The sequence below is a fragment of the Palaemon carinicauda genome, chromosome 8 (assembly GCF_036898095.1).
Source record: "Palaemon carinicauda isolate YSFRI2023 chromosome 8, ASM3689809v2, whole genome shotgun sequence".
Lineage (NCBI taxonomy): Eukaryota > Metazoa > Arthropoda > Malacostraca > Decapoda > Palaemonidae > Palaemon > Palaemon carinicauda.
In genome coordinates this window covers 21,689,899-21,761,987 of record NC_090732.1, presented here as the reverse complement: position 1 = coordinate 21,761,987, position 72,089 = coordinate 21,689,899, and the positions used below count along the sequence as shown (strand labels likewise).

Genomic DNA, 72,089 nt, shown 5'->3' with positions numbered 1-72,089 from the left:
AAGCCCAAGGGCTCCAAAAGGGAAAAATAACCCAGTGAGGAAAAAGAGAAATAATGAACAATTGAAATAAAATATTTGAAAAATAGTAATAACATCAAAAGAGATATTTAATTTATAAACTATAAAAAGACTTATGTTAGTTTGTTCAACATAAGAACATTTGCTGCAAGTTTGAACTTTTGAAGTTCTACCGATTCAAATACCCGATTAGGAAGATCATTCCACAACTTGGTCACCGCTGGAATAAAACTTCTTGAATACTGTGTAGAAACGATCCTTATGATGGAGAAGGCCTGGCTATTAGAATTAACTGCCTGCCTAATATTACGAACAGGATGGAGCTGTCCTAGAAGACCTGGATGTAAGGGATGGTCAGAAAAATAGCTCTGTGAGGAAAGGAAATAAATAAACTATAAAAACACTTATATCAGTTTGTTCAAAATAAAAACATTTGCTGCAAATTTGAACTTTTGAAGTTCTCCCGATTCAACTACCCGATTAGGAAGATACTTCCACAACTTGGTCACCGCTGAAATATTGTATTTTTTTTTCCACATTGAAAATACGGGGCAAAAGGAATCCCAGGGAGGATCGAATGTCATAAATATTGGGCAATCTGAACGGTCTCACGGACCAACGCTAAGCTACAGATATCAAATTCATCAAGTCGTGAAAATAAAAGTTTTTGAGAATGTTATATGACAAGGCCTATCATGACAATATAATACCGTCTGATTAGACGTTCTCAAGAAAAGTTTTTGACCCTGATCATGATTACCAAGTAGGGCTACAGCAGGCATACACCTGTAACTTTACCTCGACATCAGGAAAGGAATTTATAGCCTATTTGTCAATCAACAGTTTGTTAAGGAGACGTTAGTTTAGGTTAGGTTAGGTTAAGAAATTGAGTGCTAAAACTGAAAATTTTACAGAAGCCTATTCAACAATCCGTATTGCTGATGTTGTATTGATTTCTTAACAATTCATTAATTCCAGTTTGTTTATAAAGGAAACTGGAACGAAAACAAGAAGCCTATTCTCAATGGCTTCCAGGGTGACAAAATTTAATTCTGAATGAAAATTTTTCCTCTGATAAGACCATTTTTTATGTCTTTTGTATCTAAGCAATTGTTTTAATTATGTTTATAACAAAACAAACATTAAAAGGAAATTTAGCTTATAAATCGCTATTTACTATGTAGGTTATTCTTTTTGGACGTCTGACTTGAGGTACTTTATTTGTAATAAAATCAATAGATATGAACTGAAAATTCTCAACCGTATCTCGCAGAATATTCAAAAGGATAATGACTAAGTTAGAAATGATAATGATAATAAAGATTACATAAAAGTCATATTGTATGCGGTTCTCACTCCTTTATGAAAAGAGAAGCGTGATTAGGCTACTGAAGGGAAAATCTGTGTAATAGATAAGCATTTGATTGATATCTAAAAGTTATAAGAATAAGAAAATAAATATCCCTTCTCGAGCTACTTAAATGTCACCATTATATATATATATATATATATATATATATATATATATATATATATATATATATATATATATATATATATATATATATGTATGTATGTATAAAATCGCGTGAATTTAACCCAACAGCATATCTTAACGAAGAGGAACCTCCTCACCTTATGTATTATAGCATAAAATATCTGGCGTCTCATTGGCTGGTTCTTTCTCAGCTATGATTATTGGTGGTGGTATGTAATTTCATGCAATCGTCTTTTTATGAATATGTAGGTAAGAATGAAAAACCTATACTAATTGTAGATAAATTATCATAAGGAAAATACAACTTTTATGGAAATGAACCAAAAACTGCTTTTATTTTCGAAATAAGTAGATAATGGATGCTGTTGGAGGGTAATAATTGAATAAAATACATCATACTCGAAGGAATATGCTGACTTGAAAACTGCAAATCTTGTGGAAATAAACTAAAAAACACCAATTAAGTAATAAAAAGTTATCTTAAATATGCCTATCATTTTATTTGTATAAAATAAGAAGGAATAGGAAGAGAGAAAAAATAAGAAGAAATGGAGAGAGAATGAGAGAACGAAATATCCAGTGTGAATTTTATTCGTTGGCAATAGCACCTCATAAACTAGCAGAAACCTCTTAGTCTCTTACCTTATGCGCTACCTGAGCGGGAAATATCTGGTGTCTCATTGGCTAATTCATCCTGTGTTGTGATTGGTGGTTGTATGTGACGTCATACAATCTCGTATTTTATGAATGAAATCAACTGGGTAGAGGTAAGATACCCATACTTAGTTTAGATAAAGTAAGATTTATGAATTACAAATTTTATGAAAACGAAATAAGAGTATTATTAACTTATTAATAAAATAGATAATATAACTTGTTCAAGAGCGTAAGCTGAATAAATACGTCCTTTTAAAAGGAATGATTAATTGGATTCTGGCTACGATGATAAATGTGTGTGTGCGTCTGTTAAGTTGTAGTAAGCAAAGCAACTACCAATCAGAGTTAAGGAATTTATAATATTCCGCCAAAAGAGTTCTGGGGACTAATGGGCAGCTGTATGAAATCCTGTACTAATTTTACTAAGATTATACATTCAAATGCTTAAATACTTTTAAATGTTTTTCATTTGGTAACAGGATGAAATTGTGAATCTTTGTGGAATCCATAAGATAAATAAATAGACCCTATTCGAAGTAATACTTACTCGTGTTTTGGTAACGATGCTAGGTGTGTGTGTGTGTGTGTGTGTGTGTGTGTGCGTGTGCGCGCGCGCGCGTGCGCGTGTGAAGCTATAGTAACTGAAGGGAACCACCAATCACAGCCGGAGAAGATTTGTCCAATCAGAGGGCAAGAAATTGCCGCTAAGTGTAAGTTTCTGGGTCTTATGAGTTGCTGTTGGAGAAATCTACCCAAATTTCCATAAAATCTTTTTCAAACGGTCTAGTTACAGGTACGAAGCTGAAGATTATTTTTACTTTAAGGGAATTAAAGATATAATTTCTTCAATATATACAGACAACACTCTTATGACATGTTTTAATAACATATTTAAATAGAGGCATAGATTCTGATTACTTAATTATCCTGAAAATACGTCGTTGTGACGTCATCAGGAGTAGGATGAAATCTACAGCTTATCTTTTTGCTATTGTTTCCTGGTTTAGGTAAGCTATAATTAGACCGAGCTTATGTAGAGAAGTAACTACATAACTTTAACTCATAATTTGTTATATCTTAAATAAGTACATAAGTTTAATTCATATTTTGTTATATCTGAGTAGAGGTAGGGTACCTATACTTATTTCAGATAAATTAAAACATAAATTAAAATTCTTATGAAAACAAAATTCAAATAGTACTAACTTAATGATAGAATAGATAACAAAACTTGTTCAGGAGCGTAAGCTTGAATGAATACTTCATTTTCACAGGAATGATTAACTGGGTTCTGGCTACGATGTTAGATTTGTATGTGTGAAATTGTATACAAAGACAACAACCAATCACACCTGAGAAGATACAGCCAATCAGAAGACTTGAAACACCCGCCAACAGAGTTCCGGGGGAGGTATGACTTGCTGCTTGTTAAACCTGACCGAATTTCAAAGAAATTGCTTTTAAACACTTTTGCTGTGGAGGGTGGCGCCATTAGATTTTTTCGTTTTTGTATAAAGAGAATTAAAGATGTATTTTCTTCAAAATGCATAGACAGTCCCTTGTAAGATATTTTGATAACGTATTTTATCAGAGGCATACATTCTGATTAACAAATAAATTTAAATAATTTTTAAGAAAAATTTGACTTTATAACGTCAGAAGGAGCAGGATGAACCTTAATGCTGATATTAACTTCTCAAGGTAATTAATGATTTTGATAATTTCTTTTCTGGTTTGATGAGGTATTGAGTAACACGTGGCTAATATTCGATATTCAAATAGATACTATTATCATATCGAGTCCTGGCTTAGTAAAGGAATTGCATGAACTAAAAATGGCCACATTCAGCCGCTAGCACTCCCACTTGTCTAAGCAAGCCAGCTGAAACTTTAATTAGCTACGTCCTGCGCTGTTAAGGGGAGGTCATACCTTTAAAGTAGAGAAAAAAGGCCTTATTCAACTACTGTATAACATTTAATGATATTGCAATGCTTTGGCATCGTTATGCTCAGCTTGGCTTTGCCAAATTGCCATTCTACCTAGGTTAAATTTTAGCGTTTCAATTGGGTTTTCAAGCACAAAGACAGGAGCGTCTACCTATTTTTTTTCTTTTTTTTTTTTTACAACTATTTACTTATTTATTTATTTATTTATTTATTTATGAATTAATTTTTTGGCTTGAGATTTCCTACGTGACACGGTGACAGTGGATGGTTTTTTTTTTTTTAATGATTTTAAATATATTTACGTGTTTTTATAAAGGCCTTTGCATGAATTCAAATTTTGCTAGTTTCTACATAAAACGTAGACTACAAAAAACTTAGAAAGATCAAAATAAAACAAATTGCTCCTATAAATTCTTAAATGAAACTTATTAATTAGGAATTTAGGATATCTATGCGAGATGTAAACTATGATATCTGTGAATCATTGTATGATAGTGATATGTCACTGTCAGCCATCTCTATTCTAAATCTGTTGTTGGTGCTTCCTGTAAGTTACTTCTGTAACTTCTGTTCCTCAACTTACAACTTATAGGATTTAAGTAGAACAATGAAGTCCTGAGACTCTCAACTGAGCTGATTCCTGTATTAAGATGTAAATTTCTTTCTAGACGGACCCAAATTGACTATAAACAGACTGGGAACTGAATATGGTTGTGCTTAAGTTGGATAAAAGGCTAATAAATGTAAGTTACTTCAAATTATACTGTTATGTCTTGTATCTGCTCCATGTAGCTGTTATTGGTATAGCCTATCGAGAGGGTGATTCCAAGCTAACTGATAATAACTTAATTGACCGGTAAAATTATATTTTAACACGGGACAACATTTTTAATAGAACAAAAACTTTTCCTACAGATAATAATGTAATTTCAATGAATTTCACATTAATTACAAACTCCATTGGGGTTAATATAGTTCGTTGGGACAGGTTAAGATAAGAGTACGGCAGTCTAAGGATATGGCTTCTAGGTTAGGTTAGGTGGAGAACCTTAGGTTAGGTTGGTTAGGTTAGGTTGGAAACATTCGGTTAAATGATGTTCCTGTGTCAATAAAATGTGGTTTTTCACCCTGTCCCAACAAACTACAAAGGCTCCACCCCACCTAACCTAGGCTAACCCGGTAGTTCCTGGGTCACAAAGTAGCCAGGGGCAAGCCCCTGGGCCCCCGGGCCTTTTCGGTTTGACTGCCGCAAAAATTATGAAACGAAAATACACTTTTCTAATGCAGTTTTTTATGCTCTTTCCGAAAATCTAATTACTTTTTTCGAGAAATGAAATATAAAGAAGTTGTGGCTATTTAGAATAGCACCAACGTTATCCCTGCGTGTCGTAAGAGGCGACTAAAAGGGACGGGACGAGGGGGCTGGGAACCCCCTCTCCTGTATAAAAATCCTACGAGACATCGACAAAGAGGCAGTTCCGGTAGGCCCTGCTGCTTCCTCCGGTGCCTTAGATGACCGCGGAGGTAGCAGCATTATGAAGCTTCATCTGTGGTGGATAATGTGGGAGGTTGGGCTGTGGCACCCTAGCAGTACCAGCTGAACTCGGTTGAGTCCCTGGTTAGGCTGAAGGAACGTAGAGAGTAGAGGTCCCCTTTTTGTTTTGTTTCATTGTTGATGTTGGCTACCCCCCAAAATTGGGGGAAGTGCCTTTGGTATATGTATGTTATTTCGTATGTATTTGTTAAGAACACAAAATCTTTAAATGAAAAGCACAATGTTTTTAAAAAGAAAAAAAAAAGTTTTGGCTATTTAAAGGTGTTTATTTCCTTTCACAAAAATCTTTTAAAAAAACCATCCTTAGAATTTTGAAATTCTAACGTTAGGTTAGGTTAGGTTAGGCGTAAGGTTAGGTCACGTCTCAATGTTAACTTACCTCTCGTCGCTAGCCATATTATCTGAGGAAAAAAGGAAAATTAAGTTTCTTAACAAATGCATAGGAAATAACCATATTCAACTGGCCATAACTTTTTTATTGTTATTTCTCAAAAAAGAAAAAAAAAATTAATTCATTTTCAGTTAGAGCATAAAAAACTGTATTAGAATAGTGTATTTTGGTTTCATAGTTTTTGCGGCAGTTAAATCGAAAAGATCCGGACCCCCTTCCCAGGTCACAAAACTACCTACAGTACGCGCAGAAAACGAAGCTGGTTTTGTAAAACCAGCCTTCATTTTAGCGCTTTTTGACACTACCCTCTAAATCCGTTCCGGGTGAGAGATAAGATGAGCAGGTGCTAGGAAGTATCGTACTAGATGGCAACCGCCTTTGGAAACTGTAGTCAACCCTTCAGTTACTCTCACGCAGTCACGGAAGTCGGATGTTCGTGATTTTTGCTCCGCATCCTGCCGCGTTTTTGTGTTGCATTCGTTGTGTTTCGAGTGTTGTAGTGGTTGAGTATGAGCTCAAGAAAAGTTGTTGGTAGAGAGGAAATATCCTCTATCATTGATTTACATAAAGCAGGTGTTAGTGTTAGAAATATTATGAAACAGAAGGGGTTAACGGAGCGAACAGTGTATCGGTAGATTAACAGGTACAAGGAAGGACCGCCTGACGCCCTGCCTACCCCCAAACCCTGGTGTGGGAGGCCTAGAAAGATTAAGCCTGCTACCCCATCCCTCACAGCACGTGAAATCAAAGACAAAAACATTCGGGTGCTTGGTGAGGTCTCTTTATGAACCGTACAGGAACGTATACACGACGACCTCCTTCCTCGTTCCTACAAGGCGCGCAAGAAGCCGCTTTTAACTGTGGCACAGAAACAAAAGTGAGTTGCTTTTGCCAAGAAATATTCAGTTTGGGAGCCTGCTAAGTGGCGAGAAGTCTTATGGACAGATGAGGCTACGTTTTCGGTGACAGGGAGAGGTGCCAAGAGAGTCTATAGGCCCTCAGGGTCGGATCCCCACCTCCCCCAGTACACTTCCAAGACTGTTAAACACCCCGCCAGTTTTATGGTATGGGGTTCATTTGGATATAATGGTGTTGGCGAGTTGTTTTTTTTGCCTAAAAATAGTTATATGAATCAATATAATTATTTTGAGTTACTTTGCGACCATTTGGAGGGTTCCTTTGACAAAAGTGACACCAGTTTTTTCATGCAAGATGGTGCCCCCTGCCACACAGCCAAATCTGTAATAAATTGGCTAAAGGATTGTGAAGTGCCTTTTTTTCATGATTGGCCAGGATATTCCCCAGATCTCAATCCTATTGAGAACCTGTGGAGCATCATCAAGAGGAAGCTGCAGAGCAAGGATACCTCTTCACTCCCCAAACTCGAAGCAGCCATTAGGGAGGTTTGGGAGGGATTGGAGCCAGAAACACTCCACAACCTTGTTGATAGCGTTCCCCGTCGCCTCAAGGACGTTATCAAAAGGAAAGGGAACACAACCAAGTATTAGAGAGAGGGTAAGTGTTCCTATTAATGTTTTTTTCATAACTAATCACAAAAAATGTTTCTTTTTCAGTGTTCCCGCTTATCTTTCCGCGCATACTGTAGGTCACAGACCGGTAAAATCATAGTTCAACACGGAACATTATTTTTATTAGAAAATAACTACTTTACAGACAGTCAATAATGGGCTTTCTACTAAGTTTATTTTTATTTCTGCCGCAAATAAGCCTTTTTCCTAATATTCCGCCCCCTTCCCAATTGACACAAGTGGAAACTAGGGACTTCAGGTGGGAGGAAAAAAAAGAAATTATTTTTTAACACTTACGGAATTCATAAAAGGCTACAGAATAGGGGTTCAGAGGGCTTGGCCCCAGGCTAGGTCTGTGGGTATCATTATCGATCTGGTTAAGGAAATATATTCTAATAGAAAATAAGGTAAATGTATTATGATACTCTAATTTCTAGCAAAACTGGAATTCGCTATAAGAAATGGACACATACAGGGTAGGTTGGTATTTTTCTCTATATGTTTAATAGGGGCTGGGGCATAATAACTTACGTATCGGTCTATTAAAATGTGAAGTATGTTTTTCACTCTAAGTCCATTGTTAACATTTGAGAGACTGAAGGGGACTTATTGTGCATGCATTTTTCCCATGGTCTGGGGAGCTTTCTTTATATTTACAATGACGTATTTGTCAGGTGGTTTTTTAAACCAATTAACAGCTTACAAGTACTTCTTCATAAGTTCCCAGATGTTGTTCTACCAGCCCTGTTTTTATCACCTTCCCCTTCAGTTTCAACTTGACATCTCCAAGAGGGAACTTAAGTGAAGTACATCAATCTATTTCAAAATTTAGTGTAATTTTGTTTATGTCTGCAATTGATTATGGTGGAAATGCTCTGCATTTAGTGTAAAGCTATTGTTACTCAAGTGAAATTAAAAAATAACAGCGAAATAATGCATCAAAGGTCCGATTCTGACTTAATTTATAGGGAAGGCCAGCACATTTTCACTGCAAAGCTTCGGTAAAGATTGAAGAAAAAAAAAGACAGTGTCAATCATAAGGTAAGGAATTATTTGTGATTTACTTTTTTGTAATGTAACAATTTATTTGTGATTTACAGTACTTTATCATATTGTGAGGATTCATTTGTGATTTACTTTTAGTTTATGACCTGGGAGGGGGGGGAGTCCGACTAGCAGTTGTAATTTGGGGAGGGAGTTCGGGGCTAGGGGTTGTGACCTGGGAAGGGGGTCTGAGGGGCTTGCTCCCCTGGGTAAGGGTTGTGACCTGGGAACTACTAGGTTAGGTTAAGTAGATTTGTTAGGCTCTGTACCATTTTACAAATCTCAAAAGTGTTTAATAATCACATTTTAGCCTGTTTTTAGCCACTTACATGAACCATATATTTTTACAAATGGTTATCTTATGCTTATTTTGCTTTTCTGACCATTATTATTGCTGCAAATCACTCGTTTATTACATTTCTCCACCCAAAAAAACCCTGGTTCCCCACTGGGGTCACCCATAATTATCTTTATTGAAGGGGGTCCAAAAACTCATGGTCCAATAATCATGGTCATAAATGCATAAAACACAAGAAAGCGAGTAGGGAAAATGTATGGTTCATGTATTTGGCTAGAAATTAAAGTACAGTGGAACCTCTACATACGAATTTTCCAACATCCAAAGTAAAATTCGACCAAATTTCTCTCTCGACACCCGAAGTGTTGCTCCAACATACAAAGTAAACAATACGCGTACGTGTGGAATTTTCTCGAAAGTGTTGACCGTGGTTTGTTGTTGACGCCGCTAGACGGCAGCACATCGGAGGGACGCCAATCGTGAGTTACCTTGATCAGTCCTCTCATCTCGTGCGCATTGTTAGGTTGTTCACTATTTGCTCAGTTATTAACAGTGTTTTTTATCTTTCTTTTTTACGTGTTGTTTTCTGTGTTTCGTAATCATGGGTCCTAAATAGCTTAGTTTCAGTTCAGGAAGTAGTAATAGTGGTGAGAAAAGGAAGAAGTCAATGCTTTCATTAGAACTAAAGCAAGAAATAATAGAAAAGCATGATCGAGGTGTACGTGTTAGCGATCTGGCTAAACAATATGGCCGGAATATGTTTACGATCTCGACGATCATGAAACAGAAGGCAGCCATTAAAGCAGTGAAACCTTCGAAGGGGATCACGATTATTTCCAATCGGTGTAGTCCTACCCTTGAAGAGATGGAACTCCTTTTGTAGATATGGATCAAGGACAAGGAGATTGTTGGCGATACGATCACTAAAACGGTCATTTGTGAGAAGGCCAGCGCTATCTACAGTGAATTGAAGGTGGCGGGCTTTGGGGTGACGCAGGGCAGAGGTCAGCTGATCCTACGACGGAGGAATTTAAGGCGTCTCGAGGTTGGTTCGAGAAATTTAGGAAACGGACCGGGATTCATTCTGTTGTTCGGCATGGAGAAGCTTCGAGTTCGGACACCAAGGCTGCTAAAGACTTTGTTAAAAAGTTAAAAGTTAAAGTTAAAGTTGCGGGTTTTAGGTCTCCACAGAGACGATTTGTATCGTCCTCCTCGGGCGACCATTAGCCAGCAGGGACTATCACTAGTCCCCTCTAACCTCCCCCCAGGTGCCACGTGGGATTACCCCCCGGTAGAAGGTCTCATGGTATTCGCGTCCCTGGCGGGGACCGAACTCGGGACCTCTATAATAGAGATCCGCGATGTGGCGGAGGAAGGCTACGTAGAGCAGCAGGTGTTCAATTGTGATGAAACCGGTCTGTTTTGGAAAAAGATGCCTAGTCGAACGTACATTACCGCCGAAGAGAAGAAAATGCCTGGACATAAGCCAATGAAAGATCGGTTGACTCTTGAGCTTTGTGCCAACGCCAGCGGGGACTGCAAAATTAAGCCTTTATTAGTTTACTATTCCGAAAACCCTAGGGCATTTAAAGCACATAGAATTAATAAAGACCTGCTACATGCTCTATGGCGTTCTAATTCTAAGGCTTGAGTTACTAGGCATATCTTTGTGGAATGGGTAAATGTAGTTTTCGGCCCTGCTGTCTAGAAGTACCTTCAGGAGAGGAATTTGCCTTTGAAGTGCTTGCTTTGTTTGGACAAGGCACTCGCTCACCCCCCCGGACTCGAAGATATCATCATCGACGAATACAAATTCATCAGTGTTGTATCTTCCACCGAATACCACCCCTATCCTCCAGCCCATGGACCAGCAAGTCATCTCTAATTTTAAGAAGCTGTACACCAAGCACTTATTTAAGCAGTGCTTTAATGTCACGCAAAGCACCAGCTTAACTTTGCGTGAATTTTGGAGGAGCCACTTCAATATCGTGCACTGCTTAAAGATCATAGATCAGGCTTGGGAGGGAGTATCTCGTCAGACCCTGAATTCAGCTTGGAAGAAGCTTTGGCCTGATGCTGTTGTTCCCAGAGATTTTGAAGGTTTTGGCCCAGAGAATGAACCTGTGGTTGCCGCCGAGGAAGACGTCGAAGAGATTGTATCCCTTGGCAAGTCCATGGGTCTGGAGGTGGATGAAGATGACATCACCGAACTCGTCGATGAGCATCATGAAGAGCTCACCACCGAGGAACTCAAGGAGCTGCAAGCCATGCAGCATGATGAGTTCCAAGCGCAGTTGAGTGAGTCGGAGGAGACCGAGGAGGTAGGCCAAATCTTAGGTACGGCGGAAATAAAACAGATGTTGGTATATCATCAACACGTGGTTGATTTCATCGACAAGCATCACCCACAGAAACTTCAGGTTTGCGGTGTTGTTGCGCAGTTCGATGATGTTTGCTTAACTCATTTCAGAAAAATCCTCAAAAGCCGTACCAAGCAACTTTCACTCAATAGTTTCTTTAAAAAATCTCTAAAATGTCTAGTGATCATGATGAAAAGAAAGAAAGTGAAGCAAAGAAAAGGAAGACCGAATCAAGTGAAAGTGATGAAAATTAATAATAAGAAAAGAAAAAAAATGTAAAATAAGAATATAAAATCATAAAAATGAAAAAAAAAAATAAGCTAAGTTAAGGTAAAGTTTACGTAGTGTAAGTTAGTGTAAGTTATCGTACACGTTATCGTACAAAGTCGCTGTCCCCACCTCCTCGCTGATCTTCCATCTCCTCCTGCGTAGCAGTCCCTACACCTGCGCTGGCCTGTCGCTAAGGTAAAGTGTTACATAAAAACCCCTTTTTTATTTATTATTTCTTTATTATTATTCTTTATTTAGATAATTATTATACTGTATTGTATTAATGTTGTGTGTAATTATGTGTAGACATTTATTAAGGAGTTATTATGGGTTTTTAGGCTGAGGAACGAATTAAACAAATTACCGTGTATTCTTATGGGAATATTTGCTCCAACATACGATCGTTTTAACATACGTAGCAGTTTCTGGAACGAATTAAGATCGTATGTAGAGGTATCACTATATCATGTATTTACTGAAAATCTATTTTGTTCCGGTTTTATCATATACAGTATACGGATGGGACATTTTCTACAAAAAGAAACTGGTATATATTTCATATCAGGAGAACAGTTTATTTGCATTGGAAATAATGGTTAAATTTGCTAAAAGCACAATTTGTTTTGCAACTGGAATACAAACCTGTGCTATTTATTTAGGGGTATTACCCTCTGTGAAGCTGAAATGACGAGCCATTAAAATTTAGCGAGGGTTGACTACCCACACCGCTAGTTAGCATGGGGTAGGGGGGTTAGCTTGCTACCACTCCCACTCACACACCGGTGATTTAGCTCACTTTACTTTTGGCTCGGATGGAGACCGGTTGTATCCCCCTTCCTCCTCGCCTATTTTGGACTGCCATTAATTTTTGTGTTTTAACTTACTTTTTCTTGTATGTATGTATATATATATATATATATATATATATATATATATATATATATATATATATATGTATGTATGTATGTATGTATGTATAGATATATAGATATATACTGTATTCAGTGATACCTCGGTACTCGACCATAATCCGTTCGGGATCAGTGTTCGACCTCCGATTTGTTCGAGTACCGAAACCTTTTTTCCCCATAAGAAATAATGGTATATTTTTTTATACTTTCCTACGCACTCCAAAATGCCCAAAATATTAATAAAACATGTACCTAAACAACAATAATTATTTGAATGTGTACGAAATTGGTCGGAAAACTATATAAAACAATTTTAAACCATTTACTCTACATACCTTTGAGCAGTGGTTCGATGGCATACAGGAATTGATGTGGAGAGGATGGAAGGGGGAGGTTACTGCTTGGAAGGAGAGTCCCCTTCCATGATGTGGCTGGGTAGTTCTCCTTCAGGGGTTTTTTCTCTCTGCAGTAAAAGGTAGGGCAAATCTCCTTCAGGGGTTTTTTCTCTTCTGTTTCTCTTCTTTGGAGGGGAATCAGGCTGGAATGTAGCAGCTCTCTTTTCTTTTGTGAAAAACATGTCAATTGTCAGCTGCTTCTTTCTCTTCTGCACTATTCTTCTAAAGTGAGACATAACATTATCATTAAAGATGTTCACTGGCCGGTTTGCTACTGCTGTTTCTGGGTGATATTTTTCCACAAAAGCCTGCAACTCTCCCCACTTCGAACACATGTCATTTATCACTGAACTCGGAACCTCCTCTCTTACATCCTCATCTTCTGAGGATTCCAGCTCCCCAATCAAATCCTGCTGCTGCTGTTGTTGCGGGTGCAACAATTCTTCAACGGTCAACTCAGTAGAGTGGCTATCAACAAGTTCATCAATGTCTTCCCTGTTGACCTTAAGCCCCATACTCCTGCCCATGCCAACAATTTCATCAACGACAACAGTGTCCTCAGAAATAACAGTAGCAGTGCTTGAACCCGCCTCTGATTGGAAACCCTCAAATTCCCTCTCTGTTACACATGATGGCCACAGCTTTCACCAGGCACAGTTCAATGTCCTATAGGTTACACCACGCCAAGCTTGGTCAATCATGTTCACACAGTTGAGGATGCTAAAGTGATCCTTCCAGAATTCCTTTAAGGTCAACTGTGTATCACTATAGTCCATTTCTTTTAGCTATGCATATTTGCACCGACTCGCAGCGGTGCCCCTTTAGCTCGGAAATGTTTCCGGATCGCTGATTGGTTGGACAAGATAATTCTAACCAATCAGCGATCAGGAAACTTTTCCGAACTAAAAGGGCACCGCCGCTAGTCGGTGCAAATATGCATCGCTAAAAGAAATGGACTATAGTCACTTCAAAACACTTTCAGAAAAGGGCCTTGGTATACAGTTTTTTAAAGTTTGAAATGACCTGTTGGTCCATGGGCTGGAGTATGGGAGTAGTATTGGGGGGCAGGAATTTAATCTTGATAAAACTGTACTCTTCTTTTAAGTCTTCCTCTAGACCCGGAGGGTGTGCAGGAGCATTGTCCATCACCAGAAGACAGTTCAATGGCAAGTTCTTTTCAGTCAGGTATGCCTTAACCTGGGGGGCAAACACATCGTTGATCCACTCACTAGAGAATTGTCTTGTGACCCAAGATTTAGTGTTAGCGCACCACATAACTGATAGTGCACTTTTCAAGATATTGTTTCTTTTGAAGACCCGGGGGTTGTCCGGGTGGTACACTAACAAGGGTTTAATCTTGTAATCGCCACTAGCATTGGCGCACAGCAGCAACGTCAGTCTATCTTTCATTGGCTTGTGACCTGGCATATTCGTCTCGGCCTTGGTAATGTAGGTATTGGCCGGCATTTTCTTTCAAAATAACCCGGTCTCATCGCAATTGAAGACTTGCTGCGGGATCAAATTTTGTTCCTTAATGTATCGGTCGAATTCGCCAACGTATTTTTCAGCTGCCGCCTGATCCGAACTGGCTGCCTCCCCATGCCTAGTCACACGGTGAATACCAGTTCTGTTCCGGAATTTCTCGAACCAGCCCCTGCTTACTTTAAAAGTAAATGACGAATCACTTTCACTAGTACTGGCACTTTTCTTCACCAATTCTTCATAAATATGAAGAGCTTTCTCGCAAATGAAAGCTTCACTTATACTTTCCCCGGCCAACTGCTTTTCTTTAATAAATATAAGGGGCAACTTTTCCATTTCCTCAATTACTTGTGGCCTTTGCTTACTAATTGCTGTCACTCCCTGTGCAACATTAGCTTTCTTTATCACTTCCTTATTTTTCAATAAGGTCGAAATGGTCGACTTCGCCATGCCATACTGTAAGGCTAGATCAGACACTTGTACACCATTCTCGTATTTCGCAATAATTTCCTTCTTCAACTCGATCGTTGTTCTCACTGTTTTCCTCTTATCCTTCCCCTTATCACTAACTTTCTTGGGGCCCATTATTATCGGCAAAAAAAGACAATAAAACGCACTAAATCACAATCAATTCTCAACACGTGTTGTCGGATTGACGCTCTCTCTTGAAATGATGCTACCCGACCAAGTGAGAGTAGCCGAGATGGCCGCTCATCTCACTCGGCCACGCGTTCGGCTGTTCGAGTTCCGATTTTTTGTTCGAACACTGCAGCAAAAATTACTCTAATTGTTTGGTCGAACTCCGATTTGTTCGAATTTAGAGTCTTTCAACTACCGAGGTACCACTATATATATATATATATATATATATATATATATATATATATATATATATATATATATATATATATATATATATATATATATATATATATATACATATACATATATATATACATACGTATGTATATATATATATATATATATATATATATATATATATATATATATATATATATATATATATATATATATATATACATATGTATGTATATATATATATATATATATATATATATATATATATATATATATATATATATATATATATATATATATATATATGTATATATATATATATATATATATATATATATATATATATGTATATATATATATATATATATATATATGAAAACATTCTTAATGTTCATATATATATTTTTGGGCTCGAGCCATGTCGTCCTGATGGAAGTTCCCTCCGGCAGCTTCCTACTGTATAATATTTCTGTGAGTGATATTACAAGAGAATTACTGTCAGATATCACAGGGTTCTAACCCCTGGAACGACTATCCGAAGATATGTATAATTATAGACGTATCCGAAGATAACCATAGATATCTGCACCCCCAATAGACTTTAGCCAGTCTAGCCTAATCAACTAAGGGGAAGGATAAGTGAGGAGCCGTTACATATCCTCTCACCTTACGGTGCCCTTGTATGATGGCTTCTTCTTCATCATCTAAGTTGAGTACCAACCTTTCTTTACAGTTAGTTTTAGCTGTAAATGTTTTGGATACCTTCGGGGAAAGTTATTTAGCTTTTACGATGAGGGAGCCGGAGCGCTCAGAGTCCAGCTAGCTTGGGCGTCTTGTTACGTACCTGATCGCCCTTATTTTTTGTGTTCACTTTGTTTATTTTGTAAGTTTCACGTTAGCTAGTATTTATTTAGCATTGTGATGCTTTGAGCTCTATTTTATGTTTGCATTTACATTGCATTATTGTATTTTATGTTTTTGTTGGTGTGTGTCAGTTTCGGGTAGTTTAGCTTAGAGAGCGGTAACTTTTCAGTTGAAGACAGGCTCGCCGATGTCGTTTAGGTCTGTCTTACCGGACTCGTTGACAGTGGCTTTTTCCCTTATGGGTTTTTTTTTACTCAATTATACTAGTTTACTGAGTTATTTTGCCCACTTGTCTTCGATTTTTCGGTATTTTAGACCGCTTAGGCTCTTGGCCGTCGTGCTGCAATCACTTGTGATTTCCCAGGCTAGGTATGCGCAGTATTTTGGAGCTCCCCTTTACAAAGTGTGATCTCATTTAGTTGGTACGCTGACTTCCTGTTCTGCTATTCCTTTTAGCCTTTAGGATTTCTCCTTTGACTTGCTGCATCTAGGCCTAGCCTAACTTTCGACGGCGTATCCGTTGGTCTGCCATACTACATTCGTTCGAGATTTCTCATGCTGGGTACTTGCAGTTCTTTCGAGTTCCCCTTTGCAAAGGCTGAGCTCAAAATGTCGGTGCGCTGACATTATTGTTTTGTTGTTTACTAGCCTCTGGGATTTTTAGATCGAGTAGCATCATTTTCTTAGTTATAGATTTTAGATACTTATGTAGAATATGGGCATTCTACCCCTATGTCATTACCTCTCTCTGTGGTTAGTTTTTCCGGCACTGACATTGACGTCAAATTTTGTTTTATGATACAGTAGATCCCCGGCATACGGCGTCCCCAGCTTACGTTTTTTTCACGTTACGGTGTGAAATACAATGTTTTTTCGTCCCCTCGTTACGACATTTTCCCCACCTTACGGCATCGAATTCCGAAACTTAAATTTGGCGGTTTCTACGCGTACAACTGTGCGAGTCAGTAGCTTACCACCATGCTCATACGTCACTGCATACATCTCTAAGAAGTTGGTCTGCTATTGGTCGGCGTCACGGCATCACTAAGATGCCGATACGCTATTGGCCGAAAATCCTCCCACAATGCTTGAGAGAGATGCTGCCTCTCTCTCTCTTTTTATACGCGTGCTCAGTTCAGAATCTCATGTGCGTTTCGTAAAAACTTGATCTCGTGTGAGTGCTTGAGATATTGTTATTTTTTGTGCATTTTAGTGCTTAATTCGTTAGCCATGGGTCCCAAGATTGCTAGTGATGTTAAAGGCAGAAGAAAGAAAATGATAACTATGGAAACGAAGCTGGAGATCATAAAGAAATATGAAGAAGGCATGCGCATCGTTACCCTCGCTAATACGTACGGCCGTAACCAATCTACGATCGGTACAATTATTAAGAATAAGGAAGCCATTAAAGCAAGTAAGTCTTCTAAAGGCATGACTGTTCTTGCCAGTGGAAGGACCTCAATCAACGATGAGATGGAGAGACTCCTTCTTCTGTGGATTAAAGAGAAGGAAATCGCTGGTGATACACTCACGCAATCGGTAATTTCGCACAAGGCAAGCGCCATCTTTGCCGATCTCATGGAAGCCCAGAGAGACGGCGGAGGCGAAGGAACGTCGCAGCAAGCCCCCCAAGAGTTTAAGGCTTCTCATGGGTGGTTTGATCGGTTTAGGAAGAGGACTGGTATTCACTCAGTCGTCAGGCCAGTTCTGACAAGAAAGCACCAGAAGAATTCCTTAAGAAGTTTGAGAACGTTATTTCCAGAGAAGGCTACATTCCTCAGCAAGTTTTTAACTGCAATGAAACTGGCCTTTCCTGGAAGAAAATGCCCCACCGTACATATATCACAGCTGAAGAAAGGAAACTTCCTAGCCATAAACCAATGAAGGCCAGACTAACGCTCGCATTTTGTGCAAATACCAGTGGGGTCTTAAAAGTTAAGCCCCTAGTGGTATACCACTCAGAAAATCCTCGTGCCTTCAAGGCACAAAATATCACGAAGGAGAGGCTCTCGGTATTTTGGTAGTCTAATGCTAAGGCCTGGGTCACGAGGACCATATTTATTGAGCGGATAAACGTCTGCTTCGGTCCTGCTGTCAAGAACTATTTAGAAGAGAACGATCTTCCTCTGAAATGTCTCCTGGTGCTGGACAATGCCCCTGCTCACCCTCCTGGCCTCGAGGACATCATTCATCCTGACTTCTCCTTCATTAAGGTTCTTTATCTGCCACCAAACACCACCCCTCTCCTCCAGCCTATGGACCAGTAAGTGATTGCCAACTTTAAGAAGCTTTACACGAAACATCTGTTCAGAAGATGCTTCGAAGTGACTGAAAGCACTCAACTCACCCTCCGTGAATTTCGGAGGGAGCATTTTGACATTGTTCAATGCCGGAAGATGATCGACACAGCTTGGAATGGGGTTTCACGGCGCACCTTGAACTCCTCATGGAAGAAACTGTGGCCAGCTGTTGTAGCAGAATGAGACTTTGAAAGTTTCGATCCCTCAACCGAAGACGAGGCCGTTGATGATCCTGCCCCTGAGGGTGATGTTGAGGAAGTAATTTCAATTGGGAGGTCCATGGGGCTTGTTGTCGATGAGGCTGACATCCATAACCTTATCGAGAAGCACAGGAAAGAGCTTACAACTGAAGACTTTAAGGAGTTACAGGCAATGCAGTTGACGATCATTCAAGAAGAGCACAGCTCTAGTGGAGGCGAGGACGGAGGGGAGACTGAAGAAACGACATCGTCAGAAATAAAGGAAGCTATCGGTTGGTATGAAAACCTTACGAGTTTCATTGAAAAGAAACCCCCAGAAAAACTTCACACAAGTCGTCTTATGCAGAGTGTTAATGATAAGTGTATGAGTCATTTTAGGAATATGTTGAGGAATCGTCAGAAACAGGCTTCTTTGGATAGATATTTCTCCAAAAGAGAAATGTCAGAAAGCAAAGACGATAATAGTGATTCTATCAAAAAAGCTGAAAAAGAGTTAATTTTTTAAGTTCTAAAAAAAAAATCATAAAAAAAAATTCCAAAAGACAAAAATAATAAAAAAAACATTTTTAATTTTAAGTGTTTATTAGAAAGAATAAATTTATTATTAAGTGTACATATAATTAGCATTGATACGTTTTTATATCTACCGTCTACTCCCCCCTCTGCCTCCACCCTTTACCAGCTCAAGTCACGTCACTCCAAAGGTAAATAAGATTTAATTTTTCCATTTACAGTACTGTACAGTATATAATTTTTATTTATAATGTTATTTAATTATATACTGCACAGTACTGTACATGTATATTGTATATAAGTCTACTGTAGTACAGTGCTTACTATACTACTGTGTTGTATTTTGTTACATTTTAATTTTCAATGTTTTTACCAGGGGTTTTTCACGCATTAACTATTCTATTGCCCGCCATACGACATTTTCACCATACGATACCAACTCCGGAACAGATTAATGTCACACGGCGGGGGCCTACTGTACTGTGTTTTTGCTATTGTACTTGGTTAGGGCTAGTTCCCTCTGGGTTCTGGCCCTCCAGAGCCGTCAGCATGCTTCTCCATGCGGAGTGAGTTATTAGACTGACGGTAGTGCCGGTACTTACGGCCTTGTCTTCTCCTACAGCATACTTTACTTTTATGCCTGTAACAGTGATGTGTTGCTATTTACGGCGGTGATGCTTTTAGCGTCACTACCTTCGCATACGGCATTATGGTTTGCGGAAACTATTACCGCTCATCTCCGCTGCCCTACATTTACCAACATTGTCGTTACTGGTGGCGGGACTAGCATTAGTATATGGGAATGATCACTGTGCCAGCACCCTAGGGTGGTTTACATGTTGACGACAATGCCATTACTAGAGTGTGCCGGTACTCCTGGCAACATTGGTAGCTTTAAGGCATGTGACTTTCTTTCCTTTTGAGACCGCTTTATCTACTATAAGGTGGGTTCTCTACTATCTGTAGATTAGTTCTATACTATCTGTAGATTAGTTCTCTACTATCTGTAGATTTGTTCAGCTACAGATTAACATAAAGGCCTTATTCCTTCTACTTTTGAGGCTTCTTTATGTATGCCCGCCATGGAGGTCTCTTTTACGAAAGGTCTTCTGTGTCCCGGCATAGAGATAACAACTACATATGGTTACGCGTTTTCTATCAATTTTTCCATTTCCCTTTGAAGGTGTTGATTGTCTAAATGATTGCTAAATCTACAGGTTAGATCCTTTATTGGGTTCTCTCTTGTGAGATTATCAATTTGAATTTTAGTTTTTTTGTTGCTACAGACGTTTGCTCAGTTATCGATGCGTCGATAGCGTATTCTATTTGGATACCAGCTCCACTGCCTTTTGATTGGCTATTTCTCTGCGCACCTGGGTAAAGGGATTCAAGAAAAACGCAGATCCAAAGGCCCCTTACCTTCCATCTACTGAGTGGAAGGATATCCTCTTCCCCAAGGCGGCACCTGACTCGGTTTTGGGTTATTTTCATCCTAAACTCATCCCAACCGTCCAGCTACAAGTAGATGAGGCATTAAGTGCTATGAGTTTACACTCAGAACAAATAGAACAAATGTCCACAGTTTCCTCTCTCCCGGTAGAGAATCGGCTCTACTTTCTACTGTGGAGTCAAATGAAGAACCCCTCCCTACGGTGGATGATTCTTACCTGCCTGAGTTGGGTGATGATAGTGTGGCGTCTGTTAAGGACTCAGTGGTGTCTACCATTTTAGCTTCTACTACGACAGTGGCCTCCCTGTCTACGACGACAACTACATCTTCTGTAACAGGAGCGGTTCCTGCTTCTTTTCCCCCTCCATCCCTGTGGAGCTTTTGGAACCCAAACCCCCTCAATTCCCGAGTACATCGGGGAATTCTGGGGATTCGTCATTATTGGGTAACATGAAGGCTTTCATGGAAGGGACTCGGCAATAACAACGTATGATGTTTAAAGCCTTGCGTGAGGCAATCCAGGCTTTCAAGAAGCAAGAGGAACTGGGTAAGGATAAAGTCTTGCCCTCTCAGCTACCTTACTGTAGGCAGCAGAATCCCTGGAGGTATGCTGGTCACGCGGTACTTTCTGAGGGCATCCTCCTCATTGGCGAAGAGCTAGACCGGTAGCCGATCTGGATTTTTATCCAGATATTGAGGCCTATCCCTTTTGCTATGTGAGGTTAGCTGAAGGGGTTCCATTGAGGGATGACACCATCCCTAAGGAAACGATCCTTCTGGAACATACAAGGGCTTAACACCTGGCAGTGAAGGAAATTAAGACGGCAGGGTTTATTAATACACAGCTTGGTACCTTTGGTAAAAGGTTAGCCACCTTTGTGGCTCCGGACACGATGGTCTTCCCTTTTGCTTCGAAGGGCTTCGTGGCTGTGGAGAAGGCCATTCGTGAAGATAAGTCTCTCCCGGTGTTGGAAGAGTGTAGACCTGTGTCACTCGTTCTTCCACATGATGCTGACCACTGGATGGATGTCCAGTTTACTTTCTCCGAAGGTAGACTGGATAATAAGGCTGTAGCCAGTCGCCATTTCAATGAGAAACTGCCCAGGATTCTTGAACACCTCCTTAAAGCTGAAATGGAGACTAGAGAGAGGCTATCAGCTTCAATATGTCTCCAGGTCTTCATGGAATAATGATTGGGAATTTCACAGATGCCCGTCTTTTCCCTGTTAGCAAAAACTCATCTTGCTACCTTTATGAAGGATTTCTATGCTTTCTTTCAGGCTTGTAGAGTCTGTAGAGAACATGTTATCGCTTCAGCCACTATACGCCATGAGATGAAACATTGTGGAAGAAATGGGTCAAATATGTCAAGGATAAGAATCCAGATTTAATTACCATGGATTTTTGTTTAGGTTTTTTGATTGACTTACACGCGCAAGGTCTAGCTTCCTCCACAATCTCGTCGTACAAGTCAGCCCTTGCTAGACCTATTCTATACGCCTTTGATAGCGACTTTAACTCGGATCTCTTCAATATGATTCCGAAAGCTTGTGCAGGGTTGTGACCGTCGGCTCAGCAGAAGCCTATCTCTTGGTCTTTGGATAAAGTTTTACAATTCGCTTTGGAAATTGACAATCAAACTGCTTCTATTCGTGATCTCACTCAAAAAGTTATCTTTCTAGTTGCGATGGTTTCCGGTGCTCGTGTTAGTGAGACTGTAGGTCTCTGTAGAGATGAGGGTCACATTGAATTTGTGGATAATGGTGAGGTTAATTTATACCATAATCCCACTTTTCTAGCTAAGAATTAACTTTCCTCTAAACATTGGGGTATGGAAAATAGTTCCCCTAACAAGTGATCCCTCCCTGAGCCCAGTGCAGTGCTTAAAAGTTTATTTTATTAAGAACAGTGCAGTTTAAAGGTGGTCAATTATTTAAGGGGGAAACAGTGGAATCAGATTTGTCTTTGAAACAGTTAAGAGCAAAGATTACTTATTTTATAAGAAGAGCAGACCCGGCTAGTATGCCATCCGGTCATGACCCTAGGAAAGTGGCTTCCTCTCTAAATTTCTTCCAGTACATGTCCTTTGAGGGTCTACAGGCATATACAGGTTGGAAGTCCACTAGGGTTTTCTTCAGGCATTATCTGAAACAATTGGAAGAGATACGTCATTTTGTGGTGGCCGCGGGAAGTGTTATCAAACCCGCTGCATCAACGTAGCCCTGAAGTGCGTCCTAGGGCACTCTTCCAGCTTATTTCTTATAATGAGTAAACAGTGAGTTTTTGTTTCAGGATCACAAAAACTTTTATTTTTCAGGATTCATTAGTGTATCTCTGATATAATTTGGTACCTGTACAGCTATAGTCTAACTGTCTTAGTGTTGATTAGACTATAGCTCAATTTATTTGTTTACGTGTATGTTTTTGTCTTTATTGATTGATTTAATTTGTCATAAGTTCCTTACGGTGTCTTATGTCAGGTTTTTGATGTTCCCCTAATGTTACCTTTTGTATGGGTATGGTAGGGATGTATTATTTGGTGCAAACACATTGCCTTTATACCAGTAATATCATTTATTTATTATTCTTTGTTCTGATTTTTGTAAATAAAATACTGTGAATTTTCGAATGAGGGTTTGTTCCATACGTTTTACTTACTGAGCCTACTTCAGTTTTAGTTGTCCTACATCTCACCACTAAAATTGGATGCCTTTCCCGTGGTGAAGGCATTTCTTTGGATATGTTCTGCCTCCCTAACAGGCCGTCATACTTATCAATACAGCTTCATTATTGTTCTGGAATAAAGGTTAAGATTGATACCTATGCTTTGAAAGAGTAATCCAGTTAGCGCATTTTGGTATGGGAACCTTTCTTCAAGGCCTCTTATTGAGTAACAGGAATTCTCTGATACACTTCGATCAGGACGACATGGCTCGAGCCCAATATACAGATTTTGACGTAGGAAAAATCTATTTTTGAGTGAGATAGCCATGTCGTTTAGATGGGCCACCCGTTACGACATCCCTCCTCAATTCCTTGTAGGATGCTCCTTTTTCACAGTAGTTCCTTCCCCTTAGTTGATTAGACTGGGTAAAGTCTATTGGGGGTGCAGATATCTATGGTTATCTTCGGATACGTCCCTGATTATACACGAAATCTTCGGATAGTCGTTCCGGGGTTAGAACCTCGTGATACTTGACGGTAATTCTGTTGTAATATCACTCGCAGAAATATTATGCAGTAGGAAGCTGCCGAAGGGAACTTCCATCAGGACAACATGGATATCTCATCCAAAAATAGATTTTTCCTACGTCAAAATCCGTTATATAGAAATGTTGTAAGTTTCCTTTTCAGTGTTTGTGCTGTGCGTGTGATACGTATATGACAGGTTCTCAGGACACTTGCGCAAGGCCGGGGAACCTTCCCTTTTGACCTCTCCCCCCCTTGTCTATTGGTCTTTCCGTTGGCGGATAACCTACCGTTGACTTGGCCGCCGCCGCAGGGGAATCGTCATCGTTTGGACCCTCCTCGTTCAACTGTTGTCTTCGCCTTTCCCTCTTCCTATGAGAAACATATGGATTATTGAGCGAAGGGAGTGTGGCCTCTCAGAGATTGACTACGTCTTTCTTTTCTCAGGCCGTTCACCTTTCATGGGCCTCCGTTCATGGGTTAGGTTGCGCTTCCGATTGTTTTCTCAATTATTTAAGTGAAATTATAATTGTTTGTAATTTAATTTTTCAGCTTCTCCGTGGGAAACACTTCCCTTCGGAGGATCAGTGGTTATTTTTAACTGATTTGAATAATCGTAATTCTTGTTTTATTTCAGTTACTCTCCTCTCCCCTTCTTCCGTCGATGTCGACTGGGAAAGGGAGGGTGCAGTACTTATTTTATGTTTGTTCCCGCGGTGGTCTCCCTTCCCGTCGTGGACTAGGTGTTCCTCCCGAGAGAATTTTCTGTAACATAATTTATTTTATTTTTCCTCAGTTAGTGATGAAGTTTTCTTCGTTCGACTAAGAGTGCCGACGAAGCAGAGCTATTTTGTTTATGCCTGGGGAATCTGCTATCACTGCCGTAACTCAGAGGACGTCATCATGGGCGTCATCCCTTCTCTTAGAAGTAACCCCATAGCAACACCTGATCAGCACTTTATCTTCGAGAAACTAGCTTCGGCTACGCTTCCTCAGGTAGCACTCTTGTCAGATCATCTTAGAGCGCTACCAGGAGGTTCACCTCCAAGGGTTGGACAACTTTCCCTTCTGAGGGAGAGTTTTCCTCCCCAGGTGTGAGGTTGTTTCTCCCTTCCAAAGGAAAACTTCTTGCATCTTCATCACTTCATCGACTCCGATTGCTGTTGCTGTCTTCGCCTAGACTACGCTCCCCCCTTGCTGAGTCTCTCTTCCTTTGGGGGCGGAGCCTAGTCTTAGTCAAGTCTCTCCTGCGAAGTGATCGCCTCTCTCGTTCGCAAGAGGGTCCACTCATAGAGACTACTCTTCAGAGGATTGCTACTGATGAAGGTCAGCTTGATGGTCCACCAGCCCTCATGGGCGTCATCTGTTCCTGGACCTTCTCCTGACGATGCTGCAGCTATTCCTCAGACTTCGGTCCTCGACTCTGATCATTCGTGATCTCCATCGGTGGATTTTCGCCCTTCCTAAGAGCACATCCCCGTTCCTGATCGTTCTGCCAGCTGACCTGCCAACCTACCAGCACAACCTTGCCACAGAGAGAAGGTAGGTCTGATAGGGGTGTCGGACTCTTTGTTTATAAAAGTTACTCAAATCTCAAAACGTTGAAAAGAATTAGTGTAACAAGCTTTGAATATGTAGAAATAAAATTTATGCCAAAAAATAGAAGAATATCCTTTGTAACAATCTACAAACCTCCTAGAACAAAGTTTAGTATCTTTTTTGAAGAATTCGGTGCTCTCATTGTGATGATTATCATGGAGAAAAACTAATTAGCCTAGTTGGATGACGTATCAAATCCTGATGCTTTGGCATTTAGTGAGTTACTAGAATCATATCGACTATTGAATAATGTCGACTGCGCAACTACTTTAACTGGGCATACGCTAGACTTAGATATAAGTGATGACATGAATAATATTGTATCTGATATAAAAGACGAAGAGAAATGTACTATCTCCCCAGTACACAAAGTTAAGTCTACCTTTACAGAAACATACATTAGTAAAGAAAATAAACTAGACATAAATCAAATTTTTCTCCTATCGTATTTAATGAAGAAGTTACAAAGAAAATAAATGATGCTATCAACATTCCTTGTGATCATGATGACCAACGTCTGTTAGGAGCTACGTGTGCTAACTGTCTTATGACCACTTACAATAAAGTGAGTAAAAGTGAATATGATACCATGTGCCCACCGATGGAAAAGACTATAACCGTAAAAGACCTATCTCCTTGGTGTGATGGAAAGACTTTGGTAAAAAAAAAGAGGGAAAAAAGACGTAAAGAACTAAAGTGGAATAGGTTGAAAACTGAAAGTACCTGGGTAGAATACAAAACTGCTGCGTGTCAATATAACTACCTACTAAGAAGGAAAAAATGTGAATACTACAAGAGAAAGATCCTCGAATCTGTAACAGACATAAATAAGTTATATCATCTATTGAATAGTATAATGGGAAATGTAAGAGAAAAGAAGCTACTTGATGGATACAGTGACCAGGAACTAGCAAATAATTTTCTAGTATTCTTTAAAAACAAAATTGAAAACATAACCAGGTTATTTGTAAATACACAACATCAGATTAATGAGACACCAGGCACACAGATAAAATGAATATGATTTAACATAACACAAGATGGCATCACCAGAATTATCAAGAGAGCAAAGAAAACAAACTGCGCGATCGATCCTATGCCAATATCTGAAGTAATTGGATAGAGAGACTTTTCAAGTCTAGCCGAAATAATAATGAGAATAGCAAATGCAAGCATTGATGAATGTAAGTTTCCTAAATCTGAGAAAATGGCTATAGTCGCACCAGTTCTGAAAAATGCACTGAACTACCAGGAATAAAGCTCATATAGACCTATTTCAAATTTGTCTCAAAAGTGCTTGAATATGTAATTCTTGAACAACTAGTCAGCCACTTAGAAGTAATAGAAGCTTTGCCTGACAACCAATCTGCTCACAGAAAACTATACTCTACGGAGACAGCCATCTGCTCTGTTGTAAATGATATGCCAGAAATGATGGATGAAAACAAATGTGGTATCTTAATACTGCTCGATCTCAGTGCTGCTTTTGACACAGTGGTAAATGAACTGCTACTAAATGATCTACGGTCCATCGGCGTTGAAGATCAAGCCTTTGAATACCTAAAAGACTACTTGGTTGGTAGAAATTACTGTGTACAAATTGGAAACTCTTATTCATCATATGAACCATTAAACAGAGGGGTACCCCAGGGGAGTGTACTTGGCCCAATCTTATTCTGCATCTATACTATTGGTCTATCGAAAATGCTACAAAGGCATGGTGTTAAGTTTAAACTATTTGCATATGACACACAATTTTAATTCTCCATAAATGATATCCATGACACTGCTGAAACTCTAAACCGAATCCTTGATAGTGTTAGAGAATGGATGACTTTTAAATAACTAAAATTAAATGAGAACAAAACTAAATTCATGGTGGTGGGCAAGAGAAACAGCGAGAGAAACTTAGGTGATATTCAAATGAACATAATGACTCGGTGCCGATATCTAGTAAAGTTCGAGATCCCAAATATATAATGTAATAAAAACTGCTGGTTATCATCTAAGAAATATTGCGTTTATAAAAAAGTACCTGGACGAAAATTCTGTAAATAAGTGTGATAAACTGTGTTATTACCAGGATTGAATACTGCAATCTATCTAATACAATTTACCATAAGTGCAACTTAAGAAATTACAAAACATAATAAACAGAGGAGCAAGACTGATAAAAGGTGTCCCACCTAGAGAAAGGATCACCCCTATACAAATCGATTTACACTGGCTGCCGATTAAAGTGAGAATTGAATTTAAAATATGTACAATAACCCACCAAGTTACCAGAACCGAGCGTCCAAAATACTTAAAAGAATTGCTACACATTGCGCAGCCAACAAATCGTGTCGACACGAGAATAGTTACATATGTCTTCAAACTGTTGGAACCTAGATATATGTCTACTTTAGGCTCCAGAGCCTTTAAATATGGGGCGCCGAGACTTTATGATAAGCTTCCAGGAAACATTCGAATGATTGAAGACATTAAGGCTTTCAAGAGGAAACTGAAGACTTTCTTATTTCATGAGTCTTTTGACAGTGACGATTTAACAGTAAATGAACAATATATGATATGAAATGTTAAATACTCTGAACGAACAAGGGGAAACGACAGTTGAGGTCCTGTAGAGAGTGGGGTTCCCCTGCTGTATGGGACCAGAAAAGCAGCTATCAAAGTAAAGTAAGTAAAGTTTGCCAGCTCACCAGCCAACGAAACAGAGCTTACCGAACCTCAGCGCGCACCCGCGCAACTTCGGACTCCTGCTCACCCAATGATCCCCTGCACGCCAGTGCTCTCCTGTGCGCCAGCATTCTCCTGTGTGCCAGTGCACTCTTACGCGTCAGCGTTCTCCTGCGCTCCAGCATGCTTCTGCGCACTTGTGCCATCATTGTCCTATGCGCCAACGCTCTCATGCGCGCCAACAATCTCTGCACACCAGCGTTCACCTGGTCACCAGCTCTCTCCTGTGCCCCATCACTTCCACGTGCGCCAGCACTCTTCCGCGCCCATGCGAGCCAGCAGTCTTCCACACATGCACCTGCAATCTTCCTCGCGCACCAGCGCTCTCCTATGCGCGAATTCTCACCCGCAATCGCGTGCCCACGCGCTCGCGCGTTTTTGTGCGTTCTAGGGATACTGCACAACATCCTACATAGTGCCTTACTGCTCGCCAGCGCTCTCAGATCCAGCGCTCACCTGCGTACCAGCGCTTGCCTGCTCACCGGCGCTCTTCTGCGCCCTCAGATCCAGCGCTCACCTGCGTACCAGCGCTTGCCTGCTCACCGGCGCTCTTCTGCGCTCTCAGATCCAGCGCTCTCCTGCGCAGTTACGTTCTCAGATCCAATGCACCAACTCTTGCCAAAGAGCCAGCGCTCACCTGTGCACCAGCACTCTCAGATCCAATGCTCGCCAATGTGCCAGCTCTTGCCAAAGAGCCAGCGCTCCCCTGCACACCAGCGCTTGCCTGCTCGCCAGCGCTCTTCTGCGCATTCACCGAAAACTGCGCTTCAGCAGAAACTTAGCACCAGCATCATCCTTTGCGCCATCGCTCCAGTACTCTCCTGCTCACTCGTGCAATATGCAAAAAGAATGACAGGTACCATTTCCCCATTTCTCTCCCCGCAAACGCATTACAGCAAGACCACCGGGTAAAGAGGGAAGAGGCTTCACAGAAGAGTTCAAGATCCCGAGGATTCCATCTTCCTAGAGGATTCAAATGCATCTACCATCGGTCGAGACTCCTCACAGGGAACCCTTGGTTCCTTTCCCTTCAGGAGTTTTTCTTGACACTGCCACCGTCAGCAAATACGATCTGAACGTTGCAAACGGCCTATCATTAGCTGTAAATCTCTAATTACCAATGAGAAATCATCAACCAACTGATCGCTAGATCACTGTTTGCTGATCACTAGCTCACCAATCACCAGATCACTAATTGCTAGCTCATCTCTCTCTGATCATTGACCTCTAGTCTCTCCAATTGCTAAAGATCTCCGATTGCTAGCGTGCCGATCGGCGATTGCTTGTTGATCACTAGATCGCCGATGGGCAGCTCTTCTTTCTTCGATCATCGACTTCAGCTCACTGATCTATGACCAGCTGATTGTCACTTTGCTGATCTCTGATCAGCCAATTGTCAGCTTCCTGATCTTTAGCTCACTGATCACCGGTCTGCAGTTGATAGCTGATCATCAATGGCTCACCATCATCAACTGACTGTCATTAAACCATTCTGTTGTCTCTAAGGGCTCTCCAAGCAGATTACCAACTCATTAATCGCCAACTTTCCTTGGCTGACTGACCAGACAGCCTTCATCTGCCTGTCAGTTACCATCTTAAGCTCACAGATTGCCTATTCAACGATCATCGGCAATTCACCATTCACCAGCAGTTCGTGACTCGGACTTACAAGTCAACCTCTGCCTGGGGTTCCCCAGATCAGAAGGCATACAACACACTTCTCGCTACTCGCCGTTTGCCATCACACCAATCCACTAAAGTGATCGGCAAACGATCGACAATCCCCATCAGCAGCTTGTAGACAGGTGACTACTCGTGAGCACTCTCCAAGTGCACAGTAACCATGATACCCAGCCGTTAACCATTGATTACCATTCGCCAGACTGATGCTGCTCTAAGGAATAGCATCAATCCCATCAGGGCACATGGTATGATTAAGCATTGCCTTACTTCTATCAGTTGAAGGAGTTCTCTCCCAGGGAAGAATCCTTACACAGGGTATCGCGTCCCATCCTTTATACCACAAGTCAAGACCCCAGCGTCAACAATCTCCCATGCGAAAGGATCCGCAAGGAGCTGACCCTTTAGGTCGATGTCCACAGCATGTTGGATTTCGGACAAGGGCTAAGACCACAGGTCTTCATTTGCACGCTGGACCTAAAGGACGCATACTTCCAGGCCCGAACTATCCATCTTCTAGGAAGGATTGGAGATTCAGTCTAGACAAACAAGAAACACCAGTTCAGGGCACTGTGCTTCAGTCTTTCCACAGCACTTATCGTGGTCTCATAGGATCGGCTTCTGTCTCCTCCGTTTCTGGATGACTGACTGACCTTAGCAGACTCGCTGGCAACTTTGCATTAGCACCGGAACCTCTGAAGTCTTTTTGTCAAGATCAGGTGATCAAGGTAAACCTGTGGAAGTCTTCCCTACTTCCCTCTCAGAAGACTGGTGTATCTGGGAATGATTCTAGACACCAATCTCTACAATACCTTCTCATCAAGGACAGGCGTAGAAAAGTCACAAGACCCTTTCTCAAAACGAGAAGAACTCCCAGCCCAGAGTGATTATTTTTTTTCCTCGGACACCTATCATCTCTGCCCTGTCTAGCCTCCAACTGCCGCCTCAATATTTATTCTCTCCAGGGGCGGCTTGAGTCCGATCGGAATCAGGCCTTTGATTCCCCAGACATTCTGACCCCCATGGGACCAGAAGTTTGGACGAACTTCAAGGGATGAGTGTCAGTTGAGAATCCACGGAGTGGTATAACCTTCTCATCCATCCCCACCTGTTGGACTTGATGCTGTGCTTAGACACATCAAAAGAAGGGAGGAGGGACCATAGTGCTGCACCACACTACCTCAGCCTTCTGAACAGAGTCCGAAAGTACCTTCGCTTAAATCTTCTGAGAGATAACGGCCAACTTTCCAGTCCTTCAACAGCCTCATCAGTTCCTAATGGGCCACTCAGTGACGTGATGAGCGACAACACCACTACACCACATAGAAACTCACATCAACAAGCAAGAAGGAACTTGCATGCAGCCTCTTCCCATCTAGCAGTATAACTATTAAGATGGGCCAAAGTCCGTTCGGTAGCACTATCAGCCCTCTTCATTCCAGACTAGAGGAATGTGCTCGCCAACAATCTGTGCACTGCATCTCAGATAAGGTGTATCGAATGGTCTTTGGATCACCTTGTAGCCGACAAAGTCCCGTCTTCATGGGGTTCTCCAACTAGGGGTCTGTTGGCAACGACCCTGAACCTCAGGCTTCCGCTGCTCCCCAGTCCTAGACCCCAAGGCTCTCTGGAAAGAATCATGCCAACAACGGTGGGTACAACAATGATGTTTACGTCTCGTCCCTGTTTTATCTGGAGAAGGGTACTCAAGAAGGCTAGAACATCGGTCAGCCTCTCAAGGGCTCTCATAGCTCCGCTATTGTATTACACAGAACGGTTTCCAAACCTTCTGCAGCTCCTGATAGAGCCTCCAAGAGAATCCTCTCCACGTCACAGGCAACCACACTTCGATATCTACCACAAGGTATAGATTTGCTATGATTGTATGCCTGGAGACTACCCAGTACCTCCTCTCTCACAGAGGCTTTTCGCAATAAGTTGCGAAGAGGTTGTCTAGATATCTGAGGAATTCCCCAGCATCAGTCTACCAGGCAGTATAAAGTCTTCTACAGTTGGTGTCATGGGAAAGCGTATCTCTCCACTCGATACCTCTATTCCAGCAATAGCGGAATCCTAGAGTTCAGTATATGCAAGAGGAAAAGATCCCCCTTTTCAGTTTCAACAGGTAAAGACGATCATTCAACCTTGAGCCTCGCCTTCAAACTGAAAGGAAGGGACATCCCCTCATCGCTAAATCTTTCCTAACTCATACGGACTTGCAACTTGCCTTTTCCCAGTCGGAATTGAGACCTTCCTCTCGGAACATGGTTCAAGTTCTCCAGTCTCTAAGGAGACCACCTTACGTTCCACTTCACCAGGCAACAAACTTTCACCTGGTTTAGAAGACAGTGTTCCTACACACTTTGACAGCAGCCATATGAGTCAAGGAACTTCATGGTCTCTCTTTCGACATCGCCCATTAATGAAAAGGGTGAAAGGCAACGTTCAGTTTCATCCCAGAGTATGTCGCCAGACATAGTCTCCTGAGGTGATGGATCCTACACAAGTCTCCACTCAGTAATTGACGATCCAGATCATCTGTTACTGTACCCAGGGTAAGGTATGAGACTTTACCTTAAGAGAACGGCAACAGCCCACCCGGGTCCCTTCTCTTGTCATCAGCACTGGGAGAGACAAAAGGAGGATCACCAAAACATCATCTCTGCTGGATTCACAGTCATCAATTACGCCCTGAATTCAGATCCTCATCTAACATGTCGACTCACGATGTCAGGGGCATAGCTATGCCCCTGGCCCTTCTAAGCAGATTACTCTGTGACGCAGGCTTTACAAGGAAGGGTGTGAATGCTCCAGGTGACTTTCACAACCTTTCTCCTGCAAGATGTGACCCACAGGATTTTAATATGATCTCTATTGGTCCTGTAGTAGCTGCACAACAGCTGGTTGTATACCTCAAGCTCCTTATTGGACAAGTAGCAGAAGGTTGAGGGCACTGTTACCCGGTTTTAGTCTGCGTGAATGAAAAGATTTGACTGGCTCTTATTCTTTTCTTCATCCTCCCCTCTCTTGGGGAAAGCAGCATCCTGGGTTCTCTGCATAAACTGACCTCAAACCACTGCAGGTAAACCATGCTCTCTGGTGTACCTAGTATTAAGCTAAAGTGGAACCTCTACATACGATTGTCCCAACATACGAAGTAAAATTCGACCAAATTTCTGTCTCAACATACGAAGTGTTGCTCCAACATACGACGTAAACAATACACTTACCCGTGGAATTTTTTCGAAAGCGTCCAGTGTAGTTTGTTGTTGACGCCGCTAGACGGCAGCACATCGGAGGGACGCCAATCGAGCGTCACCTTGATCAGTCCTCTCATCGCGTGCGCATCGTGTGGTTGTCCTCTATTCACTCAGTTTTAACAGTTTTTTATCTTGCCTTTTCACGTGTTGTTTTCTGTGTTCCGTAATCATGGGTCCTAAAAAGCTTAGTTTCGGTTCAGGAAGTAGTAGCAGTGGTGAGAAAAAGAGGAAGTCAATGCTTTCATTAGAATTAAAGCAGGAAATCATAGAAAAGCATGAGCGAGGTGTACGTGTTAGCGATCTGGCTAAACAATATGGCCGGAATATGTCTAAGATCTCGATGATCATAAAACAGAAGTTAGCCATTAAATCAGTGAAACCTTCGAAGGGGATCACGATTATTTCTAAACGTCATAGCCCTACCCTTGAAGAGATAGAACGACTTTTGTTAACCATTACTGCCTGAATTTTTTTTTCTTAATTTTTTTCATTATTTAAGTTTAATATGTATATTTATATGGTATTATCATATATTTGATGTTTTTTTCATGGTATTTGTCCATATATAGGACCTACTATATATAGTAGGTTAGGCGGATAAGGGGTACACATTTTTATTGAGGAGACTATTTTCTATAATAAAATTTTATTGGTATTTTTTCATTACAAGGAGGATGTATTAGAAACAAGACACTCAATAACAATGCGTTTATTACGGAATAACACAAAGAAATATTGCAGTTTACTGCTAAAATTTGTTGTATTTGTAAGCCCTATTACTTTTGCACGTGCTGACAGTATTTGAATATGTGAAATGGATAATAATTATTACTTCTACAAGTGAAATGTTTAACAGAAAATTGTGATACTGTAGAATAAAATAGAAATAAAACTGGTTCATGCTTCAGAGAAACTTCATTCTCAGTTAAATTTTGAGATAAATTCCATGATATCACACAATAACAAACCACATACTATAATTAGCAGTATTCTAAAGAGCACAACGATGATATTTAACAAAGCATTTCACACACAATGGAACTCCACACTTCATACACCCTTGCGAAGGACGAGATTTGCAAGAGGATAGAGCACATTTCCATGCCTGTTTTCCAAGGGGTTCGACGAGGTGACCAATATTGTCATAACGTACATCTGGAATAACCCAAGATGACTGTCTTGGCTGGCCTATTCCCACACGTGGTTCTGCCTGCTGAGGGTATGTCCTTGCAATGTAGCGCTTGAATGACAACAGTGGAAGGTTGCTTTCATCAACACGATAAGCCAGCAGTTCTGAATCGTTGCATCAATTACCCAAGAAAATATAGGCCACCACCACTTTTTCATTCTAATGGATATACAGTAACAATTGATGTTTTGGTTCATCCTATCAGTGCCACCCATGTGCCTGTTGTAATCCCCGATGAGATAAGGTCGACTTACACTAATTTTCTTTTTGTCCTATGCTGACCATCGAGATACACTTTCCAGAGGATAAATATGAGAAATATTTGATACCACTGACACTACTGCATTATCCTTCCAGCGTACCAACAAGATCTTGTGAATATTATCCACAACAACATCCGTATCTCCTCAAGGAACCTTCTTCATTTCGTTTGTGGAGTTTATAGGACAAGTCTTCGGAATTCTGTTGTCCCTTATTGTTCCAGTTACTCCATAGTTTATCTCTTGTAGGTGATTTACTAAAGGTAAACTTATGAAGTAGTTGTCGAAGTAAAACCTCACTGGTAGATCTTTGATAGGACTTGGTAGTTTTTCAAATAAAATCATCAAAGTGTCCCCACCTTTTCCAAACCTTTCTTCATAGTGACGATTCAACCCGAAGGCTGTCCCTTGGTATACATCAAACATAGCTAAATATCCAAGTGGAGAATTTAGGCACCAAGCTTTAAATCCAAATCTCACAGGCTTATTCCGAATGCACTGTTTGCATCCATGCCTACCAAAATATTCTATCATTGCTTCATCAAGTGATATATGTTGATCCATAGGGTAAGCAATGGCAAATTTTGTGTTCAAATGATTCATTAGAGGTCGGATTTTTGCCAGTTTGTCATCCTTGTTTAGTGCCTGATTATCAGTGGAAGGCAGAAACCGTAATATTTCTTCAAATATATCACGTGACATTGCCTTAGCAACGAGTTCGACTCCAACATCAGCATCCAAAGACCAGTATAAGCGGCGACTTGGTAATGTGTCGTATCCTGAGAGTATGAGAATGCTTGAATAATAACAGGGAACTGAAAGTTTGAAACTACCAAGGCATTGTTAGCTGGAAAGTCACTTCACCAGCGACGAGGTATGCATCCAAGGACCAGAAAATAGCGAACAAGCAGTTAATCTAACGAAGAAACAACCAATTTGCTTTAGGGTGATACTTTTTCTAAGATTTTTCCTGTCCGGTCCATATTTTGGCTTCAAATCTGCCTGACCTACTATATATAGTAGGTAATGAAAAATAGCCTGTAATATTTATGCTTCAATTGCTATCTCAATTTCTGATATATGAATTGATTCATGGTTTTCAGTGTCATGATATGTATCAGTATAAAGATGTTTAATGAACCTTTGTAACCATGAGCTCAAATTAAAAATGGGAATATATAAAAACATTCTACATATCTTTGGTATTTTGTCAAAAAGTCGAAAAATATGGATACTTCAAAGAAAAACTCCTGTTTATATTATTGATTAGATTGAAAAGAACTCAGGAATATGCAAACCAATAAGTAAAACGTAAAAAATTGGGGTGTAATTTGTCCTAGCAATTGTACTACTATATATAGTAGGTCAGGCGTTAATGGGTTATGGATCAAAGACAAGGAGATTGTTGGCGATACGATCACGGAAACGATCATTTGTGAGGCCAGCGCTATCTACAGTGACTTGAAGGCAGCGCGCTCTCGGGGTGACGTGGGGGAGAGTTCAGCCGATCCTTCGACGGAGGAATTCAAGGTTTCTCGAAGTTGGTTCGAGAAATTTAGGAAACGGACCGGGATTCATTCAGTTGTTCGTCATAGAGAAGCTTCGAGTTCGGACACTAAGGCTGCTAAAGACTGTTAAAAAGTTCGAAAGCATCGTGGCGGAGGAAGGTTACGTAGAGCAGCAGGTTTTCAACTGTGATGAAACCGGTCTGTTTTGGAAAAAGATGCCTAGTCGAACGTACATTACCGCTGAAGAGAAGAAAATGCCTGGACATAAGCCAATGAAGGATCGGTTGACTCTTGCGCTTTGTGCCAACGCCAGCGGGGACTGCAAAATTAAGCCTTTGTTAGTTTACCATTCCGAAAACCCTTGGGCATTTAAAGCACATAGAATTAATAAAGATCTGCTACATGTTCTATGGCGTTCTAATTCTAAGGCTTGGGTTACTAGGCATATCTTTGTGGAATGGGTAAACGTAGTTTGTTCCGTAACCGAAATACAAACCACGCTATTTACATTGGGTATTACTTTCGGCATAGCTGAAATGACGAGCCATTAGATTTTAACGAGGGTTTCCTACCCCGCGCTAGTTAGCAGGGGTAGGGGGAGGGGTAGCTTGCTACCCCTCCCTCCCTCACACACCGGTGAAATGTCTCGCTTCACTTTTGGTTCGGACGATGGACAGACGTGCCTGTCTTCGTCCTTGCTTGGCAGCCATTATTTGTTTTGTCTTTACTTAACCACTTACTTTTCTTTTACTCAATATATATGTAAAAATTTTTTCGTGTTTATGTATATATTTGAGTATAGAAATCGGTAAGTTTCCTTTTCAGAGTTCGTGCTTGTGTGTGTAGTGTACGATATCTCCGTGGAGCCCTCGGCAGTTAGGCCACCACGGTGTAATTTCATGGGTCGCGATCGAGTTTGACTACGGTCTTTTTCTCTCTCTCTTTTGAGGGCGTTCACCCTTTACTATGTTTTACCTTTACTACGTCTGAGTAGCTTCCTTCCCGGGTGGGTGGGGTTGCTACGCCGTATGTTGTCTCAATTAGTTTATGAATCTAATTGTACTTGTTGGTTGTTCAGCTTTTGTAGAACGATTCCTTTCGGGGTTTTCGTTCTTTAATTAGTGTTCATTCATTTTTAAATTACATAATTACATAGTTACATAATTATAATTGTTATAATTCTGTGTTTGGCACAGCTCTCCTTCCGTGAGTGTAAGTGGTTGTGAAGGCACGTGCCTATTGTGTAATTCTTGTGTTCTTTTCCCTCGGGATTCCTCTTCGGAGTCTTCCCGGGGGAATGAATGTAAACTAATGTTTTTTGTTTTTATTTTTCACAGTTAACGATCTAGTTCGTTTTTGTAATGTGACGACGGAGTGAGCTGTCTTGTTGAGGCCTGGGGAATCTGCTGTTGCTGCCTCCCCTATAGATCTTCGTTAGGGGCGTGTCTCCTTTTCCTGGAAGTACTCCCGTGACGACTTGACAGCTCTCCAGTTCATTTTAGAACACTCTGGAGGCTGGCCTCCTTGGGTGGGTAACTTTCCTTCCGAGGGAAGTTTTCTTGTCCAGGCTTGAGTTTTTTTTCCCTTTGGGGGGATCTCCTCTTGCCTTTTTTTAGTGTGACTATGCTCTTGGTGCTAAGCGGTCGCACCTGCAGTTACGCTCAAGGGGCTGGGCAACTGCAGGAGCCCCTCTTCGGAGGATTGCTCTTTTAAGGTCACTGGCTGACCCGTCTCTTCTACGAAGTGTTTCTCTCGTTCACGAGGGAGGACACTCATAGTGACTCCTCTTCGGAGGACTCTTCTGCTGTTGTTGCTGTTGGCCGCCTTCACCGTAAGGCTCACCGTCCGCTACGTCGTAAGGGCCTCCCGTCTCCATATAAGGGTGCTAAGAGGCGCCTTTTTTAATCTTATCCTCGTCGTTTGCAGCCTGCAGCTCCTTCCTACTTAGATCTCTCCGGGGATCGATCTCCAGCGCCTTCCAGACCTTCCGCCCCTGGCGTAGATGGACAGCAGTCTGACCTCGTCATCCGACGGGCAACGGTCCAATCGGGGCAAAGGGTTGCCTCCCACGGTGTGGGTGCTTCCCTTGCGCGTCAGGGTTCTCCTGCGCGCCCTTCTGCAGTGTTAGCGCCAAGGCGCTCTCCTGATCGCTAGCGCTCTCCTGTTTGCCAGCGCTCTCCTGATGATCATCGCCCCTCTGCTCGCCAGCGCTCTCCTGAGGACTCCGAACATCCTGCTGTTCCTGTTGTGCGCCCTGCGCGCCATCGGTCTCCTGAGCGCTCTAGATCTCCTGGCCGTCAGAGCGCACCTGCGCTCCCAGTTCCTGATACGCGCCCTGTGCGCCCACGTTCGCCCGCACGACCTGGAACTTCGGTTCAGGTCTTGGACAAGGACTCTTCTCTCCTCGCCCTCGCGATCCGGCTCGTCAGTCTGTTCCAGCGCAGCAACGCTCGCGGTCGCCTACGCGTGCTTCTAAAGCTACTGTACACACAGGATTCCACGCGTCGCCCTTCTGCTCGCCAGCGATCTCCAGCTCGCCAGCGACCACAGACGCGTCAACGTTCGCCTGCTCGTCAGCGATCTCCTGTGCGTCAACGATCCCCAGTGCGTCAGCGATCCCCTGAACATCTCCTGACCGCCCGCGTCATCTTTCGCCTGCGCGCAAGCACCATGCGCCAACGCGCCATCGCTTGCCTACGCGCCGGCGTTCACCAACACACCATTGATCGCCTGCTCCCTATCGATCTTCCACACGTTACAGTTTCCCTGGACACCATCAGTAGCGATCTAGCGCTCGCCTGCTGTGGACCACGATCTCCGGTAGCTGAGTCTTGCCGTAGATCTTCCTCCTGCTCGCCGGCGCTCACCTTTACTTCTGTCCTTCTGTGCGCCAGCTTTCTTCAAATCGCCAGCGCACATCTGCGCGTCCTTTCCTGCCACGCACCAATGGGCGCCAATGGTTTTTCCTGAACGTCCAGGATCGCCTGATTGACAGCTCGCATCAGCGCTTGCCGTCAACCGTCCCTAGTTTCTTACGCGTCAGCGATCTCCTACGCACCCGCACGATTCTTCGCCTGCGCCCTAGCGTTTTGTTAACGCACCACCGCTCGCCAACGCACCGTCGCTTGCCAACGCGTCATCGCTTGCCAACGTGCCTTCACGCCTACGGGCCATTGCTCGCCAAGACGCGCCATCGCTCGTCAACGCGCCATCGCCCGCCTACGCGCCATCGGTCTCCCGACCGCGCGCCCACGTGCCTACGCGACCACACGCCCACAGGCACACGCGACCGCACGCCCACGCGACCGCACGCCCACGTGCCTGCGCGCTTACGCGCATGTTCGCCCGCGAGTGAACCAACGGTGTTCCCTCGCGCGAGCGCCAGCTCGATTCCTGCAGTAAGCCATCGCTTGCCTACGTGTCATCGCTCGCCTGTGAACTATCGGATTCCGACCGCCAGCTCTCGCCCGTCCTCCTTCTGCGCTCCCGCGCGCACTTTCGTCTGCGCTCCTGCGTGCCCGCGCACGGGCGCTTCCACGTTCGCCCACGCGCGAACCATTGATTTACCATCGCGCGAGTGCTAGGGCAATGGCGACCGCGATTCCCGTCGGGGTTTCGCAACACGGCCAGCCTGGCGGGTCTTCTGAAGCGCATATTTCCAGAGCACGGTCTTCACCCCGTAAACGCAGAGCATGGCTCGTGCTAGAGCAGGAAGAATCTTCAGGGAGGTCTGTGCAACATTCTTCTTTCCAGAACCTGGGTTAGTCCTTTCTCTTCGTCATTCCCTGGAAGGGTCTTGCCAGGGAGTTTTCCTTTTGAGATTTCTCAGTCGGGCAAGGGGTGGCTGGTTTAGCCCTTCCTCTTCACCTCTCGTGGAAGGGGCTTACCAGGCCTTTCCCTCCTCGGTTGCGACCCGAGGTTTTGTACTAGGAAGCCCCAGGAAGATCATGGGTACTTTCCTCCTCTCGGGCTCAAGCACCTTTGCGTTCCGTCGCCAAGTTTCGAACTTGCGGGCAACCTCGATGTTGGAGCATCTAGACGCAGTGTCCAAGGGCTTCCTCTCGGGTGTCTCATCCGTGAATGTCGAGAAGCTCAGACACTCTTCCACCCTTGGGAAGAGCTTTTTTTGAGCCCAAGGACAGAGAAATGGACAGTTGTTGGGCGGAGGAAGTCGCATTCCGTTTTCACTCCTCCAAGGCGCTTACATCCAGACCCTGCAGGCCTCTGACGCCTCTTCATTCAGCCTTGTCAGCCTAAGTTATCGGAACCAGCTACGGCAGCTAAGACAAGGTGTACAATAGAAGTCCCCTCCTGTCAGGGATAGATAGCATGGGAGGCTCTCCCGGGGGGGCATAATCCTAGAGGGAGCGGCAGAGTTCACAAACTCTAGGATTCACAATCCCCCTTGCAGGTCTCACGCTGGGGGGATGCCTAAGGTTACTCGTCCGGATAACAGCCTCCCGATGCCGATTCCTGCACGATCTCCGTGATCACCCAAGGATATCGCGCCTCGCTCTTACCATCTCTCCTTCACTGTCAGCGAATCCAGTGTCACTGAGCCTCTATGCCATGGGGTCGGCAAGAGGTTTGCACGTTGGGCAAAAGGATCCATGCCTTAGGAGAAGGTCCTCCATAGGGTCGTCGACGGCTTCCCCCCCCCCCCGGCTTCTTCAGTTGATCCTTTCTTCTGGGAAGGCATCTGAGACGGGAGTTCCGTCATCGACCTCTCAGCTCTGATCAAGTTTGTCGAACAAACTTCGTCCAGCGTGGAACAGCAGAGTCGATCAGACTGGTAACGAGGCTGCAGGACTCCTTAGGCCCTGGATCGGAAGGATGGGTACTTCTGTTCCATTCCATCCATCTTCCAGGAAGCTCTTGGAATTTAGCCTAGACCACAGGTGTTCCTGCTTAAGATGCGGTGTGGCGATCCCGCCGCGGCATCGCAGGTTTTTCCCCAGAGAACTCTCCCTGCTTTCCTCATGGCCGCTCAGGAGCAGGCTTCTGCCTCCTTCGCTTTTTGGAGGTCTGGTCAACTCCGGTAGGCTCGGGTTCGACCTTCTTCAACGCCGGGACAAGCTTCTGGGTCTTTACCAAGAGTGAGGGATCATGGGAATTTGCTAGGAGCCTTCTCTACTTCTGCCTCAACATCTGGAGTATCTAGCCATGATATTGAGTCAACGGCCATACCACGTTGAAAACACCGCTTCTCGTCCGATCAGCGAAGTTAAGCAACGTTGGGTCTGGTCAGTACTTGGATGGGTGACCGCCTGGGAACACCAGATGCTGTTGACTCCTTCTCCGAGCCTTCCCTTCAGTTGACTGTGGCAATGCTGAGGAGAGTCGCAGTACCTGTTCTCAGTCAAGGAGAGCTTTCAGCCTTATCTTGGAACGTTTCCTGGGTCTCTTTTCCTCATTGACCCGTCTAGTTCTGAACGGTCGCCTCAGGATACGTTCCCTGTGAGGCGGCCCAAGTTCCGGTGGTATCCAAGCAACAATTAACCGGACTTTCTGGTCCCTGTGGGACCAGCGGAACGTTTAGACCTGCAATGGGTTGACCTATGGAACCTCTTGCATGGGAGTGGATATTCTCGTCCTTTCCCCACATTTGAGGCTGTTCTCGGACTCGTCAAAGAAAAGGGGGGGCATGTTCCAGTTCAGGCCTATGGTCAGGACCTGAAGGGTACCTCCCCATCATTCAGGCAGGCTTATGGGCCGTAGTCTGGCCCCTCTACAGATCCTACAGACCCTGCCGAGTCGCTCCGTGCGCGACGACTTCATGGTACTGGCGTATTCCAACCAGCAGGGAGGCGCATTTTCATACTTTCGCATCTTGCAGTATAGATACTGAGATGATCTGAGGTCCTCTCAATACCACTATCGGCTCGCTCATTCCGGGCAGAGGAATGTTCTCTCCGACTATCTGAGCAGAGCCTCGCAGATAGAGAGTACCTGGGGGTCTTTGGCCTATAGTAACCAACAAGTCCTGGCCTGGGGGACCTGATCACGACAGCCTGGAACTTCAAGCTTCCGCTGTTCTTCCCTCCAGTCTCAGACCCCAAGACTCTTTGGCAAGATCCATTCCGGTGATGGTGGGACAACATCGACACCTGCGTCTTCCCACCTTTGTTGTCTGTTGAGAATGGGTCTCAACAAGACCAGGTTGTCTGTTAACCTTTCGATGGCCCTGAGAGCTCCGCTGTGACTATACGCAGAACGGTTTCCGGAACCTCTGCTTCCCCTGACGGAACTCCCGGGAGAGCTTCTTCCACGACACAGGCTACTCAAACAACCACACTACAACATCTTTCACGAGCCGTTGCATTGCTTCGGCTTCACGCCTGGAGACACTACGCCGCCCCCTCAAGAAGAGACAACCCGCTACAGTCGCGGAGTGGAGGTCGCGTCACCTGCGATAGTCATCCGCAGGGGTCTACCAGGCGAAGTGGAGAGTCTTCTGTGGTTGGTGTCGTGGGAGAGATACCTCTTCCCTTGAGGCCTCTTCTCCAGCAATAATGGAGTTATTGCTTTTCGGCGGGAGGAAACTCTTTTCCGCTCTCGGCAGTGAAGCCTATCGCTCAGCCTTTCCCTGGCCTTCAGGCTGAAAGGAATAGACTTTTTCCTTCCCGCTGGACCTGTCTTCGCTCATGCGAAGCTGCGAACGTCCCTGCCCCCAGTCGGAGTGAGACCTCCTCCATGGAGCATGGTTCGGACTCTTTAGTCCCTTAAGAGATCTTCTCAAGAACCATTACGTCAGGCCTCTGATTGTATTCCGTCTTGGGGGACGGTGCTCCTGCTCACTCTGGCCTCGGCCAATGTGTAAGCAATCTTCATGGTCTCGTACGACTCCGCCCTTTCAAGAGGATAGGGGAAGGCAACATTCAGGTTCGCTCCAGAGTTGTTTTCTGGACTTAGAATCTTGGAGTCCCGGACCTTCGATTCGACTCCTTCAAGATTTTGAGTCTCCGTTCTGTATCAGATGATCCAGACCTTCTCCTTCCTGCCAGTAAAGGAATCGAGGGGTTATCTTTGAGAACAGCTGCAGTTTGTCCTCACGTGCAAGCTGGTTTGGGAGCACAGGGAGGACACGGGAGAGTCACCAGTATACCTCTTCAGCTTGGACTCAAGGGCATTCATCTCGACCTGAATCCAGACCCTCCCCCGTCTCGTCGCCCTACAGCATGATGTCGGATACATCGCAACGTCCCTCGCCTTCGAGTAGAACTACTCTGTGACGCAGGTGCTACAAGCTGGAGTCTGGAAGCGTCTAATGACCTTCGCAGCCCGCTTCCTGCAGGACGTGACCCACAGGAGTATCGATACGTTTCTATCGCTCTGTGGTGGCTACACAACAGCTGGTCTAACCTCTGGCTCCTTTTTGGACAGGTAGCAGAAGGTTGAGGGCATTGTTATCAGGTTTTACTCTGCATGAACGAAAGAAGTATGTCTGGCCCGTACTTCTTTCTTCATCATCCCCTCTACTGGGGAAGCAGCATCCTGGTCTCTGCATAGCTGACCTCAAACATCTGCAGGTAAACCATGCTTCCTTATGTTCCGAGTATTGAGTGAATACTGTCGCGTCCCCCATACCCTGACGAGGTGATATTGGGAACGTCCTAACCCAGAGTGCCTTCTGGAACTCCAGGTCAACTGCCTAGGACGGGTCACTCTTTCTTCCTTCACACACAAGCTTATGTAGGCCCCACGTTTCCTTGCGGAGCAAGGAACTTGTGAGGTGCAGGGACTCCTTTTCTCGAGTGCGACTCACTCGGATTCTGAGTCCCCGGGTAAGCCGAAGCCAGTATGGCTGGGGACTTTCCACCCTTCCTAAGGGGTTAGTCACCCAATGTAAATAGCGTGGTTTGTATTTCGGTTACGGAACAAATGACAAATTTGGAGATAATTTGTATTTTTCCCATCCATACAAACCTTAGCTATTTACACATATTTGCCCGCCAGCCCTGTCCCCCAAGTCAAGTCCTACCTCTAAGTGAAGTGAGACATTTCACCGGTGTGTGAGGGAGGGAGGGGTAGCAAGCTACCCCTCCCCCTACCCCTGCTAACTAGCGTGGGGTAGGAAGCCCTCGTTAAAATCTAATGGCTCGTCATTTCAGCTACGCCAAAAGTAATACCCAATGTAAATAGCTAAGGTTTGTATGGTTAGGAAAAATACAAATTATCTCTGAATTTGTCATTTTTGGCCCTGCTGTCAAGAAGTATCTTCAGGAGAGGAATTTGCCTTTGAAGTGCTTGCTTTGTTTGGACAATGCACCCGCTCACCCCCCCCCCCCCCCGGACTCGAAGATGATATCATCGACGAATACAAATTCATCAAGGTGTTGTATCTTCCACTGAATACCACCCCTATCCTCCAGCCCATGGACCAGCAAGTCATCTCTAATTTCAAGAAGCTGTACACCAAGCACTTATTTAAGCAGTGCTTTAATGTCACGCAAAGCACCAACTTAACTTTGCGTGAATTTTGGAGCAGCCACTTCAATATCGTGCACTGCTTAAAGATCATTGATCAGGCTTGGGAGGGAGTAACTCGTCGGACCCTGAATTCCGCTTGGAAGAAGCTTGGGCCTGATGCTGTTGCTCCCAGAGATTTTGAAGGTTTTGGCCCCGAGAATGAACCTGTGGTTGCCGCCGAGGAAGACGTCGAAGAGATTGTATCCCTTGGCAAGTCCATGGGTCTGGAGGTGGATAAAGATGACATCACCGAACTTGTCGATGAGCATCACGAAGAGCTCACCACCGAGGAACTCAAGGAGCTGCAAGCCATGCAGCATGATGAGTTCCAAGCGCAGTTGAGTGAGTCGGAGGAGATCGAGGAGGTAGGCGAAATCTTAGGTACGGTGGAGATAAAATAGATGTTGGCATATCAACAACACATTGATTTCATCGACAAGCATCACCCACAGAAACTTAAGGTTTGCCGTGTTGTTGCGCAGTTCGATGATGTTTGCTTAACGCATTTTAGAAAAATCCTCAAAAGCCGTACAAAGCAACTTTCACTCGATAGTTTCTTTAAAAAAATCTTTAAAACGGTCTAGTGATCATGATGAAAAGAAAGAAAGTGAAGCAAAGAAAAGGAAGACCGAATCGAGTGAAAGTGATGAAAATTAAAAATAAGAAAAGAAAAAATGTAAAAGAAAAATATAAAATTATAAAAATGAAAAAAAAATAAGCTAAGTTAAAGTTCACGTAGTAGTGTAAGTTAGTGTAAGTTATCGTACACGTTATCGTACAAAGTCACCGTCCCTACCTCCTCGCTGATCTTCCGTCTCCTGCGTAGAAGTCCCTACACCTGCACTGGCCTGTCGCTAAGGTAAAGTGTTACATTACAACCTGTTTTTTATTTATTATTTCATTATTATTATTCTTTTTTTTGGTTTGTAATATGTATTTATTATACAGTTATGGTATTAATGTCACGTGTAATTATGTGTAGCCATTTATTAAGGATTTATTATGGGTTTTTAGGCTGTGGAACGAATTAAATCAATTACCATGTATTCTTATGGGAATATTTGCTCCAACATACGATCGTTTTAACATACGAAGTAGTTTCTGGAACGAATCAAGATCGTATGTAGAGGTATCACTGTACTACCATAAACGCACTGCAGCAGCTCGCGCCCGAGTGTCAGCACTCTTGTCAGTATGGAGCCGGTCAAGAGGAGGGTCACAAAGAAGACCATTTCAGCTTTGATTCTCAGGGTCATTGCTCTTGCAGTGAATCCAGACCTTCCTCCTGCTGGTCAACTAAGAAATCACGATGCCAGGGGCATAAATACGTCACTGGCGTTTAAATGCAACTACTCTGTGGCGCAGGTATTGCAAGTGGATGTGTGGAAGCGTCAAATGACCTTCACAGCCTATTACCTGCAAGACTTGACCCACAGGAACATGGATACCTTTTTCATCTGTCTTGTGGTGACTACACAACAGATGGTTTAGTATTCAGTACCTTAGGGTCCTTGATGGACAAGTAGCAGATGGTTGAGGGGATTGGTTACCCAGGATTAGTCTGGGATGAATGTATTAGAATGACTAGTTCCTTCTTTTCTTCATCTTCCCCCTCTCTGGGGTTCACAGCACCATGGGTCCTCTACACGCTGGCCACACCTATCTGCATGTAATAACCACTTCCCTTGTGTAACCTAGTACAGTATAGATTTAATACTGATACTTCCCACAAGCATGGCGTACCAGGTGAAAATGAGAGTGGTGAGAGACTGGTAGATATGTGTGTTAAGCAAGACATGGTGATAAGTAATAGCTTTTTCAAAAAGAAGGATAAAAATAAGTATACATGGGTAAGAGTGGCAAATGGAAGAGTAGTAGAAAGGGCATTAATGGATTATGTGTTGATAACTAAAAGAATGTTTGGAAGATTGAAAGACGTGCACGTGTTTAGGGGTATGGCTAACGGTATGTCTGATCATTTTTTGGTGGAAGAAAAAGTAGTTGTAGCAAAAGAGTGGGGGAATAGAGTAGGTGGATGTAAAAGGGAGCTAGTGAGGGTTGAAGAGGTAATAAAACCGGGGGTAAAAAAAAAATATCAGGAATAGTTGAAAATGACATATGATGAAGTGAAAGTAAGAGAAACTGGCAATTTAGAGGAGGAGTGGAAGTTAGTAAAAAGGGATTTTGACGAAGGAAAAATCTATTTCTGGGGAGAGACCTGTGACGCCCGGTGAAAAGGGTCCTTCTTTACACTTTTCTAATATAAATCTTCCAAATATACTAGAGAAAGATAAAAGCATGGAATGCAGAGGTTACAACCCTCGCGCGATCACCTTGTGGGTGTCGTGTATTTAACAAGGGCGTGTGAAAACCACTATTCACAGGCTGTCTTCCATTTAGATAATCCCTTCATCAAAGGGGAGGGCTGTGACAGGCCCTAGAGAATACAGTTGGACTACCCCACCGACACCTTCTAATCGCGCTCTCCAGGTCATCCTTCTGCAAGAACATATGGCTTGGCAAGGAAAGGGTGGGTCCGCACAAAAATAACCGGGAAGGGTTTCACCGGGCGTCACAGGTCTCTCCCCAGAAATAGATTTTTCCTTCGTCAAAATCGCTTTTCTGGGTCGATCTGTGACGGACGATGAAAATGTACCAGAGAATGCCTTCCAAGCCCAATAAAGTAATAACATAATGCGGAGAATACTATCACCATGTACGACAATAATATAATATAATAATGTAAGAAACGTCCAATTACCAACTACCTAAATAACTAAGACGACAAGAAATCAACTGAGTGTCGAATCGCAAAAGGCATCAAACCTTACATGTCTAAGCATATCTAAACCTTAAAGGAACGGTAACTACAATAACAATTAAACCATAGGAATTAAACATGGCAAAAATCATAGGGCTAACGAACTACCCAGGCGAGTGGCGACGTGGTGTGAGTGGCGGGTAGGAGGGAGAAGAGAAGAGATGGAAGAAAAGATGAAGCAGAGATTAATGGAGAGGGAAAAGGCTCCCCGCTGCCATCGTCGGGTATTTAAGGGCCTGTAAGAACTATAGATAGTTGCGTTTGACAACCATAGGGGATTTCCAACCCGTATATTTTTTTAAAATCATCAAAGTCCCTGTTCTGGAAGTAATTGATGTAGGTATCTACTGTCCGTATATCATGAGCCTGGGGAAATGATTCCGGATTAGTATGTTTAAAGAAGTAGAGGATTTGTTGCCTGATACTGTGAATGGAAATAGTACCTCCTTGTTCCCCGATAACCAAGGGGCCAGACGAGCGGGTGGCAGTTCTAGCTAAAAAAGGCCTTGAGAGTAGTGACTGAACACAGAGAAAAGATCCTGGGGAAGAAGAATAATCTTCCGAGGGGAGCACCTATTTTGCGGATCCTCATTTCTTAGCTAGGAAAGCATTGTCTGGAGAAAGGAGTTCTTCAGCTGAAGGGAGGAAATCTGTTTTCCGGGCTCGTGAGAGAGCTGCTAGTTCTGATATTCCATCACCTGAGGCCAAAGCCGTTAGAAATAAAGTCTTCCTAAGAAGGGTGATAAGAGCAGGATTCATTGTCCGTGTCCGGCGCAAGTTTTGAGGACACCGTTCATAGACCAGAATCCTATTGTGGCCGAACCGAAGGTCAAAGACTAGCACATGTTTTTGGAATAGATGAGAAATAGGAATCAGCTAGGTTAATGTTAAACCCAACAAGGAAGATCTTCTTCAAAGCTGACTTGATGGTGGTTAAAGTGCTAACTGTTAGGCCTTTGCCAAATAAGAACCTCAAGAAAGAGATGTCTATATTCGGAGACATACGAGTATGGTCTGAACTCTTAGGGAATCTGCTAGTTGTTAACGGCCGAATGATATTGGCGAATTGTCGAGTCCCTTTTGTCTGATTCGATGAAGAGATCGATTTCCGGTTCAATGTTCGCGTCTCTACGAGCTGCAAACTTCCTGTAGTCCACAAAGTCAGAGTTTTGGCTATCCTTGAGCAATCTGACACAGTGAGTTTGGATTACTTGAGTCAGTTTGGGGAACGGAATCCGGAAGGGACGGAGTTTCAACTCGAGGAGGAGAGGAAACCAACTGTTCTTGGCCAGTGAGGTGGTACTAAAGCCACTGCCCCCCCCCCCCCGGAAGGAGCGTAGTTTGTGTAAAAGTCTCATTAGAAGATTCACTGGGGGAAATAGGTAAACCTTCTTCTAATGGTTCCTGAGTATCCACCGGAATGAAATTATGTCTAGAGACCATTCTGACTCCAGTGGTTTCGTCCTGGCTAGTGAGTCCGCTCTCACATTCTGGACTCCCGCAAGGTGAGTTACTGACAGGATCCAGTTCTTTTCTGTTGGCCAGGCGAAGATAGTGACCAGGATCCGATTCAGGTTGGGTGACTTGGATCCTCCCCTGTTGACGCAGTGTACTACGTCTGTGCTGGCTGACACTACTCTGATGTGGCTCGACCTCGGAGGAGAGAGTCTCTTCAGGGTCAAGAACACTGCCATGGCTTCGAGAACATTGATATGGGTCTGTTTCATGGCGGATGACCAAGACCCCTGAAACATCTGATGTTCGGAGTAATCCCCCCATCCACTTAGAGGCGCGGCTGTATGGAATGTCTCTTGTGGAGGTGGGAATTGTAGAGGAACCGATTTGGAGAGGTTCTTCGGTTCGGACCATGGGCGTAGTCTCATTTTCAAGACAGAGGGGATCTTCGAGACCTTGTCTCTTAAAGGTACTGTAGCTCCCTTTCTCCAAACTCGATTGATGTCTTTGAATTTTTGTTATTGAAGTGAATTGGAGAAGGCCGATGATACTTTCTAAGGTACCGATTTGGAGAGGTTCTTCGGTTCGGACCATGGGCGTAGTCTCATTTTTAAGACAGAGGGGATCTTCGAGACCTTGTCTCTTAAAGGTACTGTAGCTCTCTTTCTCCAAACTCGATTGATGTCTTTGAATTTTTGTTATTGAAGTGAATTGGAGAAGGCCGATGATACTTTCTAAGGTTCTTCTGGACATCTGTGTTTGAGAAAATTCTTGATCTTGGAAGCTATTCCTCTTACCTTTTGGAAGGGAGAGACAACGTTTTCTTCGAAAGGTCCCACTGAATGTCTAACCATTCTAAGTGGCCTGATGGTTGCAGGCGAGACTTTTGGAGATTAACCCGAAATCACAGGTTGTCGAGAAATCGAAGTACTTCCTTCGTAGCTCTGTTGCCTTTTATGGCCGACCGGGCCCAAATGAGCCAACCATCCAGATAAGCCATGATCTGTAGCTCTTGGTTCCTGAGTTGTTCTAACACTGTCTCTCCCAGTTTCGTGAATATCCTGGGATCAATGTTGAGGCCGAAGGGCATGTCTTGAACGCAAAGGCTTTCCTGCCTAGGCGGAAACCCAGATAAAAAGAGAAGTTTCAAGCTATAGGCACATGATAATAGTCGTCGGTAAGATCGACAGAGGTGGTGACGGCCCCACGGGGAAGTAAGGTCCGTACCTGAGAGATAGTCAACATCAGGAACTTGTCGCAGAGAATGTAAGAGTTTAGCTTTGACAAGTCCCGGTCCACTCTCAATGCCGACAAGCCTTTCTTCGGAATTGTGAACAGGCGGCCTTGGAACTTCGGTGATCGGTCCCGTTTGATTGCTTTCTTCTTGAGTATCTCTGTGGTGTACTCTCTCAGGATAGGAGTGGATTTTTGGGAGAAGGTCACTGGTGGAGGAGGAGGACCTTGTGGCCATTTCCACCTCAAACCTTTAGAGATTATGCTATGAGCCCACGGACCGAAGGTCCAATGGTCTTGAAAGTGGTAAAGTCTCTCCCCTACCGGGACCACCTCGTTGTGAGGGAGTGAACCTAGGTCCTTTCCTTCCCCGAGCCCCCTTTTTCTAGGTCCGCCTCGATGGCGGAACTGTCTTCTACTCCTGTATCTTCCTCTCTGGTGTCCACGAAAGGAACCTGAGGGTTCGGAGCTAGGGCTGTTTGCAGGCGAGGGCATCCAAACGGGGTTGGGCTGTGTACCTGGGGAATCAGTGAGGTAGCCCACCTGATGAGGGGGGATCCGGATGCATAGGCGTCGAATCAGAGGAAGACTGTGATGACGAGTGGGTAACTGACTATTGATGGCAGTGACCCTGGTTCGTTTAGTAGAGGGCAACTCTCTGCGTCTCCTTGAAGAAAGCTTACTTTTGGTCTTCGACCTTCTTTCTGGCAGTGAGGCCCCGCCTTTCCTGCAATTTTGGGTTGCTCTCGTATCATCCTGTAGAACCTTGTTCACCTCCTCCTGAGGGAAGAGGGTTTTACCCCATCAGGAGGAAACTATCAGCCTGCTCGATTCCTGTCTGATACAGGCCTCAGACAGAACGTATTTCCTACAACTAACCCGATCAGACCACCAAACGTGTAGGTCGAATTGGAAGGGCAGAGGTTGGTTCTTCATGAATATCCGAAACAAAGTCTCAGTGGGATAAATCGAGGCTAGGGTCTCCCCGAGGTGGGGTCCGGCTCTTTAAGAACCTTCTTTGTCAGCTTGAATAGTAAGACCTGTCAATTTATCCGTAATAGGCAAGGTAATAATGAGAGCAGTTGTAGATATGGCGTATTCCCCATTGTGTGGGGTGAGCTTGGAATTAGCGTACCCCCCAGACCGACAACATCCTGGTCCAGACAGATCGAGCCTGCCCTTTAGGAAATAATACCGTTACCTTCAGTACCTTGTCTAACCTAACCAAGGCATGCTCTTTCAATCGAACGAATCCGTTGAATGGGAATTCTAGTCCTTGAGAGTAAATTCTAGGTCCTCCAGAGGGCGGACGTCTATGCCATCCAGAGTTATGGTACCAGCTATATATGGGACATGTAAGGCAAATTTCTATGTGTTGTTTTTATCGAAGGAGGTTACTTCGATACGCCTGGGGCTGTAGGGGGAGTCATCCGAGTTCCTGAACGGATCCGACTCACCGCCATATCTTTGAGCTCCGTCATAGTCCCTTGGCTTGCCCTAGAATGTGTTGTATCTGCTCTTTAACCTTACCCCTGGCTCTTAGCAGTCACGGTTTTATGCAAGGTAATATGAACATCAGGATCCTTTGAGGGTCCCAGGTCGGTGACGCAGGTAATTGCAAAGCTGAAGGCTCAAAACTCATCACCACCTACCTGCCCGTCCATGGGGTCAATGTCCAACCCTTGAGAGGACACTCCGAGGAGATAGGGTCCTCTAGATGGAGCATTCCTTCCAAACCTCGATACCCAAGGGCGGAGAGCCGCTCTTGCAGGCCGGAGAGATTCATCATCATCCTGAAAGAAGTGAGGGGATTAGTGATGAAGGAGAAGACCGTTCTCCTCAATAAGCAATGCATACATAAATCCGGATCAAATGAAATCATCGACAAAGTATACCAAAAAGAAACATATTAGAACCAACTTACATCATGGGTCAGGAGTAGGGAGGACAGCTCGTAGCAGAGCGTGCATGACTCCGGGAACCATACCATGTAGGCGGACCTTCTGTAAAAGAAAGGAGACATAAGTCTGGATGTTCCTTGAAACTCTGGTTAGTGATCCTATTCACAGGCTGGGATCAACCGTATAACTATAACTAATAATAATGTCTATATTTATGCATATATTTAATTATAAATATGTATAAATATGGATAAATATCCATACAACAACGTGTTCAAATAGAAATAAATTTCTACTCTGTACTTGGGACCGAATGCTAGCCCCTTCTAATGAAAAGCCAGGTCGAAACCAACCATGCCATGAGAGGCTATCTACTGTTCCTTGAGACTCTGGTCAGTGAACAGATGAATCAATAGAATACTAATATCCAGTAACCACGTAACATGTAACTATAAACCTCATCGGAAAAATAATGTTAACCCCGGTTCTGAACGTCTGAGTCAGGGGTGGCCAACCTATGGCGCATGCGCCAACAGTGTCGCATTGCATGATTACAAGTGGCGCACTATACCCCAAAGATAGTAAATTGAATGACTTTTCTTTAAAATTGCTAATTATGGTCATATATTTTCATTAGGACTTTCAAGAATAGCTAATGAATATTATCAACGCAAATTCAAAGTGTCATTAAAGTAAGTACAGTTTACTTTGTATTCATGTTAAATCCTTTCCTTTACAGCTAAAACAAATGATTGGCCACCCGTGGTCTGAGTGATCTCTGTTGCCACCGGAGATCCGGTGACAAAGGTCCGTCATATTGAACGTGAACATCAGAGGAAAGCTAATATTAACCTCAATGCTGAACGTCTGTGTGATATCCGGTTAAGCCGGAGATTCGATGAAAAAGGACCGTAATAACGAAATTGTGATTATTCATGAAAAAAGGGTTCGTACCCTGGTTCTGATCGTCTGATTGATTTCTGTTTGTACCGGAGATCCGGTGACAAAGGTCCGTCATCGTGAAATCGTGACCCTCAGCGGTACGATAATATTAACCTCAATGCTGAACGTCTGTGTTATCTCCAGTGAAGCCGGAGATTCGATGAAAAAGGACCGTAATAATGTAATTGTGATCAATCATGACAAAGGTTCGTGTGCAAAAGGCCTCAGCCGGAGTCTGAGTGCCGGATTTCACCGCTGCACTCCAAATATCTGACTAGTTCTCACCCAATGAGTATCCATTATAGCGGAGTATAACTCAAGGCGGAGCTAAGGGTGTCGGCATAAAGTGATCCCAAATAATGACTCATACACTAACGTAACCTATTAATAGTGCTAGCTCTATTAACAGTAACCACATCAATAAAACGTGAATATCATTAAACGTAATATCATAAACCCGGAGAATAAGAGAAGGCAGGAACAACTCATGATCGTATAAAACGGAAAACGGGAAATCCACCTCCTCTACTCGAGCTTAATAAAGAAAACGAGAGAAGGGGTAACTCGTAACTCTAGAAACAGAAAATGAGCACTCTATGCTCACGCTCTCAAGGTTACATAATACAGAACCATAATCACACAATAATATGATAAGAATAATGATAAAATTGTAATAACCAAGAACGAAGAATAACGACAACGTAACAAATAAACATAAAGATATAGTCTAAAACGAGCACCTTCCTGAGGCGTGTACATAACTATAACAAAGACTAGATCGATATTCTTTGTCCAAATTGGACTTGCTAGCAAATAAATACCATAGTAAAAACCAATAATAAATAATGATAATAAAAATGGTCATAAAACGTAAGTGATATAACCTAGATGACAGAGTACCAGATGGGCAATATTAACTTGAAAAACTACCGAATCGAACAAAACCAAAATGGCTGCCGTCACCGAGGACGGCCAAGCCTCTTCCAATATTAAAATCCACATTACTGGAAAGAGAACAAATGCCCGGTACTGAAAAAACTGTCAAAACAAACTATGGTACTTAACATTGGTAAAGGTGAAGTAGCAGCGTCAGTCATGTTGAATTAACGACAATCACTTGCAAAAACACCAAGCACAAAAATATTACGACTTTGCGGGCAAGTCCAAAACAGAAGGATGACCTGGAGAGCGCGAGTAGTAGGTGTCGGTGGGGTAGTCCAACTGTATTCTCTAGGGCCTGTCACGGCCCTCCCCTTTGATGAAGGGATTATCTAAATGGAAGACAGCCTGTGAATAGTGGTTTTCACACACCCTTGTTAAATACACGACACCCACAAAGTGATCGCGCGAGGGTTGTAACCTCTGCATTCCATGCTTTTATCTTTCTCTAGTATATTAGGAAGATTTATATTAGAAAAGTGTAAAGAAGGACCCTTTTCACCGGCCGTCACAGATCGACCCAGAAAGAAAATTTTTATGAATAGTACTTACCTGGCAGTTATATATATATAGCTGATATCTCTAAATCGGCAGAATTTTTCAAAACGAGGCAACCGCCTTGTGGTGGTTGGGAGGTAGGTGGTTACACCCGTCACAGGGTGGTACAAGGAATCATTCCCGTGTTCAAGACTTCAGTTCATCTCTGCCGGCTGGATCGAAAACATCATCGGTCCACCATTGAGAGTTTTTTTAATCATTTTCCCTTCTTCGCTTTTTTGGACTTCGTTTGGTGAAGTACACTGATTTAGGGATTTGGCAATCGTGTTTTGTTACTATTTACTTTGTTTATCATGAGGGAAAACTTAATTTTCGTGTTTGTGCGAGTGATGTATGCAAGGTGAGGTTACCGAAAATGTCGGTTGACCCTCACAGTTTGTATGCAGGGGTTTTGTTTGTGCACTATATTTTAGGTGCAAAGTTTTTAATCCTGATGACGGAAATACGTTCCGCCAACTCTATGACGTCACAGTCGTGTGACGCAATCTTCATTGTATGACTTGCAAATTCTCTTTATTTGTTTTTTCTTGTAAAGAATGGGAGGAATTCCACTTTTATAAGTTTTTTAACTTTCGATGTAAAATTTTAAAGAAATATTTGTCCATTTAGTATTCGTTCTTTAAATCATCGATCTAATTTCATAGATTAAATAGAACTGGCGTATGGTTAATTTACGCTGTTTAGTTCTCATTACTATCGATGCAGTCCCAACATGCCTTGGTAGCGTTCTTTTCGATATGGGAATTCTAGTTTTTAGTAGTTTTTTCATTTATATGTTCCTATTGTTATATGTAGCAATCCCTTTTTTTCGGGGGGGGGGAACCTTTAAGATTTAAGGGTTATTTACATTTATATATATAGATACATTATTGCTATATCTGTTCATTTTAATCTTTAGCGTATAACTTTCCCGGCGGTTATATGTAACTACCGGGTAGGTATTTATGACATTTAATTTTACCGGTGGTTATATGTAACTACCGGGTGAATGTGTTCAACATTTATTCTTAAACTCAACTCTTGCCCGGTGGTTTTCTTTTTGTGACCGCCGGGTAAGTATGTTTGAAAGTTTATTTTATTATGGAAATGTCAGTTTAATATTTTATAAAAATATTTCGTTACAGTTTATACAGTGAACCCTCGTTTATCGCGGTAGATAGGTTCCAGTCGCGGCCACGATAGGTGAAAATCCGCGAAGTAGTGACACCATATTTACCTATTTATTCAACATGTATATTCAGACTTTTAAAACCTTCCCTTGTACGTAGTACTGTTAACAAACTACCCTTTAATGTACAGAACACTTAATGCATGTACTACAGTACCCTAAACTAAAACAGGCACAAATATTAAAGGTGATTTTATATCATGCATTTCCTAAACATGCTAAAAAGCACGATAAAAAATGGCAACCAATGTTTTGTTTACATTTATCTCTGATCATAATGTAGAAACAAACTGGAGGTAGAGCTTTGCTTATTACCCAGACATATTTCCCATACTTTTTCCCTTAGAACTACATCACATCTTCCTACTTTAGATATATATATATATATATATATATATATATATATATATATATATATATATATATATATATGTATATATATATATATATATATATATATATATATATATATATATATATATATATATATATATATATATATGTGTGTGTGTGTATATATATATATATATATATATTTATATGTATACACATATACATACCTACATATATACATAAATACATGCATACATATTTATATATATATATTACTGTATATATATGGGTTATGGAAAAAATCCGCGAAGTGGTGAATCCGCGATGGTCGAACCGCGAAGTAGCGAGGGTTCACTGTATAGCAAGTACTAGAGACGATATTGCTTTCTCATTCAAGCCCGTGGCAGCAGGATAAGTTCTCTCACAATGGGCAGGACTAATTATGGTCTTTTGTGTTAGAGTTTAATAGTGCAAGTTTCAGTGCTAAATTAGGGCATTGGATTCATTCAGCACAGTGGACATCGTTTTCCTAGCCTTAGACCTCTTCCAAGCTCCCCGGCCCATGGGAGAAGGAACGTCGATCGGCGAAAGGAAACGAGAGGCGTTAGCTCACGAGCAAACGCCCTCGCGAGGGTTCCTGTTCACGTTCCCAAGAATGCTCGCCCTTGCCATTGGAAAGCAAAGAGCATTGGACGTTAAGATACTTACACTGCTTTTAGAGTTTTGCATTGCATCACTTTTGATTTTAATGGCAATACTATAAGTCATAGATATTCGCTGATAATATCAATGCTTACAAGCCTTCATTGACACGGTTTTTGTCCCAGAGCGCCAGTCGGCCATATGAACCCTCTGGTCGGAACCGAATGCGCCGAGCGGCATAATGAATATCATTTTGCCTTAACGCTCGGCGCTAAGTCTTTCAAGACAGGACGATCGGCGCCTCGTCTTTCAGGACGATCGCCTCCTCGTCTTTCAGGGCGAATGCAGCCTCGTCTTTCAGGGCGAATGCAGCCTCGTCTTTCAGGGCAAATGCAGCCTTGTCTTCCGAATGCAGCCTCGTCTTTCAGGATGAATGCAGCCTCATCTTTCAGGACGAATGCAGCCTCGTCTTTCAGGACGAGGGCAGCCTCATCTTTCAGGACGAGGGCAGCCTTGTTTTTCAGGACGAGGGCCGCCTCGTCTTTCAGGACGAGGGCCGCCTCGTCTTTCAGGATGAGGGCAGCCTCGTCTTTCAGGACGAATGCAGCGTCGTCTTTCAGGACGAATGCAGCCTCGTCTTTCAGGACGAATGCAGCCTCGTCTTTCAGGGCGAGGGCAGCCTCGTCTTTCAGGACGAGGGCAGCCTCGTCTTTCAGGACGAATGCAGCCTCGTCTTTCAGGACGAATGCAGCCTCGTCTTTCAGGACGAATGCAGCCTCGTCTTTCAGGACGAATGGAGCCTCGTCTTTCAGGACGAATGCAGCCTCGTCTTTCAGGACGAATGCAGCCTTGTCTTTCAGGACGAATGCAGCCTCGTCTTTCAGACCGAATGCAACCTCGTCTTTCAGGACGATAGGACGATCACCGCCTCGTCTTTCAAGACGACGCCACGTCTTATAAGATCTTTGTCAAAGGATGACTTTAGTGATCACTTTTCTCCTGTTGAATTATTTGAGATTAACAGAAGGAGAAGATCCTAATTTCTGTTGCTCCATGTTCCCCTCCCTCTGAGTTTTCACGTTGTCATTAATGGAACTTTAAGAACATATTAATTTTTATTATCTTAAAACAGAAACCTATGATGCCAGCTTCCTTATCAGATAGGCCAGGATAGCCACGTTTAGGTCGAAGATCTTGTGGCAGCCCCACAGAGATTTTTTTTACAGCCCCCTTGGTGGATTGCTGAGTCTCTTAAGGAATACAGGCAATGGGGCTGGATCATTTTGAAATCAGAGGTCATAATTAAGGTACACACGTCTCCTTTTTTTTCTTTCTCTCTTCTCCCTCAAGAGTTGGTCAAAGACAGGTTTTGGTGTCTTAATCAGCAAGAAATTTTCTGCATGCTTTTTCTCTAACCAAACTATCAGTAGGAGCCAGACTTAGCTACTTCTGGCGAGCCTGGGAGAGGAGAGGAGCAGACCTTTGGTCCGTGTTTTTACTAAAGGATGGATGCGAAATCTTTTTCCTAGAGAATCCTCCTTTGTTAGTTACTCCGATAAGACCTTTCTGCCTAACCCACTTTGCAACTTCAATGTCTCTCTTTTGGGAGAGGGAGTCTTTTGTCCGGTCCTGGACGTAAATGCTCTTTACGCCTTCATTCAGAAGTCAAAGTTCTCCATGGAGACATCAAAATCTTTGGAGAAGAGGGGAGCAGACCTTTGGTCAGTACTTCTTCTGAAGAAGGATTACTTTTTCCTTTTATAGGGAAACCTCCTTTAGTTTTTAGCTCCAACAATTCTCTCTCCCAGATCTAGAGAGGAGTCTAAGTGGCATGCTATGCAATCAAACTTTATCTGAGGTTTGTTTACAAGAAAGAACGGGTGTAGAATGGGTCAGTTTCGGGCCTTGTGTTTTGGTCTCAGCTCCGCCCCTCTAATGTTCACGTAACTTTTGCTTAATGTAGCAGAATACTGCACTCAAGAGAAATCAGAGCGTCCCTGTATCTGGATTTTTAGATAACGTTGAGCCTATCAAAAAAATTAGGTCTTCCTGTCGACAAGAAGAGTCTCTTCTGACACCAGGACACTCAGCACCACGTCTTTTAGAACGTTCAGCATCTCGCTCTGTTAACCTCTCGGCTCCACGTCTTACAGGACGGTCGGCGCCATGTCTTACAAGATTATCGGTTCCGCACCTTCCTGGATGCTCAGCTCCACGTCTTACGGGACTATCGGCACCACGTCTTACAGGACTATCGGTGCCATGTCTTACAGGACGATCGGTACCTCATCTTTCAGGATGATCGACGTCATAGTTCTAGCATGAGGCATGACTTTGAACGTGAGAATCTAGGACTTCGTGATGACACTAGTCGAATCGTATGTCGAGATCAAGGACGCCTTCGTTCCAATCTCTTGGATCTAGAAAGTTTTTTTTTCGAGCTAGGTTTGTTCAAGGGCAAGAAACATCGGGACAAACATGCTCAGCAGGAAGAGATTAGTTTTTCCCACAGAATGGTCTCTCAACCCGCAAGTCTGTCAGTCTCTGGATGTTGTGGGGCAGACCTGTAACAGACCTTTTTGCCTCCAACTTGAACAAGAGGATCCCCTACTACTGCTCCCTAGTCCCGGACGAGGAAGCTGTAGCAGTGGACTCCTTCTTGTTGGATTGGACGAGGGTGGACATGTATGTGTTGCCCCCGTTCAAGATCATCAATCTGGTCTTCAGGAAATTCGCTCTCCTTGATTCGGGACGAATGATCCTAGCGGCTCCATTCTGGCCTGCAAGGAATGGTTTTTGGAAGTGATGGGCATGTTGATGGACTTCCCAAGAAGACTTCGGCAAGTCCAGATCTTCTCAAACAGCCCCACTTCGAGAGGTATCATCAAACCCCCCTTGCTCTCAAACTGTCTTCCTTCAGACTGACTAGAAGCTTGTCAGATCTCGAGGCTTTTCGGCACAAGGGGCGAAAGCTATCGCCAGAGCAAGGAGGATCTCTTCACAAAGAGTCTAACAATCTAAGTGGGAGACCTTTAGAGCTTGGTGGAGGCGGCACAAGTTTTCCTCAACCACTACCTCTCTGAGCCAGATTGCAGACTACCTCTTGTACCTCAGACAGGATGCTGAAGCTGGCTGTATCTACCATCAATGGATACAGCAGTATGCTCTCGACCATCTTTAGGCATAGAGGCCTAGAGTTGTCCCAAAATAAAGATTTGCAGGACCTCATTGGGTCTTTTCAGACGACGTAACAGGTACTCTTAAACCTGGATGTGGTGTTTAAGTTTCTGTGCTCCAAGAAATTTGAACCTATCTCGCTAGCCTCTCTTCGAGTTGTAACGAAGAAAACCCTCTTCCTTATGACTCTAGCGAATGCCAAAAAGGTCAGCGAAGTCCAGGCCATTGAGAAGCGGGTAAGCTTCAATTAGGATAGAGCAGTTTGTGCCTTAGGGTTCATCTTTCTCGGCAAGAACGAGAACCCTTCGAAACCCTGTCCTACGACGTTTGATGTCATTAATCTCACGAACCTAGTGGGTCAAGAGAAGGAAAGACTCCTCTGCCCAGTTAGGTCCCTCAAAGCTTATTTGGTTCACACTATGAACGTGAGCTGTGCATCCAACTCGTTATGGTGTTCAGTGAAAGATCCACCAAAATCCCCCGTCAAAGAATGCTTTGTCCTTTTTCCTGAGGGAAAGTATTAGGGAAGCCCTCCTCTTATGTGAGGAGGAACACTTCGTCCTGTTGAAATTACGGGCTCACGAAGTGAGAGCCATTGCTACCTCTCTGGCATATCAGGAATATATGTTAGTTAGGCTATTCATGGATGCAATTTTCTGGAGGAGCAACTTTGTCTTCGCTTCTCATTAACTTAGAGAGGTGAGAGTAGACTTTGGCAAGTGCTATACCTTGGGCCCATACGTAGCTGCGGTTTCTGTATTAGGCAAAGGAGTTAATAACCCCACTCAACCTTAGTTTATATGCATGTATGAGGGTTTGTGTTTTTATGATAGTCTGAGGACTTCGTCTTGTGGTACGGTTCCCTCAGTCTAGATAGATAGTTTGTCTATGTTGCAGGGTTAGGTGGTTAGTTCTAGTAAGGTTGCATTTTTTATTATATGGGGCTAAGGTAGTTTCTGAAGTCTATTCAAGTTGTTGGTCTTATCCCTTTGACAGACTCGATTGAGTTTTTTGCAGCATTGCAGGCTTACTCATGGATAAACACTCCTAAGGGAAAGCGATTCTAGAGGCTGTACCTTTGAAATCAGCTACCTTAGCAGGCAAGGAATCAAGGTGTTTTTATCTACTACAACTCTTTTGATGTTTCCCCAACGATGTTTACTGTCTGTTTCCCTCCTCCAAATGTGTGAATCAGCTATATATATATATAACTGCCAGGTAAGTACTATTCATAAATATGGAGTTTTTATGATAAAACAAAGTTTTATGAATACTTACCTGGCAGTTATATATATATATTCGAAGGCCCACCCACCTCCCCTCAGGAGACAGGTCGGGCATAGATGAACTGAAGTCTTGAACACGGGAATGATTCCTTGTACCACCCTGTGACGGGTGTAATCACCTACCTCCCAACCACCACAAGGCGGCTGCCTCGTTTTGAAAAATTCTGCCGATTTAGAGATATCAGCTATATATATATACTGCCAGGTAAGTATTCATAAAACTTTGTTTTATCATAAAAACTCCATTTTGTTGGGATTGCAAGTGATGTGTGTGGCAAGAAGGTTGTTGGAGGCAGCTTGAGGAAGGGCAGTGAATGGTGGAATGAAGGAGTGAAGGTAAAAGTGGAAGAGAAAAAGAGGGCTTTTGAAGAATGGCTGCAGAGTTATAGTATAGAGAAGTATGAAAAATATAAAGAGAAAAATGTGGAAGTAAAGCGCAAGGTACGTGAGGCAAAGAGGGCAGCTGACCTGAGGTGGGGTCAGGGATTGGGTCATTCATATGAAGAGAATAAGAAGAAGTTTTGGAAAGAAGTGAAGAGAGTAAGGAAGGCTGGCTCAAGAATTGAAGAGACAGTGAAAGATGGAAATGGAAGGTTGTTAAAAGGAGAGGAGGCAAGGAAATGATGGGCGGAATATTTTGAAAGTTTACTGAATGTTGAGGGTAATAGGGAGGCAGATATAATTGCTGTTGCAGGTGTTGAGGTGCCAGTGATGGGAGATGAGAATGAGAGAGAGATTACAATAGATGAAGTGAGGAGAGCACTAGACGAAACGAGAGTAGGAAAAGCGTCTGGTATGGATGGTGTGAGAGCTGAGATGTTGAAGGAAGGGGGTGTGACTGTACTTGAATGGTTGGTGAGATTGTTTAATATGTGTTTTGTGTTGTCAATGGTACCAGTAGATTGGGTTTGTGCATGTATTGTACTACTATATAAGGGTAAGAGAGATGTGCATGAGTGTTGTAATTCAAGAGGTATTAGTTTGTTAAGCGTAGTTGGAAAAGTGTATGGTAGAGTAATGATTAATAGGATCAAGGATAAAACAGAGAATGCAATCTTAGAAGTACAGGGTGGTTTTAGAAGAGATAGGGGTTGTTTGAATCAGATTTTTACAGTAAGGCAGATATGAGAGAAATATTTAGCAAAGGGTAAGGAGGTGTATGTTGCGTTTATGGATCTGGAGAAAGCGTATGATAGAGTTGATAGGGAAGCAATGTGGAATGTGATGAGGTTACATGGTGTTGGTGGAAGGTTGTTGCAAGCAGTGAAAGGTTTCTATAAAGGTAGTAAAGCATGTGTTAGGATAGGAAATGAAGTGAGTGATTGGTTTCCGGTGAGAGTGGGGCTGAGACAGGGATGTGTGATGTCACCATGGTTGTTTAACTTGTATGTTAATGGAGTGGTGAAAGAGGTGAATGCTCGAGTGCTTGGACGAGGATTAAAACTGGTAGACGAGAATGACCATGAATGGGAGGTAAATCAGTTGTTGTTTGCAGATGATGCTGTACTGGTTGCAGACACAGAAGAGAAGCTTGGACGATTAGTGACAGAATTTGGAAGTGTGTGAGAGAAGGAAGTTGAGAGTTAATGTGGGTAAGAGTAAGGTTATGAGATGTACGAGAAGGGAAGGTGGTGCAAGGTTGAATGTCATGTTGAATGGAGAGTTACTTGAGGAGGTGGATCAGTTTAAGTACTTGGGGTTTGTTGTTGCAGCAAATGGTGGAGTGGAAGCAGATGTACGTCAGCGAGTGAATGAAGGTTGCAAAGTGTTGGGGGCAGTTAAGGGAGTAGTAAAAAATAGAGGGTTGGGCATGAATGTAAAGAGAGTTCTATATGAGAAAGTGATTGTACCAACTGTGATGTATGGATTGGAGTTGTGGGGAATGAAAGTGATGGACAGACAGAAATTGAATGTGTTTGAGATGAAGTGTCTAAGGAGTATGGCTGGTGTATCTCAAGTAGATAGGGTTAGGAACGAAGTGGTGAGAGTGAGAACGGGTGTAAGAAATGAGTTAGCAGCTAGAGTGGATATGAATGTGTTGAGGTGGTTTGGCCATGTTGAGAGAATGGAAAATGGCTGTCTGCTAAAGAAAGGGATGAATGCAAGAGTTAATGGTAAAAGTACAAGAGGAAGGCCAAGGTTTGGGTGGATGGATGGAGTGAAGGAAGCTCTGGGTGACAGGAGGATAGATGTGAGAGAGGCAAGAGAGCGTGCTAGAAATAGGAATGAATGGCGAGCGATTGTGACGCAGTTCCGGTAGGCCCTGTTGCTTCCTCCGATGCCTTAGATGAACGCGGAGGTAGCAGCAGTAGGGGATTCAGCATTATGAAGCTTCATCTGTGGTGGATAATGTGGGAGGGTGGGCTGTGGCACCCTAGCAGTACCAGCTGAACTCGGTTGAGTCCCTTGTTAGGCTGGGAGGAACGTAGAGAGTAGAGGTCCCCTTTTTTGTTTTTGTTTCATTTGTTGATGTCGGCTACCCCCCTAAATTGGGGGAAGTGCCTTGGTATATGTATGTATGTACTTTCCACAAGGTGGGTATTGGGATACATCAGTGGTAAATACCAACATTCCTATTTTTAGCTCGGAGTATCTTACCTAGGCAGTCACAGTGCTAGTTATCACACGCACACTGGTTACTTAGGTCGATACCTGTGCATTACACGACCATGTTACCAAGGTGTCAGGGCTTTCCCAGTCACGGGCCAAACCTGTACAAGAAAATCCCGGTTCAGTGGCCAAGCCAGTAGTCGGACTTCTACCCTTCTAATGGGTGAGTCTTCCTATAAATAGTATGGGGTTTGTATTAGTGTTGGAATGAGTGACAAATTTGAAAGAAAATTTGTATTTTTACTAATGTATACAAACCTGAAGCTATTTACTGTATACAAATGGTCCCGCCAACACCTGTCCTCCTGACAAAGTCCTGCTTGCAATCAAAATTGGCAAGAATACATTGGTGTCTTGAGTGAGAAGGGTAGCTGGCAACTCCCCATTAATTAGTGGTTGTGTAACTGCCACCTTACTTTAAAGTCTCAATGACTAGTTTTTCAGCTTCGCCCAAAGATAATCCTATAAATAGCTCCAGGTTTGTATATGTTAGGAAAAATACAAATTACTTTCAAATTTGTCATATTTCTCTGTTAAACCATTTGGGTTGTGGAGTTCCATTTAGTAAGATTTTATACATTTGGCCTTTTTTCTTTATATATTTCTACAAAGGAGTCCCATTGTGTATCTGTTTTGTTGTATTCTAAACTCTCGGTGTATTCCTTCAGTTGTATCCAGTTACTCCATCTTTTTTATAATTTTCCTTTCTTTTGGGCGAGGAATATTTACCTGAAACCTAACTATTTTGTGGTCACTTTTGCCAATATTTTTGCCTGCTGAGACACTGGATGCTAAATTTTCTTCTGTTATTAACACAATATCTAGTATGTTGTTTTATTGACTCATTGATGGAGGAATTTATTGTTAACAAATTCTAGTAGCCTGTGTCCATCTCTATATGATGTAAAATTCAGTGTCCCAGTTTACTGCTACATTGAAGTCTCCTATTAGGACAGGTAGCTTATTGTTCACTTCTTGTCCAAGTTGTCTATACAGCTCTTAAGTCCTATTCATGCGATTGATGTGGTGGTTTGTATATTACTGTTATGAACATGTGTTTTCCTATGGTGTTAATATTTGCACCTGTCACTTCATATTTAGTTTCTAATTTAATTTCTATTTGTTCCATAACTGGAATACAAACCACGCGATTTAATAGGGGTATTACTTTCGGCGTAGCTGAAATGACGAGCCATTAATTTTTAACGAGGGTTTACTATCCACACCGCTAGTTAGCGGGGGGTAGGGGAGGGTAGCTTGCTACCCCCCCCCCCCCCCCTCTCACACACCTGTGCTTGAGCTCACTTTGCTTTTGGCTCGGATGGTGGTCAGACGTGTCCGCTCTCATCCTCGCCGTCATATTGGCAGCCATTTAATTGCTTTTGTTCTTTTCTTTTTCTAGTTTCTGTATATGTGAAATTGGCCTCTGCGATCACGCCCTTTGTCCTTCTCGTAGGGGCCAATGGTGTGATAGTAACAGCAAGTGTTGGGAGTGGTCTGCTTCCCAGTGGGAGAGGTTTTCGCAATGACGGAAGAAATCCAAACAGGATATTTCTCCTTCATAGTTGCTTCGAAAGGAGAAAAACCCAAGGCCTCTTCTTCCGTTGCCCAAACCTCCTCCGAAGCTCCCACTCGGTCGGTCTCTTTTGAGAGACCGTCGAGTGGTAGCGTAGACCGATGTACAGTATTGTTAACCAACCTCGGGTCTCGAGAGATGACGTTGCTTCCCCTAGCGAAGCAGCTCCACCTCTCCCCCCGGGGTAGGATATGTCACTAACCTCCTTCTTTCAGCTTTGGTCCTCCTTGGGGCTTACGGGTTTGCCATCCAAGGAGGTTTTACTTAACTACATCTGATTGTGTGCTGCTGTCAAGCAATCATTGTCACCGTCAGAGGTTGATCCTCAGTCTCTTGTTGACATTGTGGTGTCAGAGGTATTCAATGCGGTCTCACCCATCTCCTCTTCCACTCCAAACTCTACGGTAGCTGACGGCTTAGTTTCTCCCGTTCCTGATCAACGTACGAGGGAGAAACTAAGTCCATCGTCAGTCTCTCCTGCTAGTGTTTCTCTCCCTCGGGGGAGTTCAATTACAGAGACCCCTCTTCGGAGGACTGCAGAAGGTCAGTTTGCTGATCCAACGGGCCCCAGAGGGCGCATTCGTCGTAAGGCTCGCCTTCCTCTTCGCCATAGAAGCCTTCCTTCACCTGCGGTGAGGAGGCCCCTCTTTGGTTCAATATCTTCGATGCAGTCCACTGCAGAGGAGCCTCTAGACCTATCATCCATCACTGCACCTGCATTGGTCTTGGACTACAAATCGTTCGCTATCTCCTTCGGTGGAAGGTCGTCCTTTTAAAGGACACGTCGACCTTCCACCCGACAGACCTGCCGACCTGCCGTTGCCGTTCCTGCATGGGCCTAACAAGGCTCCATCCAAACGTGCTATTGCGCGTCATCTTATGCGCTACTCGCCCACGAAACCTGACGAGCTTTTTACTAGCTCGTCAGGCTCCATCACTACGCGCTGACCTTCTTCCTAACCCTAACACTGGGCATCAAGAGCGTACGTGCCAACACACGCATACGCTCCAACAAGAGCAGAGCTCCATCACGTGCCATCCGCGCCCTTATGCGCACATGCGCCCCCTTATTCGCACATGCGCCCACGATCTCCTGCGCACCAGGTCTTGCCTGCGCAAACTGTGCCCGCACCCACTACGCTTACACGACCACAGTCTCCTCCGCGCCCATGCCCATCTGCGCGCCAACACTCACCTGTGCGCAAACTACCTGCGCGCCATCAATCTCTTGCGCAATGGCGCTCTCCCGCGCGCCAACATTCTCCTGCACGTGCGCATACGCGCCCAGCATCTAACTCTACTGCACGCCATGCTGCGCACCATCCTACGCGCCAGGTAAAACCTGCGTGCCAACTTTCAACTGATAGCAGGACTTCTGGGAAGTCAGCCATGCTGCCTTCTCCTGCACGCCAACCCTTACCAACATGCCAGCGCTCACCTGTGTGCCAGCCTTCTCCCGCGCGCCAGCCTTCTTCCGCACGCATCTGCAAGAATATGCGCACGCTCGTCAATCCGCTCCGAGGGATGCGCGCCAACATTCTCCCGCGCTCCCACATGAATCCACTGCACGCCCGCGTGCTAGGGAACTTTCTCCTGCACACACGCGCCCTACGGAACTTTCTCCTGCACACGCGCGCCCTACGGAACTTTCTCCTGCACACGCGCGCCCTACGGAACTTTCTCCTGCACACGCGCGCCCTACGGAACTTTCTCCTGCACACGCGCGCCCTACGGAACTTTCTCCTGCACACGCGCGCCCTACGGAACTTTCTCCTGCACACGCGCGCCCTACGGAACTTTCTCCTGCACACGCGCGCCCTACGGCCGGTACAGACGTGTGCGCCCTACGGCCGTTACAGACGTGTGCGCCCTACGGCCGGTACAGACCTGTGCGCCCTACGGCCGGTACAGACGTGCGCGCCCTAATCTCCCGCGCGCCAGCCCCCGATATCCTCCCGCGCGCCAGCCCCCGATATCCTCCCGCGCGCCAGCCCCCGATATCCTCCCGCGCGCCAGCCCCCGATATCCTCCCGCGCGCCAGCCCCCGATATCCTCCCGCGCGCCAGCCCCCGATATCCTCCCGCGCGCCAGCCCCCGATATCCTCCCGCGTGCGAGACTACACACCCTAATGAACGACGTACGGCAAGGTCCCCATCGCCTCATTCCCCTCCTCCCCGCAAGCGCATGCACCGCACATTGTGGGAGAAGGGAAACTTCCAGAGGAGTCCAGGATCCCAAAGCTACCACAGGCAAACCCACCAATGATAGTGACTCCTCTCAGGGATCCTTCAATCACTTTCCCTTCAAAGGGTATGTCTGACAGCGCGTCTGTCAGCCAACAGCCCTGGTTCGGTGCCCTGATCAGAGCCGTAACTCAGGATTTCAAGCCTGTCTTCTCTGAATTGGGACACAGAACCATGGCTTCTTCTACCCCTTTGAAGAGAAAAAGAGGAGTTCCAGACGCGGTCACTTCCCCAAGGGCGAAACTGACTCCACACAGACCTTTGAGACAGGTTCCTTCTATTCCTCAGACTGCCTCTCCTTCCCTTTCAGACGAAGATTTCCCGTCTCCAAGGGAATCACGCGAGGAGAGATTCTCCCCATCGCACCAATGGAGGAAACCTCTCTTTGCGCCAAGGGGTCTACTCAGTCTTGGATTGGAAGGAACATGGCCCCCTTGTCAATGCTGGAGTCTTATATCCTTCCCAGGAAGAAATCTAAAGACTCCAAAACATTGCCCAAGTCCTCTACTAGGACTACGATGGAGCCAACTAGCCACTCGGAATGTCCGCGACTCTCCCCAAGATGAGCCTTTGGGGATAGAGAGAGACTTCGCTGCAAGTCCTACAGCAGGAGGAGACCAGCAAGAGTCAGAACATGCGTTTTGGCAAGTTCTGACTCTAATGAGAGCTCTCAACGGGTTTTCCGACCCAGAGATCCCTCCTCGAGAAAGACCGTGTCTTTGGTACTCAAAAACCCTCGAAGACCAGTGCAGCCCTGCCCTAGTCTCAAAGGGGAAAGAGTACCAGAGACAAGATCTCACAACAGCTCTCCGAGATGTCCTCGTCCATCCGTTCCGGTACCATCAACAAGCTCCTCCCACCTCCTCGCATACAGCAGAGGAGGTACTTCAAGATCCTAGAGGAGCCTTGTCTAGCTCTTCCACTTCACCACTCGCTGGGAGAGCTAACCAGGGGATTCCCTCTTGAAAGACACTCCAACCAGCAGGTCTCATTCTCGGCAGCCGAGATCCTCAACAAGAAGAAAGTTGCGAAGTGTGCTATGCAAGCCACTTTGTGGCTCAATATCTGGTTGGGGACCTTAGGTATCCTGATACGTTCTGAGGATTTCTCCAAGGAACGTACCAGGAAAGCTATGGAAACCTTCCTTCTCTCAGGTACTCGCACGATTGGGTTTCTGGCTCACCAAGTCTCGAACTTGTGGGCAAATACCATCCTGAAACGTCGAGATGCAGTAGCTGAGACATTCCTCCTTAGCGGGATCAGTCCTGTTCCAGCCTAAGGATGTGGAACATGCCGCTGAGAGGTGGAGGAAGCCTCATCAAGACTCCCTCCTTCATAGGGCTTTAACATCCAAGCCCTATAAGCCTCCAGCACCACAGCAGTCCCATCGAGGCAAGACCACCACGACAACAACAGCAGTGAAGACTTTGGTGTCTAAGCCCTTTCCTGTCAAAGAAAGGAAAGGCAAAAAGTCCTCCAGGGGAGGCAAAAATCCTAGAGGGAGCAGCCGAGGCCGCAAACGCTAGGATAGGCAGTCCCCCGGCATTTCCACCAGTGGGGGGATGCCTACAAAGTTTCTCAAACATGTGGAAGCAACTCTGGGCCGATTCCTGGACAATCTCCATGATCAGTCTAGGATATCGCGTCCCGTCTATAACATCTCTACCTCCCCTGACAACGAATCCAGTGTCATTGAGCTCCCTTGCCATGGGATCGGCAAGGGGGAAAGCCCTTTGGGCAGAAGTCCAGACCCTGTTGAAGAAGGGCGCTCTCTAAGAGGTCCTCGACGGATCCCCAGGCTTCTTCAGTTGACTCTTTCTTGTAAAGAAGGCGTCTGGAGGCTGGAGACCAGTCATCGACCTCTCAGCTCTGAACAAGTTTGTCAAACAAACTCCGTTCAGCATGGAGACGGCAGACACGGTCAGACTAGCAGTAAGACCGCAAGACTTCATGTGCACACTGGACCTAAAGGACACTTACTTCCAGATCCCAGTCCATCCGTCTTCAAGGAAGTACTTAAGATTCAGCCTAGACAATAGAAGGTACCAGTTCAAGGTGCTGTGCTTCGGTCTTTCCACAGCACCACAAGTCTTCACCAGAGTGTTCACCCTAGTATCATCTTGGGCACACAGGATTGGCATCCGTCTCCTCCGTTATTTGGACGACTGGTTAATCCTAGCAGACTCGGTGTCAACCCTTCTTCAGCACCAAGACAAACTTCTGAGACTTTGCCAAGATCTGGGGATCATGGTAAATCTCGAGAAGTCTTCACTGCTTCCCACACAAGACTGGTATACTTAGGCATGATTATAGACACCACGCTCCACAAAGCCTTCCCATCAGATGGCAGGATAGCAAGGCTGAGGAAGGGCGCAAGACCTTCTCTCAGACGAGAAGAACTTCCAGCCCAATCATGGTTACATCTCCTCGATCACCTTTCATCGCTGGCCCGTCTAGTTCCCAATGGTCGCCTCAGGAGGAGATCCCTCCAGTGGCGACTCAAGTCCCGGTGGAATCAACCGTACGACTCCCTGGACATCCAGATCCCCATGGGACCTGCGGAACTGACGGATCTCCAGTGGGTGGGTGGTAGACGAGAACCTACGAAAAGGAGTGGATCTTCTCGTCCTCCCCCGGATTTGATGCTGTTTTCGGACGCTTCAAAAAAAGGGTTGGGGACCCACGTGCTGCACCACACGACCTCAGGCATCTGGTCAGAGTCAGAAAAGTACCTCCACATAAATCTCCCAGAGATGAAGGCCATCTTTCTAGCCCTTCAACGGTTCCAACAGTACCTGGCAAGTCACTCTGTGGTGGTGATGAGCGACAACACCACAGTAGTGGCCTACATCAACAAACAAGGAGGTACTTTTTCGCAGCAACTATCCCATCTAGCAGTAGAGATAATGTGATGGGCCGAAATCCAATCGATACCACTATCGGCACGCTTCATTCTGGGCAAGAGGAATGTGCTCGCCGACAACCTGAGCAGAGCATCTTAGATAGTGAGTATCGAATGGTCTTTGGATCATCTAGTAGCCAAAAAAGTCCTGACTTTGTGGGGTTCTCCGACTGTGGACCTCTTCGCAATGGCCCTGAACTTCAGGCTCCCGCTGTACTGTTCCCCAGTCCCAGATCCCAAGGCTCTCTGGCAAGATGCTTTCCGACAATGGTGGGACAACATCGACGTTTACGCCTTTCCCCCTTTCTGTCTGATGAGGAGAGTACTCAACAAGTCCAGAACCTCAGTCAATCTTTCAATGACCCTCATAGCTCCGCTATGCCATCACGCAGAATGGTTCCCGGACCTTCTGCAACTCCTAACGGAGCCACCAAGAGAACTCCCTCCATGACACAGTCTACTCAAACAACCACATGCCAACATCTTCCACAAAGCCGTAGGTTCACCACGACTTCACGCCTGGAGACTATCCAGCATCTCCTCTCTGAGAGAGGATTTTTGCAACAAGTTGCAATCAGGATATCTGGACACCTGCGAAAGTCGTCAGCAGCAGTGTATTAGGCAAAGTGGAAAGTCTTCTGTGGTTGGTGTCATGGAAGGGGTATCTCTCCACTCGATGCCACTATTCCAGCAATAGCGGAGTTCCTTGTGTATTTGCGTGAAGAAATGCGCCTATCAGTCTCGACAGTGAAAGGCTATCGCTCAGCCTTAAGCCTCGCCTTCACGTTGAAAGGAATGGACATTTCTTAATCGCTAGAACTTTCTCTACTCATACGGAGTTATGAACTTACCTGTCCTCAGTCGGAAGTGAGCCCCCCCCCCATGGAATGTGGTTCGAGTTCTCAGGTCTCTTAAGAGACCTCCTTATGAACCATTATGCCAGACATCAGATCACCACCTAACCTGGAAGACGGTGTTCCTGCTAGCTTTGGCCTCGGGCCTATTCAAGGGGATGGGGGGAGGTAACGTTCAGCTTCGTCCCTGAGTTTATTGCTAAGACTCAGAATCTAGGAGTAGCGGATCCTCGATTCGACTCCTTCCGGATTTCTAGTCTCCGTACTGTAACAGATGACCCAGACCATCTCTAACTATGCCCAGTAAGGAGCTTGAGGCTGTACCTCAAAAGAACAGCCGCAGCCCGTCCTCGTGTGCCAGCACTATTTGTCAGCACAGGAAGGACTAAGAGGAGGGTCACCAAGAACACCATCTCTGCATGGATTCGCAGGGTCGTTGACGTGGCACTGAATCCAGACCCTCCTCCGTCACGTCGCCCCAGAGCACATGATGTCAGGGCCATAGCTACGTCCCTGGCCTTCAAAAGAAATTTTTCATTGACGCAGGTTCTTCAAGCTGGGGTGTGGAAAGGGCAAACGTTCACATCCCACTACCTGCAAGACGTGACTCACAGGAGACTCAATACTTTCTCTATTGGTTCTGTGGTGGCTGCACAACAGCTGGTTTAAAACCTTAAGCTTCTTATTGAATAAGTAGCAGAAGGTTGAGGGCTTTGTTACCCGGTTTTAGTCTGAATGAATGAAAAGGTATGACTGGCCCTTATTCTTTTCTTCATCGTCCGCTCTGGTACATATACCCTTCATAGTGTCCTATGGGGTTAGCCACTGGATGCGTTCTGTCTGCAGGGGTTCTCCCCCCCTCTTGGGTGTTCCCTAGCCCTCCCTTGGGCTACCCTGGCTCCCGGCCGTCTGCGGCCCCCGCTTCTGGGTGATAGGGCTAGCCTCTATCATGGGTACACCCACTCAGGTGGGATGTCCTGGGGTCCGTGGCCGTACCCCTACATCCCTCCTTCTGTCTCTTTTACTCTCCTGGTGCCGGTCCCTTGCCGCCTCC

General features: G+C 44.0%; 1 protein-coding gene and 1 non-coding gene across 2 annotated transcripts; one reads left to right on the top strand and one right to left on the bottom strand.

Annotated features, from left to right (window-relative positions):
- Positions 1-34,564: 34,564 nt before the first annotated feature.
- LOC137645124 (piggyBac transposable element-derived protein 3-like) lies at positions 34,565-64,020 on the bottom strand. The gene is made up of 2 exons (XM_068377960.1): positions 63,969-64,020; positions 34,565-35,196 (listed from the first exon to the last, which is right to left on the bottom strand). The coding sequence occupies exons 1-2, from the start codon at positions 64,018-64,020 to the stop codon at positions 34,565-34,567; spliced, it is 684 nt and encodes a 227-aa protein (XP_068234061.1).
- LOC137646148 (5S ribosomal RNA) lies at positions 41,099-41,217 on the top strand. The gene has a single exon (XR_011045407.1). It is a non-coding gene; the product is annotated as a 5S ribosomal RNA (ribosomal RNA).
- Positions 64,021-72,089: the final 8,069 nt, after the last annotated feature.

Coding starts and splice junctions, on each gene's coding strand:
- LOC137645124 (XM_068377960.1), bottom strand. CDS start 64,020: ATGGAACTCCACAACCCAAATGGTTTAACAGAGAAATATGACAAATTT. Junction 35,197..63,968: donor GAAATATGACAAATTTGAAA/GTAATTTGTATT, acceptor TCATACTCTCAG/GATACGACACATTACCAAGT.